Raw genomic sequence first — 69,235 nt, forward strand, 5'->3', positions numbered from 1 at the left:
TACCTTAATCTTGTTTTTTTTTCTCCTCCGTTCTCTGCCACCAAGCTCTAGTTGTTTTATTTTTTGTGTTTTACTTGTAACCTTTCAGTTGGACTCAGTCCGACCTCTTTGGCAAATGACTCGTGGCAGCTGTTTCGTCAAAAAAACATCGTACTGTATACTGCTACTGTGCATTATGAGATGAGAGGGATTTGCTTGAGAACTGACCCGATTGTTTTTGCACCTAGCCGCTTCCATGCATGTGTTCAGTATCTTCTTCGCCTACTGTCAGCCTAAATCCAATCCAATCTAATCCAGTGAATCTAAGCTACCGGTTTAATTCTTGGTGGTAACCAAGTAATCGACCTAGCTGTCTCTTGAAGTCTTGATCCGCTGATAAGCTTGTCTGTTCAACGAACGCGCTACGGCAGATTCCCTGTCTGTCACGTTGCTCTAGTGTTCTAGCCGGCGCCGGCCCATACATGCATGCATGATTGGTTGCATCAATGCAGAAGCAATTTGACTATTCCCAATCGAGATACCATATGTTCCCTGCACACAACAGGCTGCTAACTTTATATGCTTGCTGTTTAGATTCTTCTTGAGTTTGTAATAAACCATGTACTGTACGCGTGCTTCGAGAGGGTCCTTGATTGGAATATTGTTGTTCGGCGTGTTATACTGTTGATGTCGCCCACAGAGAGAGCTCGGCTCCTTGGATTCCATCAAGTTATCTGCATGCATGCATATGCGATATGATTCTGACAAGTGCAGCGATCGACTTCTGTTATACGTAAGTGTTGATTGATCGATGCTGATGCAATACGATGTGCTACCACGGATACGAGTAATACTCCCTCCTTTCACAAAAAACAAAATTTTGGTTTGATCAACAATTAGACTAATGATTTGAGACTTATGTGTTACAAAAATTATATCATTGGATTCATATTTCAAAAACCTTTCCAACGATATAAAATTTGTAACATATAATCTATATACAATTGGTCTAATCCTTAGTCAAAATTCGACCTCGAAAAATATGGGCGCCATATATATATATATATATATATATATATATATATATATATATATATATATATATATATATATATATGTGTGTGTGTGTGTGTATCTATATTTATATGTATGTATATGTATATGTATATGTATGTATGTATGTATAGCTGATCTGCCTCGCCAGGCTATGTATGATCAATGTCAATACGTAGTTGCACCATCCTTGACAGTGTGTTCCAGTAGTAACAACGTGTTGGTTACCGCATCTTGTTCTGTTTCCAGTAAACAAGATTTGCGGCAACCACGGTAATGGTAAATCTTGGGAATTAACCGGACGAGATTATTTAATCAAATTTTAAACTCAGTTTTTCTTTTCTTCAAGGTGATTATGTATTGGATATACTTCTAGTTCCAAAATGCAGAGCATACAATATTTGTTGACTGACAATTTTTACGATATCAAACCAAGATATTATATAAATATATTTCACAATGGCTCCTAATGATCCTCTGATACCGTAGATGTTGGTTTTTTTTTTGTTACAAGGTTGATCAAACTTTAGAAATTTTGACATTCAACAAAAGTTATACGCCTTACATTTGGAACAAAGGGAGTATATAATTATGCAAATACAACTATACATAGTAGTATGGTGAAAATACTTACCTCTCCTAGTTTGAGAGGGCCATGGGTTTAATTGTGGCTAAGATTCAAAATTTCAAAAATAATAGGATTTTTTGTTAGGTGATCTCATTTCTTTGGAAAAACTACATAATGCAGTTATTGGGCAGCAACCAAAAAAATCGCCAGTAACCAAAGGCAGTTAATCAACTTTGGGAGGAAGAAAAAATTATTGAGCCTTGCATGTATGTTTAGTTGGCCTCCGCAAATAAGTAATGACACTGATATAGATCTTGCTGAAGACGAGACCTTGCACCCGCACCACATCAAAGCCATATAAAAGGCGGACCATTGAATTAATTATGAAGTATTTCATTATGGACAACCCACCATTTCAATGACGTAATGAAATGGATAAAATCGAAGACCAAGAATTGTACGAGTCTTTATCTCTTTAACCTTTTTCCTGACTAGGATTGTGCCTACTTTTCTTTTCTACGAGTGGGAGGCACATAGGCGAAGCTACTTGGATGTTGGGGGGCATCGCCCCCCCCCCCCTCTCCCAGCCTAATTTGCCTTTGGATACTTTCTCCTTTTTTTTTACATCGCTTTGTACATAATATTTTATCAATATAATTTGCATTGAACATGTATCATGCGAAATTTGACAGACAAATATTTAGCTAACAATATTTTAATAGCACTTGCAAATTCAAATAAGATTTAAGACTAACAGTTCTCAATGATAGCATTTGTTAGCTTCTAAATATAACAAGATAGACATATTGTTTGTCACCAGAGCCCACAAACATAAGAAAATCAAACACAAAACTAATAATATTAAAGACAAGATAACTGCTGCTCCTTCGGCCAGTAGTGCTGCTCTGCCAATGGGTCCATGAGTCGGGATCATCCTGCTAGGAGTAGCAAATGCTGGTGGATCCGGCAACTCATGGTGGGCTAGTTAGGCGAGGTGGCACCTAGGGAGAGAAACCTAGAAATGCTGACACGCAAGTAATAGTAGTGACGTCGCTGCCGCAAGACCCATGGAGCATGTAACAAGTGAAATGAAGTTTTCCTTTAGTGCTAAATGTAATTGAAAATATCAACAATATGGGACCACTTTCATATCTTTCCACAAGGAATAATAAATGTTATTCGGAAATTTCCTTCTCGCACAAGTCAAATTCAGATTTTATTTGTTCATTAATTGTCACTATTAGTGGTATTAATTCGAATGTCAATTGTCATCAACAGTCGAGCTAGATAAAATGTCTCGGGGCGAAAGTTAATACACATGTTAATTCAAAAAATCTGCGGTCCCCAGACCTCCCAGTAGTTCTGCCTATGCCTATACGGTTATCGCGTGATAGAACATTGATATTGTTGGACATTTGGAACTGCAGAAATGATATCGTTCTTAATCGAACAAGAGTTTCCTTGCACACGGGAGTCCAACAAATCATCCTAGGTCGGTTACCTCCTTCGATCAAATTCAGAAAGTATATTAAGAAATAAGTTAAATCGTGAGCATTTTCACCAATATTCATTAATCCAATTGTTTCAAAGCGACATACTACATGTAACCTGTTTGAGAGCGCAATCAACCTGCTGGAGAAATTGGTCTTGGGCCCTAGTTTAAACACAAAGAACATGCAATTGATTTGTCCGAGACTCCGAGCCCGAAATTTCAATTGCTTCTCAAGAGAATATGATATTTGTTCTAGCAAATACAGTCACTCTGCATGTTCATGTGCCAAAATATCAACGTTGACATATGCGTTTTATTAAATGCCTAATTAGAGTTTATTCAACACCGATCCCCCTACCACTGCATCATCAAATAGTCTTACAGCAAAATACTAGACTTTATTTATTTACTGCTTTTTTTTTGCGAGCGGCCGACTGAATGGAGAGACGGAGTACAGAAGGCCGATCGATCGACGTGAAGGAATATGCATGCACGTGAAAATGCTCTCCCCGAAAACAACTTGGCGTGTGAGTAACACAAAAATGCGCAAGCAACGCACACGGGAAGCAACAACAGTATGTTCCCAGCTGGATCGTGCACGCGTGCACGGCCTCGGCCGGGGCCGTACGCAAAAGTGTCGGCCAAGCGTTTGCTTTGCCTGCTTAATTACGGCAAAAAGTGACGAGACCTCGTAGCCGATTCGTTCCGTACTGCTGCTTGTTGCCCTTGCCGAGTGTGAGCCAAAACAGCGGCACATGCGTGCAACACACGAGTAGGCGATCATATCGGGACGGAGCCGGAGGTGTACGTCCGTGTGTGTGTGTGTGTGTGTGAGGGCGCGAGACACTCCGTACAGCAGAATCACATCAGAGACCCAAGAGCAGTAGGGACCGCGTATGCATGCATCAAATGGAGTGAACCGGCGGCAGCATCATGTGCTTTTTTTTTTCTGGTGATAATCAAGTTATTCCTAAGTATCACCTTTGTTACAAATTTAACCAAATTTATAGAAAAATTAATGCATCAACATTTATAATTCTAAATTAGTTATATTAAATCTGACGTGTTATATACTCCCTCCGTTCCTTAAAGATTGACATATTAATTAGTATCAGTAGATTCGTTATCAAAAGTACTTCATGATAATTGTGGTTTCATGTCATATAAACCACACCTTGACGTAGTAATTTGTGGTCAAAGCCTTGTTTTAATGAAAAATAATATTCCAATTTTTAAGAAATGGAGGGAGTAGCTTTGTAGTATACATATTTGAAATTTACATATTAATATATATTTTTTATAATCTTTGTTGAATTGTAAAATATTTGACTTACACAGCTAAAATATCTTAAGTTTGAAACAGAGAAGTAAATTAACGTAGTGCGTCAAAGGGAACTCTTCAACCTACAGGGATGTGGCAAAAAAAAAAGATTTTGTTGTACGTAAGTTGTCTGATTTTTAGTTAAAGATAAGTTGATTTTTCAGCCGTTGGATATGAATTGTGCTTTGAGATTCGAAAAAGATGATGAAAAAAGGATAAAATGAGATCTAGATACTAATCCAACGGTTCTGATTCGTCAATTTAGATTTTAAGATTTTTCCTTAAAAATCATGCAACTTATATGTGTCCACACCGTAAAAAAAGTATCCATCATTTCCATATTAATTGTCGAAATATCAATTGGTTATAGATACATTCATATTTAGACAAATTTGAGTCATTTAATATGAGACGGACTGAGTAGCCAAATTGCGTTGTACGAGAATATCGTGGCAATATTACTCCCGGCAAGAGGGGAAACCAAACTCTAAACTCTTCATTATTGGCATTCCACCCGCCATTATCATTTCCTGTCCCCCCACCTCGACCTCCATCTATTTGTGCTCACGAGCCAAACCCAAGCCCAGCAGCAGCAGCAGGAGCACGCTCGATTACTCGAAAGCAAATCAACAAGGAGCCAAGAACTGTTCATTGGAGGCTGCTGGAGCAGGAGATCAATGGCGGAGGGCCTCGGTTTCGAGGAGACTGAGCTCCGGCTCGGCCTGCCCGGCGGCGGCAACGACGACGCCTCGGCTAGGGGCTCCGGCAAGAGGGGCTACGCTGAGACCATCGACCTCAAGCTGAAGCTGGAGCCAGCGCCGGCCGTGGGTGAAGATGAAGTGGCCAACGAAGGTATCGCCGCCGCGACCGCGGAGCAGCTTTCTTCGTCAGCTGCCGCCGATGGGAAGATGAAGAGGTCCCCGAGCCAGACCAGCGTGGTCACCTCTGACCCCGAGAAGCCGCGCGCACCCAAGTACGTTTCTCGTCCGTAAATCCTCGCTAATTTGCAGTCTGAACTCGCTTAATCTATGTACGTTATCTCCGTACTAGTACTTTTACATACGCATGTGTAAATATGATGTTCTTGTCCCCTGTTAGAACAACATTCTGAGTCTCAAGAACCATTTCGTCTTCTCAAAGACGACGAGAGAGGATAGTTTATAAGCTACTCCCTGACACAATGTTTTAACAAAGTATAGTACTCGTAGTACTATCAGCATGCATCGTTCGATCTAGTAAGAGTAAAGTTCAGCTGTGGAAATCTAGAAAATCTTTCCGTGATTCGAACACAGGCATGAGCGGGAGGCACACGGATTGAAGTGGCGTGCTTGTGCGAGCACGAAAGAAAATAAAGTACTTTTGCATCTGCGTTTTTTGGGCAAACATTTGGATCCAAACTGGATACGCTGGTGCACGGATCGATGAGTACAACAAGAACAACATGTGGGAGCAATTCACTGGGACACCGTAGCCAAGTGCCGGGCCTGCCGACAAGATAGAAAGGGAGCTCTTTTTTTTACCCTGCAAATTGTCTCTCCATGTCCACTTTTTCGCCTTCTTCGTCATCATCACCCTGCAAAAGATTACCCTGCCGTATTTCGTATCCGGGTCCATACACTGTGTAGTGGATCAAAATTCAAAATGCCCCATGAAAATGGCTAAATCCTTTCTTTTCTTTTTTCCTTTGCGATGAAAAACAGCTAGAAAAAACACTAACGAATACATTTTCATGTTCTTACTTGGTGAGCCCAGAGCGCAGGCGGTGGGCTGGCCACCCGTCCGGTCGTTCCGGAAGAACATCCTCGCGGCACAGACCGAGAAAGGCGACAGGTCGGCGGCGTTGGTAAAGGTGAGCATGGACGGCGCGCCCTACCTGCGCAAGCTCGACATCGGCGCGTGCAACAGCTACGACGAGCTCTCCATGGCGCTGGAGAAGATGTTCAGCACGATGAAAGAGAGCAGCTGCGTGCCCACGTACGAGGACAAGGACGGCGACTGGATGCTCGTCGGCGACGTCCCCTGGGAGTAAGCAAGCACACACACGTCGATCCCCACAGTCAAAACCATCCCCAGTCTGTGTTGATTATGTTTTCAGTCTTCTCCCGTAATTTTCTTACTTTTGTTGGCAGGATGTTCGTTTCGTCTTGCAAGCGGCTCCGGATAATGAAAGGATCGGAAGCCATCGGCCTTGGTGGGAAATGCAAGATCGTAAGCTGATCGAGGAAGGGTATTGGTTTGAAGATCATGGCTTTGCTTGCTCAACCCTGTACCATAATATATGTCGTTAATTACTCTACTATGATTCGGTTGAAGTTTATGTCGCCTCGTCAAGTTCAGGCGGCGGTTTGGTGTATTACTTGCGTATGTTCCATTTTATCATATATACTACGTAACGAAGATGTCATCGACGTGTCACTGTTACATACAGATTGTCTGTCTGTCTTCCTTTTCTATGCATTGCTATTTTACTTTAGTTTCCTACTTTCCTTTAGGACACACACAAAAAATGTAGCAGCTGTTCTTCCATTATTCTTATCTTGTTAAAACCCAGTTAGTGCTACCTGTTCCATTGCAGGGATCTTGCAGTTTATCTAGCAGAAATGCTCAATTATCATGGTGCGGTTGGACAAATAATCGACCAGCAGCGTTGTTTAATTATGAAGCTGTTAAGCGGTGTCCAGATTCTTTCAATGATGATATTTATTCTCCTGTGATACACAAGGAAGACGGCCAGTGTTTCATGTCTTGGTGTGATGCATACTCATCTCATAAACACACATCTCCATGTTTGTTTTATATTTCTATGCCAGCTAAAGGAGGAGACATGCCATGTGCATAGAGATAGGGGCTCATGTTTTTATACAAGTTTCGGTGGCTATGATGGTACTCTATGCCAAGGTCCATAGCTGTATTCTATGTCAACGTGCAAGTGCAACACATTTGCTGTGCAAGGGCGGCGAACAACAAAGTGTCATTATTTGCAGTAACTTTGGGTTGCTCCTTCCATGCTATAGGTGATTATTGTATCTAAAAGGTGTTTGCAAGTTAAAGCTACGTTATATTATGCCAAACTATTTCCTTCGGGGATCTCGTGTCCCCTTGTAATGATGACAGGCTTCAAGCAATTGGTGATTGTCAATGCAGCCTAAAGCAAACAAAGGAACCAAGGCTTGAAGAATCCAGCATTTAATTCTCTTCAGCTAGGCAAGTCCATCAAGTAGCATAGCAAGCAGATTTTGGATATTAAAGTGCTCTTAAGTTTCTGGGTTTTCTTGCGATTAACAAGAGAGCAGTTCAGCAATCAACACGGGAAAGCTTCATTTGTATCTCTGTACTAATCAACGCAGTTAAACATGTTGGGTACAACAGTAAAAATAAGTCAAATCTTTATTGTCCGAAAGAGAATGTAGATAATATGACTACATATTATTTTTTGGCACGATATGACTACATAATAGGCCAGGCGGAATACAATGCCCGAAACCCCAAAAGCAATTGCTACAAGTTCCACTTCCAGGTAGCAGCTTATACAACAAGCGCATTACATATATTATGAGTTTGGAGGCACAAACAAATAAATAATACACACCGTTGTATGATTTCACAAATTAGGGTGCTCAGTTCTCTAGCTCTGGTTATGTTATTATTAATCAAGAATCAAGAAGCACGGCGCACTGTGTCCCCCTAAATCCAGTACATTTTTTGTCCTCTGGTGACTGAAAGAAACAAAAGAGTTAGCAGATGCAACAATAGTTAGATATCTCAGCTCAATACTAGGTCTTTACCTGCTTTTCTGGCAACTGTGGGAGTTGAACCCGTTTTGAACCATCAGCTAGCCGCTTGCATGGAAGATGTGGTTCAGCTGCAGCGAACTCATTCAGAACCTGGCAAAATTCGTGGCAATACATTGGAAAAGGAAAGACAAGGGTAATGCTCTTCCAACTTAATTTTAAACAAGTGATTGCTCAGATGCAAATTTGTATGAACTGGTTGACCAAGTCTCTTAAATGTTATGTATATTTTGATGTGCAATAAACAAGTCACACACCCTTTATTAAGGCATGTGCTTGGGATTATTAGCAACTCAATTTTAGTTACTTTGGTTTGTCTCGGTTTTCAAATTTCCAAATTATACTCTGCTTCGTGCTTGTGTTAAGTATACAGTAACATACATCAAGCTTGAATAAACCGGTTGCCAACTGCTTTAACATTATGCTGTCTCAAAAAATATTGCTTGCTAACAGCATCATACTATAACTACAAACTTTTCAGAGTCTACCACCAAAAGTTTCTCTGCATGCTACAGTACGACTGCTCAATTCTAAATTCTCAAGAACTGACAAAAGCAACCAAATATATCACATTTAAAATTTAACAACTTCACGCCATCAAAAGTGTAGCTGGCCCTGATATGCGTCACGTCCACACAGTCCGAATGGATGCCAACTCCATAAATTAGACCACTTCCTCCTGAGACAGCTTCTAACTCACGGCTTGTCAATGGCAGCACAACACCATTGTTTACTGTGAAGGAACTAGGGACAGGAATTGTATACTCATGCCTGGGGCATGGCAGCCACCCTCACTTCCCTCCCCCATAGGCCATAAGCTCCACCCCTGCTATTAGTAACCTTCATGTATCTGTTGTTTGGGCCTGTAGACCTATGAAGTTGGAGGACCCAGGACTATGTCACTGAACTCTGCTATAGAACTTTCAAAATGGATGTGGAAAAAATCATCAAATGATCCCAGGGTCCATATGAAGCCGGACAAAAACACACACTTCTAGGATTGTGGTAAAAAGGAAAAAAAATGTGTGTTATGGTTGGAGACCCAGAAGGTAATAAGAGATAGGCATATCCGTAAAGGCATTTGATAGGTTATGTTAGAGATAGGAAGGTTAAGAAAAGGAATAAACCAAATAGTATGTATCTTTATTGAATACGGTTCAGTCCATTAAAAAGAGTCCACCTCAACTAGGAAGTAGAGTTATGGTTTGGTCTTGAGTACACATTGAGATCCAACTTGTTGATCAAGTTGGTCGACCTATAGATATGAAGGGCTAGTGTGCAACCTTTTGAATCAAGCAATCAATAAACGAATGTTCGAATAAAATGTGAACTTGCAAACTTTTGGCAGAAAATGTGATAATTTCTATGCTGAGTGAAAGAAAATTGTGTAAATTTACAACTAATGTACCTTCTGCCATGTGAATTAGTCACCCATGTCCCAGGCTCACCCAGACCTAGCAGGCTCGAATTAAGGGATATAATCCATGTTATCTTTATGTTAGGAACAGTATCATTTAAATTAGAAAGTTATCAATTAGAGATAGGATAACCCTAGCTTGGGCCTTAAGACATATAGAGACAAGATATAATGGTTTTTACCTAGTTTGGATTGTTAGGCTCTATATAGATTGTAGAAGTACTCCTCAAGATGAATTCATCAGGCAAGAACAGTTACAATTTATGTCCCGTCTACTTTGCCATCCCAGTTTCTAATTTAAACCTCTCTCCCTGATAAAGCTGTGCAACCTGGCCAGCCAGCCTCCCAGCAGTATTTACTCTCGTGTCCATGACTCTCCTACCAGTTTGGTTCTTTTTTGCACCACGTATAATGATTGCATGTTTGGCCCAAAATCTCCAAGTTCATAAGTCATCCTATAATGTATGAACAATATATTTTTCCTGTTTTTACAGAACTTTAAAATGTGGTGTCTGAATTATTTAACAACCAGGTGCAGATGCACCTGGCCTGTAGTTCCGGAAAATCCGATTTTGAAATCTGCTAGCATTATATACCTTTTTTTTAGAGAGGGCACGAGGACTGCTTCCAGTGCGTTAAAAGATATAAAGGGGTTTGTTACTAACTCTTAGGCTACAAAATCAGTTAGAAGCTACAGAAGGCATAAGCTATTATAATGTATATGCACCAATTCCAATAGTATGATTCCTAGGCTAAAGAAGCTTACAAACATATACACCTTCAGCTTCACTGCTTAGTGCTTACTCCTTGCTAGACTCCAGTTGATACACATTGCTTCATTAGATTCTTTCGGTTTATCAGTTTCTGAAGGAAAAAACCCAAAAACCAAAAGGCAAATTAAATTATTTTTTCCCATGGAACTGTAAACAGGACACTAAATTTTATTACTAAATTGCAAACCAAACATGGAACAACAACATATTTAGTTCACTTCGATTCGTTTGGTTTAGTCTAATTCTGCATAAGCCTACAATTGCTGAATCAGCCAAACACACTGGTGAGCAAAGTTTTTGGACAATGTGCAGCTAATAACTTTGCAATGACACATTTTCGACTTTCTGATTGCTTAGCAACGTTCTTGAAAGTACTTGGTTTGCTGCTTCGCACTTCAAGCATATTCATCGAATAACCTTGAAACTTCTCAGTAGTGCACACATAACGAACAAATTACTAAGGAAGCTTTAGCTGAACAAAAAATTCATTTGGGGGTGAGAAGGGCTCACAAACTAGTACCTGGTTTCTGATTGCACCAATCAACATATCTTGGCACCCAAATGCATGCACATTCTTTAAATTTGGGCACTGAAGAAGCAACCGCTCTGTGGAAAGTATTTAAAAATTGTTGATCCTAATAACATTTTACGAACTTGACAATATGACAAAAAAAGGGAAGGACATGATACCTGGATGTAGATTTGTACAAGAGTTGAGATTGAGATCATTCAACTCTGGACATTTCACATACAAAGCCTGCCATACGTGAAATAAGTAATAAGAACATATTGATTAAGGACTTGAATGATTGGCTGCAGGTAAATTTCAAAGGCTTACATCAATAGCTGAACAGCCCCATAGACTGAGCTTCTTCAAATTATCATGTTTTATAATAAGCTTTTGTCGCATTGGTTGCTTTTTCAAAGTGGGTAGTTTTGGGCACAATCTAATCCTTCCATTGATTTCCCCAAAATAAGCCCCCTGTTTTTCATTCTGTGAGTTGGAACGTAAACTCATTCCACAGTCCATGAGCTGAAGAAGAGGCAATTGTGCTGTTGCGACCTGGATTCCACCTACAAAATCACGTATATGGTTTATTAAAATTGGACCACATAAAGGTTGACTGGTGAATTCGTTTACAGTGAGCACATATAATAATCCAAGAGAAGAAATATGAGCCTTACATGTGGTAATGTTTGGGCAAAGAGCAAGGAGCAGCCTTGATAGAGTATGAGGGAACGCTTTGCAGATCATCCCAACACCACTATCACTGATGCTAGATCTGGAGTAAAATCAAAACGAGTAACAACATAAGCTAATTTGAAGTAGCTCCCCACGGTAAAAATATCATCAGTTTGTATTATAACCCTATAACTAATATTTCCAAATACATAATATAGCTTACCCGCTTAAATCAAGTAAATCCAAGCTTGCACAAGACCGAACAATAGATGCAACAGCTGCATCTGTTATTTTTGAACCAAGAATCAATGACAGCATGCACAAGCCCCTGATCAAGCAATAACAAGATTGAGATCAAAGGTTGAATTACTATGAAACTAGAAATGCAATGACAAGAGAACGGGAATGCTATAACTCAAATAACCAACAAAAGAACGTTGAAAGCATGGTGGGGTAGATGTATACCTTAGGTTGGCATTCTCTAGAGCAAACACAGCTTCATTAGATAACTGAATTGATGATATGTGCATATTTCTTAAGTTAGGGCACATACGACCCAGGCCATCCATCAAAGCAACCAGATCAGTACAATCGTTACTTTGCTGTGTGAAACACAGTGAGAGCTCGCTCATATTAGAGCAGTTTATGACCTAAAACAATTTGCAGTACAATGAATTCATGCACAAAATAAAGTTGATATGCGTGTAAATAGTTATAGAACACAATATTACCGATTTTGAAAGGGAGCAAAGGTCTGATAGCCAAAGAACCGACAGGCTTGAAGAGCTTAGATCAAGAAAACCAAGACTGGAGCAACCACCAATTTTGAGAACTGAGAGAGAACGCTTCTCCGAAACAAATCGACTTAGCTCCTCTCTATTAGAATATAACAACTTCAGTTAATATAGGAGCTGAACATAGAGCTTGTGTGCTAACCTTCTTCTAATTTGCATGGCAATGCTATATGAAAGTAAAAAAAATACTCAACAAATAAAAGAAAACTACACAGCATTGCATATGTAAAATTGTAACGAGGACAAATTCTCATGTATCAGACAAAAGTAAAATCGCTGCTTGACTATGTCTGACTATGTAGAACCTTGCTCTTACAACCTTCTTCCAATTTGATGATTTTATATGGAAGTCAAAAATACTCAACAAGACTTGCATGTGCAAAAAAGATGGAGATAGATTGGAATGATGTGAACATAGCATCACTTGGTATAACTAAACCAATCGGCAAATAAAGAAAACTACGCTGCATTGCATATGTAAAGTTGTAAAAAAGTACAAATCCTATTGTATATAAGATAAAAGTAAAATTACTTCTTGCACATATCTGATTTTGCAGAACCTTGCTCTTACAAAGCAATTATTAGGAGAGAGCACATTTAATATAAGATTTTTTTACGGATAATATGAGATAACTTAAACTAAATAACTAAATTTCAAAAGGATATTATATAAGGAACATACCCAGTCATCCTGTTGACTGCCTTGTCAGCCATGGTGATCTCCAGAGTTTCTAAACTTGAGCAAGAAAATGCAAGACATGCGAGCATAGCAGCATCAACATCACTGAACCAAACGAAGAATAAGACACCTGTTATAAGTGGAATATATTTTTCTCGGCATAGGAAACATATAGATGAGGACTAGATCTACATCAACAATCACCGCGCCAGATGCAAAACAATAGAGTATAAAATAATGTGTCTCACAAGTACACCAGTGAGAATAAGCAAACTAGCTTCAAACATAAGTTTGAACAATCAAGAAAACAGCTGGGAAATTTGTTTTGTCTTTCATTGCAAATAGATGGATGTACTTCTATGCAGACAATCCAGCAAGCACAACTAATCTGAGTAGGCACTTAAGGAAAATTTCTAGTACTATAAGATTAGTTTTCATGTATGTTCACAGGCTCGCAACAAGGGATACACAACTGTTTTTATATGTTCGAAAGTGGCACATATTATTCTCACTGTGATTGTACATTTCGTATCATCACGGATCAACAAACCCCATTAATCACATTCTTTCTACAATCATAACGGTCCAACCATGCAGATGAAAGATCTACAAATCAAGCACAGATCAAGTCTGCAACTCAACCCTCCAGCAATTCCAGCAACAACAATAAATTGTTCAATGCAACACAGATCTACAAACACATTACTTGCATAGTTTCCTGCACTACATGTGTTTCATCTAGTCACATCATATCATCTAAGTACTGCTAAATTTTTTTTAGTGAAGTACTGCTAAAATTCAATCTCCAGACAACAAGACATGTTCTCCAGAGAGAAAGACTTAGCTCTCACAACCAAATCTAACAAGTCGTAAACATGCAGTATTTTCCCTATTGTTTCATGATGCCCTAAACTTTGACTACGTTCCACACCCAAACACAAATCCTCCGTGAAACTAGGCCCTGCTACTAATACCGTTTAGTCATCTAGGCATAAATCTCCTGAATCCAGTATCAGAGGCATCCGTTCAGCTTGTAAATCATTTAGAAATCCCCGTTCTCGATAAACTAGTGAATTGTTTTTGTCCTTTTAGGAATACTGGTGAGGTGATTTGTGTTCTATCCTTTGAACGAACTGGTGCACAGCAGGCTGTCCGGAGCAGCCACCGATCAAAGATCCAGTATCGATCTCACGGCGGCGTGACCAGATCTCGCCAAAATTGCACCGTTTTGGGTTGGATTCGTTCGGATTCGTCCGGTCCCTCACCTTTCCATGCGGAGCACGAGGCGCGAGAGGGCGGTGCACCGCGGAAGCAGCGCGCCCAGGAGGCCCACACCGACCGCTCGCAGGCGGAGCTCCTCGGTGGCCCGCCAGACCCGGCCGGCGCAGTCGCGCCAGCCGCGGCTGACCGCCGCAGCGGCCATGACGCCCCTGGGCCCCAGCCGCCGGAGCACGTCCGCCACGAGCTCCCTGGGCCACGCCCTCCCGCCCAGCTCCATCCTCTCCTCGTCCTCCTCCATCTGGCCATCGGCTTCATCGGCCTCCTCCTCGTCCCCCGCCGCCCTGGGCTTCTTCTCCGGCGAGGTCGGCGTCGCCGCGTCGTCGAAGGAGAGGGCGCGGCGGAGCCTGTTCTCCCCGCTGGCTGCTCCGGAGGAGGAGGGCGACGGGGTGGGCGCCCCCCCGTCGGCGGGGGACGGGAGGTTGCAGACATGTCCCTTCTTGGGAAGGCCGCATCGGCCGCAATTGTAGCTGCCCCGCGTCTTGGGACGCGGCGGCGGGGGCGGCTTGGTGGGCAGCGAGGCCATGGGGGTTAGGGTTTGGGAGAGACCCCCGGCGCGGTTAGGGCAGCGGGTGGATGGGGAAATAGTGGGAGGGTGGGGCGGGAGATTGGGGAGGGATTGGCGCCATTTTTTGGGGACGCGAGAGGAGACCCGGCCGGACCAGATGAGATGAGATGAGGCGGAGATGAGTTTCTTTTACCCAGCGAGCAGTGGAGTGAATGCCCACGTCGACGGTATTTTTCTGGAGATACTGCGGTCCAGACGAGTGTGAAACTTCAACAACTGTTTCCCCGTGGCCTTGCCACGGTTGGCGATGGCGTTTAACCGATGCAAATCGGCACGTGCTACGTTTCCCCATGGAAATCGGTGCGGTTACGGCTGCTGCTGCTTCGTTTAACCGAGAAACATCCTGGGGTGTGTTATTGCAGTTTCAACTTTGACCAAGTAATTTGGTGGATTCTTGGTCAAAAGAAAAAGGTAATTTAGCGGGGGGTTTAACTGAATATAATTTGGTGGGTTTAGCACTGTTTCGTCCAATCGTCTGGTTGTAATTTCGGCCAAACAAAAGCTTTCTCAAAATCGAGCTCTATTTGTGGGTCGTTTGTCTTCTATCTAATCACAAGCAGGGTTTTTTTTTTCTGTAAAGTTTTAAGCTTCGTGATTGTGCAACTTATTAGTGGTCAGAGAAATAATTCGTACGATCGTGGATTAAAAAGAACTGTCACCACACTTCGTGCTAGCTTGGAGCATTTCTCTGTTACTCGGTTGTAGACATTTTTGCCACTTATACTCTATCCTTACCTGCTTGTTTTCGTGAGGATCGTGTCACCAAACAGTGATTACCAATGACCAATATGCTCGAAAGGTCAGCTTGAGCACACAAGTCTGGATTTATGTACTGTGGTCTCATTTAGGGGATACACACACACGGATGGTGATTTTTTTCCCTTACCCAATATACTAAAAATTTCAGCTTGACATTCCCAAAAAAAAAAATCCAGACGTGTGGGTTTGTGACTCTCGCCAAAAGCTTTTGTGCCATACAAATTAGCTTTCTGAAAATCGAGCTCTATTTCTAGGTCGTTTGTCTTCTATCTAATCACAAGCGATTTTTTTCTGTAAATTTTCAAGCTTGTTTTTTTTTTACATTCGTGATGTGCATTGCAACTTATCAAAGAACTAATTCAGACTTTAGGGGATTTTTGTAGAGGAAAAACAGCTAGGAACAAATGAATGTGTAGTTCTCTTGTTCTTCTTGTATATGTTATTGGTTTTCTCACTCTCGTCAAGCCATCTCACAGGTACTATAAGACTCTAGGTGAATCCTGATAGTAGATTCGTGTTGAAGTATAAATGGACTGCCCTCATTTCCTCATCAACTTGAATTTTTGGATGAACTAGTTCAGTACATGAAACTCTTCACAGTATCAAAACCAAGTTCAAGACCTGATTGACGCAATTAGCTTGCAGCCCACTTTCGATCCACGGTTAGACTCGTGTTGGTGATTACATTGATATGGAGTAGATATGGTGTTGGCGAAGCAGAACCGCAGTGCTCAAATTCAGATTTTGTTCTTCGAACAAGTCTTCAGATTTCACGGTGCTCAGATTCAAAATCTGTTTTTGAAACAAGTCATTCAGATTTGTTAGAGGGGAAAAAATTCCAGGCAAAAAGAACACTTTTCATAGACCAAAGGGATTTGAGGAACTATCTTTCTAACAATCTATAACGACCTACTAGTATAGATTAACTCGGCCGCTAGTCACATAACTAACTAGCTGTTCGTCGTCTTAAATAAGTGTTTCAGATCCATAATAATTAAGGATTTCTATTTTCATGCCCCTAGGCTCGGGCAGAAAGAGGAGGAAGACAAAAGTGAGCAGAGTTTGAAGCCTGAGATAAAAATGAGGCAAGGAGGGGCATGAAAATAGAAATCCCAATAACTAACTAGTCACGTAATTGTTGTTTTTAAAAAAGTAAAAAAATATATACTGCTCTTTCAAATTCATAATAAATGTCTCAAATCTAGTAGTACAACTTTGTACAGAGTCCTACTCGAAGGGAGTAGCTGTTTGAATCTTCCCCTGGTCGATCTCCACCATCGCTTGCATGCAAAGAGGAATCTCCTGCAACGACGTTAGTGAACAAGAATCGTCAAACAGACTGGAAACCCAAGAGAGCTCGATGCAGGGGAGAACATCTTGGGATTAATCCGATTAGGCACGAAAGCACTTACATATTTTGTTGAAGCTTGCAATGTCACAGCTCTGGACGTACTCGTTGACTGGCTCGGCGCAGAGGTGGTCCTCGACAAGGTCGTCGACGCAGACGAGGTCGTCGACAACGGTCATCATGATCTGCAGCTTATTCATGCCAAATCCAACCGGGACAAGTTTGGCTGTACGCAGAGCAGGTGTAGAGAGAGTTAAATTTCACGAACTGACAAACGCATATATATAATTCATAGGTACTAGTTTGGAATTGGAAATCGACATACAGGCACCCCAGGTCAAGCCTTCCATCTTGACGCTCCGCACGGCTTCCTCAAGCTTCACCATGTCGGTCTCATCGTCCCATGGTTTCACGTCAAGCAAAACAGACAACTTTTGGCCTGCCATCTCCTGTAATCCTCAATGATAATAATTACGAGGAAGTTAAAGAGTCAAGCAAACAATGGTAGCATCTGAAAAAGAACGGCCGGGGAGCGTTTAAACAGGGGTGGGAGAAGGAGAATTCAACTCAACGTAGACAAAGGCCAAAACTCACCGCTGAAGGCGCAGATATACGAGGAATTGAAGTCAACAGTGGCTCCGATCGACCTCGGTTCTGGCTGCGGCTAGGGCTTCAGTCCAGCGTGGGTCTGCGCTCAAGGCCTTAAATATGCAGATGCCAGATGAGAGGCCGGGCGACGGGAGTCCGTGTCAAATGCGAACCCGAGAGGCTGATTTGGAAAAGAATCTGGCCGCAGCCCATTGATGCAGAGGGAAAAGAACTAAAGAAGGGGTCGGCCCAGTTCGGCACACAATGGTTTTTGGAGTTCCTTTCTTAGTGGATCGCTGTTGCAGTTCGTTTAAGGAAATCAAGTCTTTTCATTTTGGAAATTGCGTTCTCAAGTATTACCCTTTTGTTTCTTAATATGGATACATTTATATTTAGAATTGTCGTAATTCAAACTTTCACAACTTTTACCAAGTTTGTAGAAAAATATCAACATGTGTTACACCAAACAAATGCAATATGAAAATATATTTGACAATAATCCTAATGATACTAGTTTGATGTGATATATATTATGGTGACTTTTTCACAAACTTCGTCAACGCTCACAAAATTTTAACTCATAACAAACCTGGGTACACAGACGTTTCGGAGCAAAGGGAGTAATGGGTTTAGATTTAGCAATTAATGGAAAAGCCTATTTTGTGAAGCACCGTGGCCATGCTGACAACTTCAAATCCTTGCCACTGCGTGGCTCTTCCCGCTCCACAATAGCACGGGTCATGAAAGACCCTCCAATTGATTCTCTTCCTATCAATTTTGCACCGACCATCCTCTCCCTTTTCACCCCATCGGACACGCCACTATCGCCGGGCTGTCGACGGGGTCATATGCCGCGACATTGATCAAGCAAGCCGGGTCACCCCGCTTGAAGCCTGCAAGCGTGCCCGGTCGTGCTCCGTCAATGTAGTAATCGGGTGTCAATGCATACTTGGAGCCGCGTGTCACCGCCGCTTGGAGATTACTGACACATCAGGCCACCGCCTCGAGCTCGCTGAAGCATTGGGTTGTGAGCGCCACTTGGAGGTGTGTCGGCATTGATTGGAGCTAGACAGTTTGTGGCCCGCTAGCGTTGTTACTACGCACGACTTTTTGTTATTATTTTGATGAAATCCTAAAGAAACCTTGAATGTTACAAAGTTGATTGCGTAAATCTAGAAAGGTTATGCTATTGAAAAATTATCCTAAAATTTTGAAAGCATGCTTCCTAATTTCTCAAAGGTCTTCACCCAAAATTAGAAAGTTTTTCCCCCAGTTTCTGAAAGTTCATCCCTAATTTCCAAAAGTTCTCCAAAAATTTGAAAGCTCGACCTCTAGTTTTCAAAGTTCATCTCTAATTTCTAGAAGTTCTCTCAAGATTACGAAACCTCATCCTTAATTTCTAAAAAAATTGAAAGCTCAGATATTCATAAGTTTTATGAATTCCTAAAGTTTTCAAAAGTAAGTTCTTGTGTTGCTTTTAACCTTTTCTTTTCTTTGTCTCCCTCGCCTCTGTTGCATAGGCTGGATACTCTTGGGTGCTAATGCTAAGAATAAATTTATACGCACAAGAAAGGAACGATTTAGGGTTTACGTGGGTGTGATCGCCACGTAGGTTGTCAAAAATCGATAGTACCCCATCCCCAAATTAGCTACTCCCTCCGTCCGGGTTTATAAGGCTCGTATTGAAATTCGTGTCAACCTTTGACCAACAATTATACAAATAATATTTAACATATCCATATCAAAGTTATATCATTAGAAAGATTTTCTTATATGAACCAACAATATATCTTTTGTGCCACAATAATCTCATGTTACCGATGTATTTTTTGGTCAAAATTTGACATAAAATTCCGCGTAGGCCTTATAAACCCGGACGGTGGGAGTACCAAACATAGAAGCTAGGTTCATAGATTTGTAACAACAAAATACCACTTTTGAATTTTCATGAACAAACACTACGTTAATGCATCATGCAAGTTGTACATATGGGGCGTGTGAGATGTTGTACATCAAGCTATCTCTTGGACCCTAAATTTTATACTCCTATCTAGTCCCTCCGTTCCATAATTCTTGTTGAAATATTACATGTATCCAGACGCTTTTTAGAAATAGATACATCTATTTTTGTCCAATTTGAGACAAGAATTATGCAAGGGAGGTAGTAACAATTAATACTTGAATATCTATAAACTTTATAAAGTTGAAGCATGAATCAATGCAAAGATCATAGATCTACGATCAATTCGCATATAAAAAGTCATTAGGTAATCACAAAAGCAAAAGCATATGTTCCAACCAAACACACTTCCTGCTTTTTCACAGCAGAAAAAGCAAAGCACCTTTCACACAGCAGAAAAAGCAAAGCAGCATTTTTCCAGAAGCAAAGCAGAACCAAACACACCCTAAGTGCAGTTAATTTTGCAAGCTCAACATGCAGCCTGTCCACATCACCCCTATTCTTGCGCCCCATTCCCCGTTCCCCGTTCTGTTGACTCGTCACAGCCTTAGTTCCGTTTGGTTTTCATCAATATGGGCTTGGCCTGGGCCTTTGCAGCCCACCAGAAAGGGGAAATACAGCCTCCAGGCTCCACCTATGTGGCTTATGCAGGAGGGGAAAAAATCTCGATCGATTTGCCTTCCCGTGATCCCGTTTCTCCGGCCAGCTCCCGTTTCCCCTGCGCCTGTGCCGCTGCCCTCCGTCCCCCTCCGCTTGCCCTCCCAAGCTATATGGGCGTCCCTTCCTGGCCGTTGGGAGCGCCGCTCCCCGTCCCCCTCACGCTGCATGCCCTCGCCGCGCCCGTTTCTGGCCCATTTGGTGTCCACCTCCTGTTCGTTTGTACCAGCGGCTTCGCTGCCGCGACCGATCCTCTACCGACCACCAATGCTCCAGAAACATCCCTACGTATCCAAGCATTCATCGGCCATGATTGCGCTGCAAATGCGGCACAAAAACTGCTCGGGTGAGCCGAACCGTCACCTTCTTCGTCCTTTAAATCCCTCTCCATACCACCTGTGTGATTCGTCCTCTCGCTCACCAGGCCTCGCTCTGGTAGGTGATCTAGCCTGCTCTTTGTTTGTCATTTTATCTTTCCCAATCTCTGATATTGCCTCCTGACTGCAACATGTTTAATGTTTTGCCGGCCCAGGTTTTGCGTCGGTTCTCTGTACTCCTAGCTGAAATTCGGAGGCAGCTGTCATCGGTACATAGGGCCCAAGATTCAGACCTGCTTGCATCGGTAAACAAGTCTCTCTCCTCTAATATTTTTTTGTTATTCTTGATGTTGTTCCTGTTGTACCGTCCTTGATTGCATTGGATGAGCATATATGAATTGTTTGTTGAAATTAGCTCCTCTCGATCATGTTCTGCAAACCAAAACACGTGTGCTTTCTTTCTTTGATGGCAATCTACAAACGGAAAGGAAATTGCTTGCTTTTGTGTGTGTATGATTTGCAAATATGGATAGTGCCGAGAATTGCGGGATTTTGTAGCGATGTGTAAGAAAGGAACAACCTGCTTGCATCGGTACACAAGGCTCTCACCTCTAAATTTTTTTTTGTTACTCTTGTTGTTGTTACTGATGTACCATCTTTGGTTGCATTCCTATATTTTTAGAAGACCGGTGTCTTGCTTTTCTAATTCTTTTGTTGTGTTTATCATAGAATGTTGTTTCCCAGTTGCTTTGGTGATATGAGTCCGGTAATTTTTATGTGAGTTTTTATACTGTTTAATACCACATATTCAAATCACTCAAGTAACTTACAAGATTCTGTTGCAACTAGCAGAGCAAATCAATGATCACAAATGTGCGGGTCGCAAGGAGATGGCAGTGGAATCGAGAATAGTTAGGATCCGGTGAAGTCGTGCAGCGGGAAGTAGAAAAGCACACAAAGATCAATCAGGTAAGATGAGGTCCCTCTCACTCCATCCCTGTCACCAGGTTCATCGTGTTCTGTGAATAAATTTTTAGTCTCATCAGCTGTGAATAGTAGCACTAGATGGAAAATGTTGCAATTAAATCATATGATTAGAACAACTGGGTGATTTCTTCAAGGGCAGCTGGCAGAGAGGTAGGAGGGAGGTAGGGGATCAGAGTGTTGAAGTTCTACTTTTTTACAATCTTAGTATTATCTAACGTGCGGCCTTTTTCAGCTTTACCTTTTTGATAATTAAGCAATAACCAGCAAGCCAAACTATAGGATTATAGAAGCATGTGTGGTTCCAGTTTTTAGCTGCAGACTTTTTTTACAGGTTTGCCATTCAAATACCTTTTTGTTTGTCCCAGGTAATATTAATTTCCTATCGTGCCATGTTCCCCTTATCATTATTCACATTTTTAGTTGCCTCCAATGTATTCTGCTCAGTATACTACTATGTTGTATCGCTAATTCTGACATTTCAAGAGGTAAGAGGCGTAACTATAGAGTTCTGGAGAGTAATGAGAGCTAATTGGGGTTTGCCGGATTTGGAACAGTGCACTCCGAACTCATGGGAGTGGATTTGCAAGCTTCTCTCCATGTTTTCTCAGCAACAAAATGCGGTTATAATGATGACCCTTTGGCATATTTGGCACGTTCACAATGATCTTACTCACAACAAACCTGCTCCTCCAACTAAAGCCTCGCGACCGTTCCTAATATCTGATGTTAAAAGTAAACAGGTGACTATGTCTAGGTTTCAGAAGGGAAGACACGGGAACTGGGGAAAACCTGCCACTAAAGCAACCTGGCTCTCCGTCCTGTTCGTTCTGAACTGAAATTCAATGTTGATGGCTCCTTCTTCTTCGAAGATGGTTCGGCTGGGGCTGGTGTGGTCCTTCGCGAATCGCGACCGAGATTGTAAGCCAATTTTCATGGCGTGTAGATTTCCATTGTCCGAATCCATTAAGTGCAGAGCTGGCTGCATGTGAGGAGGGCATCCATCTTACCCAGACCTGGACGAGTCAGCCTTTCCTTACGGAGAGTGACTGTGAGGCCATTTCTCTTATTGAAGCTACTGACCAGAATCTTTCAAGATACAACAATCAGGTGTCGACTATTAGCGAACTCATCTTGCTCAGACCAGGTGTTCGAGTAAGCAAGATCACACAGGATCAAAATATTGTATCTCATCTTTTGGTTAACTCTGGTAGAATTGATAATTGCACTTTTTCCTGGCTTGGGGAATCCCCCTCTTTTACCCGCAAAAGAAAAAGAGTTGTGACTATAAACTCAGTGATTTCGAGATATAATTAGCAATTATTTTTGTATTCTAATGCAACGATTTTCTCACCATTTTGCCAATTAGTACAAGGCATTCAGCTAGGTGGAATATCATGGCATTTTTTAGATTTTGCTTGCTGCTATGTTGTACCGTAGATCTATTATACACTATGTCCAGTTTATGATTTTCATGATACTTTTTAAATAATTTGCATGTGTTCTAATTTTGATCTTCAAGAATTTTTCATATATTTTCGCAGCAACGCGCGGGTATCATCTAGTTTCTAAAGTTACGAAGTATTTTTAGACAAGTTATATGCTACTGGTACATGTGTATATATAAAAAGAAGCAAGAGTACGTATATAGTACTAGTTCGTGGTAACTGGTATGCCAAAGCAGCGATCGAAACCGAGCCTTGAGGTGTACCTACCCATTACATGCATTCGTAGGCTAATGAGACGGACGGAGGAAGCCCAATGGATGAATGGAATTGGAACGACGTGGCACCGCTGTCGCGAGCTGTGACGTGAGGCTGGCCGTGCGCGCTGCACGTCCGACCCGAGACGAAGAAATCAACGACGCCGAGAGCCGCCAAGCACCACAGACCACAGTCCAATAGTATTCAATTACGCTGTTCACAGCACACTACCGCCCGATATTGTGCACCAATCAAACCGAATCAAACTGACCGAGTACGAACTACTGGATGTCTGGACCAAGACGAGGAGCAACCAACCAGAGGACCCACGGGCTACGCGGAATCAACCAGTGCTTAATTAACAGGGGAAAGGCGTGGAAGAGTGTCGCACACGAACCAAAAGACGGCATGCAGCTTACGGCGGATCGATGGAGCTCGCCGACTTCCTTGTTATGTGCCGTCCCAGAGGAGGAGGAGGACGTCTGCCTTTGTTTCCGGCAGCTTCTTCTCTACTTACTGATCAGCTTTGTTTCCCTTTGGGAGCGAGATGCTTTGTTAGTTTTGCCCGCACAACAATGCAAGGTCACATCGCCAATAAAATCGCGGCCCCATCCCATCCCATGCACGCAAGCCGCACGGGCGCAGAGCCACCTGTACTGGCGCGACCACCCAGGAAATAAACAGGCTTGTCTAGTAAATCTGCGTTTTCCTCTGCTCGTCTGCTGCTCTGCTCTGCCCGTTGTTTCTCCACTGACCACACTGCTAGTAATACACGACAGCGCGAGTGTGTGTGTGTGTGGCCGTGGCCGGCAGTGTGTGTCACGCGTGTTCCGGTTCCACCCGGGTTCATGCTTTCAGCCTTTCACGAGAAGATTGCATTTCTCTCTGGCCCTTTTCGCTGATCAGTAGGGTAGCAGAATAGCAGAGCATTATGCGCTTTGCACCACCAGATGTGATCTGCAGGAATGTGCTGCCTATATGGATGCAGCAGGCATGACCGGATAATGCAGCAGTCTTGTGAGGACGTGCTGAAGAGTCGACTTCAGGGTTCAGGGTTAAGAGGCGAGTTACGCTAGCATTGGTCAAACATGTGTGTTAAAACATGCGGAATACTAGTCAGCGTGTTGGGCATGATTGATGTTTGCCCAACCAAAACATTCTGGGTGCCCATGAGGTAAATGTCACAAATAATATGCTTTTTATGTCCTTCGTTTTTTCTTAGCGACAATAATCATTTATTTTCTATATAATCGATTGCCTTTTGCACATTTTTTTTCTCCTTCAGTTCTGTTCTGCAGAAACAGAAACAGAAAAGCGTGAAACAAAAGCGAAAAACTGACTATGAAAATTAAAACGAAACATGCATTTACGGCTGAAACACCACTAGATACGGAATTTCTTCATGAACATATTTTTTTTCCTGTTTTTATTATGTCTGTAGCCTGTCCATTTGGCCAATGCTCATTACCTACGCTAACTCTACAAGTATCTCTAAGCACTTTACTATATGTGGGCATTTATATATGGTTCAAAGAATTTTCTTGTTCTGGCTATATACTAGCATCCGTGTATTCGCTTGGTGTTTATTTCCGCACTATCCACTTTTGTATTCGTAGAACTATATATGGTTTCATTAATGAAGCTGGAGGAAACCCCTTTAATCAAAAATAATAATAATCCACTTTTGTATTCGTTTTCAAATTTTGGGTTTATTCATTGAAACGAGTACGGAACGACTTCCGATCTGATATTTCTCACCCTGATTCCAAAGTCCCAAACGGAAAAACACTGGTCACGTGGGGGAAAACATATGTTGTTTATTTATCCATATCGGAAAGGAAGACGTGTTGCCTACACGTAAAGCCATCGCATCTGCGGCAGTACAAATCAATGGCAGCAGCTAGTTAGATAGAACTAGCTAGCTAAATTTCAGCATCAAGGCAGACACGATAAAACGACGCAGCTCGATCGGAACACGTTGGCCCTGGCACGCCAACAACGAGGCAAACGAACAAACCAGACCACTTTTTTTCCCTTTTCTTTTCCTCCTCTTGGTCGCTCTCATCTCACCGCGCTGCGACGCATTTCCGTTCTCCGCCTCCTCCCCCTCGATCTCTCCTCCTCCCCCGCAACGACCAACGCGACGAGCCCCCACCCCATGCGCAGCAGCTAGCCATGCAGCCCGCACCCGCATCGCCGGAGGGCAACCCACCGCCTCCGCTGGAAGGGGCCGCGCCTGCCGAGGAACCGGCCAACGACAACGCGGATGCGGCCGCGGTGAAGGAGGCGCCCGCGGCAGTACTGGAGGATGAGGAGGCCAAGGAACAGGAGGAGGATGGGGACGGGAGGAGGGAGGAGGAGGAGCCGAGGAGGGCCGGCAGGGGCAGGAAGAGAGGGAGGAGGGGCGGCGGCGGCGGCGCGGCCAGGGGGGTGGTCATGGTGAGGCGGGAGCTGCTCGCGCGGTGCATGACGTGCCCGCTCTGCAACCGCCTCCTCCGCGACGCCACCACCATCTCCGAGTGCCTCCACACATGTGAGTTCCCTTCGCTCTCCCAACCCTCTGGTTCCGCCGTAAAAGCTCCGTCCGACGTGTTTGGTGGGTGCTTGCTATACGCGCCTACGATTCGATTCTCCAACGTCGGGTCGCGCCTGATCTGACGCGTCCCGCGAACACGTACGGCGGCTCCATGACGTGGGATTCGGCGTGCTGCTGCGGCCGGCGGGCTCCTGGACGTCGGCGGTGGCGCGTTTGAGCCCGTTGACGCTTCGCAAGCTAGGATTGACGCTTAATTTAGAGCTACCGTGCGTGGCTTCTAGCTACAGGGCTCGTCGCTTTCTCTGTTTTACGTGGGCTCTGTGTTTTTTCATTGGGTACCCGAGGTGGAAACGTCGAGTCATCGATTTGCATGGAAGTTAAGTGAATCTTAAACCTGCATCCTGGATTACTCATTGTTCTGCGGAATTGGTTTTGCTGGGCTATTTAAGCAGATGAGATTTACTACTGATCTTCCTTAAGTTCGGACGATCCCGTTTGAGTGCTTGTCAAGTTGTCGTGATGCCTCGCTCTAGATTCAAGACTTGATTAGCTATTAGTATTTGTTTTGGGGACATAGACATGTCAGGTTGGCTTAAATTTGATCTTTTTTTGCATGGACAGTAGCCTTTAATTGGGAATCAAGGCAATGCCACGTTTAACTTTTCTGTTCTCAATCTGGAAGGACGCTGCTGCTCGGGTCTCCAGTATAAACTGTTCATCATCATTGGGGTGTGAGCTCACTGTATTGGTTCTCTTCTCCCTCGGACATTGGAACTTTTGAAGCGCTTCTAAATTGTTTTTTCTTAACTTAAACGCTTCTAATACACTTTGTTGCTGAATCTCTGTATACTTTTGTCTCTGCTTATTCTGGGTCTGGGGCTAACTAGAAATAACTTATGCCTACCCAGCACGAAATCTGTTACCAACTTACCATGATACCCATACTATGTGGGTCCCCCTTGGCATCTTCGGAGTTCATTGTGAAGCATTCCTGTTGCTTGTTTTTTTCCATGGTTAACCGTGTACATATTATTTCTATTACTTATTTCATGGTATGTTCTACAAGTAGGTATCATTAACTACAGAGCTCTGAGTGCAACAGAGTAATAGAAGTAGTGAGAAGCCGTGTCTCCCGTCCTTGTCTTCATTTGCTACTAAAATATTATATTTCTGTGTTCCATGAATCATGATTTCAGAGCTCAAATATTCGCTTGCTGATGCAGTTTGCAGAAGGTGTATATATCAGAAGTTCAATGACGAGGAGGTAGAATCCTGCCCAGTATGTAAGATTGATCTTGGCTGCACTCCAGTTGAGAAGCTTAGGTATACTTGTCACTATGTACTTCATATTCTTCACTTTGTTGGTTGCTGTTGATCTTACGTTCTTCAGGTTTGACCCTGTTCTTGATCATAATTAAAATTTCCATCGATACTCGATAGGACGTGCAGAACTTAGCTGTTCTTTTTTTGACATGAAGAACTTAGCTGTTCAATACGTGTCTGAAACTTAAGTTTTCTGAAAACTTAGTTCTTGATCTTAAGTTTTCTGAATTTTCTTGATCATAATAAAAGTTCCCATCGATATTCGATAGGATATGCCGAACATAGCTGTTCTTTTTTTTGACATGAGAACTTAGCTGTTCAATAATTTCAATTTAGACTTTGGAGTACATAACAAACATTGAGATAACACAATAGGAGGTAAGGTAACACACTCATAAATCGTCGAAATGTTGCAATCTGAACTCCGAAGGACTTGGAAACCTGTTGACCAAACCCGGTGCACACACAAATTTTTAGGCCTCCTCACATTGTAGAATATTATATCCTGGCATATAAGTTTCTTGGCAATATATCAAGCATTTTATCTGAAGTAAAAATGTAATAGATAAGTGCAGCTTAACCTGTATGCTTTCTATACCGTGGATATGTAATTTGAAAACGTAAGGTCCTTTTTGGCCCTGTAGGTTGCGATGTTCTTTTTGGCTACCCCTTTAGTGTTTTATTTCAACCTAGGATGTTTGTGCTAAAACTCTTCCAAACTTAACAAAGATCATCCCATCAGCCCTTCTAGATGTAAAATTTGAAATAGAGATTCCCACTTCTCGTAATACTCTAGAAGGAAACTTGCCTCACTTTTTTTTTTCTGCAGTGTCTTTTTGAGTTGCATTGATGCCGATTTTTGCTCTCACTTATTGGTTGCCTGTGAAACATACTGTTCTATTTAACATTTTGTTGGCATCCAAAGTGCACCTAAACTAGTTTTGCGAGACCCTTCCCATTCTAATAAATATTCCGTATACTGGTTTCTCTATATTTTTCTATATCCAGAGCTGATCACAGTCTGCACGATGTAAGATCAAAAATCTTCCCATTCAAAAGAAAGAAGATCAAGGCTGAAGATGTTGCAACTCCTATTTCACTTCCCAGTAAAAGGAAAGAGAGATCTATCTCTTCATTAGTGGTCCCTACACCTAAACTTGCACCCACAGGATTGACTGGACGGCGGACAAGGGCAGTTACCAGGAAAGCTGCTGCCGCCTTGCGTGGCCTTGGTCCTAATAGTGGCAACCCTGTGAAGAAGGAAAATGACATCAGTGACAAGCATGCTCATAGCTCAAGCTTGCCTGCTAACTTGGGCAAAGCGCCAAAAACAAGAAGACAGGTAAACAAACCACAGCATAGCCATCTTCATGCTAGTTGCATTGGACTTAGCTGTGCAATTTGCATATATTAAATTGCTAAAAATACAATAGGTTAATAGCTAGAAGAATGCACACGCCAGAAGTAAATTGATCCTGTTTTCTGCAGATATCATCAAATGCGGAGGCCTCAAACCATTCCTCCAATAAAGATGCCGAAGATAGTGATATGGCAGATAATGCTGAGCTCTGGAGGCCTTTAAATTGTTTGGTAGAAGCTGCAAACAGAACAAAATCCTTTAGGTCTAGTTTACACAGTCCAGTTATTAAGAGAGAGCAGATTAATGAGTCTCCCAACAGTACATATGGCAACAAAACAAAATCGAGGGAGCATCTGCAGAAACCCAAAATTGAGGATAATAAGAAAAATGCTCCAGTGTCGCCAGTAATTGTAAAGCGAAAACCTGGAACTGGTCGGAGAAGGAGAGCACTTCGGATTCCAGCGGATGGGATGCCTGAGGGTGAAGTTACACCGAACGAAAAGAGATTCAACTCCATATGGTTTTCGTTGGTTGCCTCGTTTGAACAGTGAGCATTGTCAATTCATCATACTGTTATACTATCACTTTGTTTTAAATTCAGAATAAGCAACAGCTGACACAGAAATGTATCTTATATTTTCTTGTACGACTAATATTTTCAGGAAAGGAGACCCACCTTTACCTCAGATACCTTCACACTATTTGCGAATAAAGTAAGTACATCTTTTACTCAGTTTTTGCTTGAGCTTCCAATAGTCTAGTTAAATTTATTTTCTAGATCTGACCTTGACATAAAATGATACGGTAAAATATTTGAACTTATATGCTGGATTATAGTTAGAAATGATAAATAAGCACAAAGCTCAAGAAACAAAAACTAATAATATTCATTCTGAAGGAACAGAAAGAGTAGTAGACTTTCACTGAAACAATGTTACTCCGTACAATATTTTAAAACTGAAATACTGTATGCTTTAGTAGTCTTCTTTCTGCCATGCCTTGGCAGGCTTATTACTTCACATTGGAATCAGAGTTTAACCTTTATTTAAAAGTTAAAAGTAACACTATTGTGACTTGTTTTCGTCTATGATGACCCTGTTATAACTTGTTGGCATAATGTGGATTCAATTGCATAACCATATTGTATTTTTGTTAGTTTGCAACTTCATATCCTGTGAGAGTTCCACATGCCTAATGAACTAATTAATTGTTCTATACCAGAGATGCAAATGTGCCTGCTTCGTCTATCCAAAAGTACCTCATGCAGAAACTCAGTCTCCCAAGTGAATCCGAGGTAATTAACACCATAAGATCCACATTTATGTCATATATCATGTACACCAGTTTCTTCTGGCAACCCTGTTAGGCTATTACTGACTGGAGGTGGCAGAGTTGCCTCATTTTTTTACCTGTCTTCCTTCGAGGGTTGATGTTTCTTGCAATTTGAGCAGTAAAGTGCTCTAAAATTCCATGTTATATTGACATGGTAAGTAATTCGTAAACTTTGAGTTTGCTGTCTAGGTGCTTTAGTTTTATGTCTACCAAAATTTCCCTTTTCAACTCCGAACTGTAGAACCATTTGAATGGCAACCTCGAACTGTTGAAATAGTACACTTTTACCCTTGGGTGGTTTCACATGGTTTTGGTGACATGGATATCACATTTCCTTCATGTCACTCGCATGTTGCTACGATGAGTGCATGACAAACGAACACTACAGAAAAGTAATCTAAAACAAACTGCGCCATTAATTTGGATTAAAAATATATATAAAAAAGAATAGGAATGGAAGAAAATTTAGTGCAAATGGATTAAACAAAATGAAATTCGATGACGTGGCAATGGTGTGGCATCCATGTCAGTTGAAAGCATTGAGAGCGAAAAGGGGACTCTTTCAAGATAAGTTTGCATTTCTAAATGTTCTACAGTACAAGGGTTGAGTAAAAGCAAAACATCAATTGAGTCTAGCTCGGTAGGTTGCAGACTAGATGTACAGTCATACATCCTGATTTTGAGTCCTTGGATCGAGTTGGCGGCATCCTTTTTTATTAATAGAGCATGTAGTTCCTCCTACATGTGCTTCATACTTTTGTAAGTAAATACCTGTACTGTAACACCTGAATCCTGACCTGCCATAAACATTTTAGACAAGGAATGCCAGGCCAGTTGCTTGAACTCCGTGCAGGCCTCTCTGTAGACTGTAAGCTCAACTGAGCCGGTTCACTTGTCTGAATAGTAGTTAACCTTTGTATTTACAGGTTGAAATAAATTGCTGCGGGCAGCTGGTAAACCCTACACAACCTCTGCGCAATTTAGTGGAGTTGTGGGTGAGGGGGCGATCAACGCAGACAACACAAGCCATGATTGGCTCCTCGGCGGAAGAGTTCGTAATGGTGCTAACTTATGGACGGCCAAAGGCCATTGCACCATGATTCGACCCATTTCCTTTCGACTTAAGGTGGGGGTCTCATTTTTTATGCCATGGCCAGCCATTTGCTGAGCTGATGGAAAGAGTTCATTGAAAGATAAAGTCTCCGCTGATGCACAGCGTCGCAATGTGGCTGGCTCCGTCGGCAGCCAGCCCTTGGCGGCATATTCATGTATTCATTGATGTTGGTAGATGTGGTTGTTCGTTTCCATAATGTTTTTTTCTTCTTATTTATTATACACCAAAGATAGATGAAATGATGTTTAGATTTGGATATAAAAGAGGGAGCAGTCTTGCCCTTTGATAATTTGATTGTAACAGATGACTGAGTGGATTAAAAATTGCATTGGCTGTATCATGAGTTAATTTTTTTTTTGACGAAACGCAGCAGCGTTGCTTTCATATATTAAGAGGGGAAAAAAAGTTATTTGCAATCGGTACATGGGGAAGAAAGAACTGTTAAGTATATCAAATCTTCTCTTCCTATCAGATCGGTCTTTTATGTGAGATGGCTAGATGAGGTATCTTAACATGGTATCGGAGCCAAAGGTCTCGAGTTCGAGTCTCAATCCCCCGCATTTTCCCATCACTATCCATGCCCACGTCGGGCGTGGGGGAGCTTTTAAATTGCTTTACATCCAGTAATCTGCCAGGAGCGAAGCTCATCTAGGGACAGCTCGCACAGAGCAGCGACGGATCTCTGCTTAGAGTGAAAAACACGAAGGTTACGCTCAAGCCAAATATGCCACCATCCCAACATGATGACCGTGCCCAGGCGATCACGATTAAGCTTCCGAGAACAACAACGGTCTTCATCAGATCACCAATCGGCCAGGGAGGAGCAGTGCTAATCGGCACATTGGTTTTATGAAGAAGAGCAGACCAAAATTGGGTGGCAAAGGAGCATCTCGCGAAGATATGGATAGCAGTCTCAAGGGAGGTCCGGCAGAGCTGGCAAATGGGATTACGAGGAATTCCTTTTATTGCAAGTCTATTTGTAGTGAGGCATCGCTCCAAGGCCACAGTCCCGGCAAAGAACTTGATCTTGGCGGGAATTTGAATTTTCCAAATGAGGGAAGTTGGAAAGGAGGTGATTCTTCCATGCAACTGCAAGTGGTATGCCGAGGAGACGGAGTACTTTCCAGAAGGTTCAAGCTTCCAATAAATGAAGTCAGGAGTGGCATCAAGGGTGACATTTTGCAAAATTATCCAGAGGTTAGTGAATTGGAGGAGAACCTCATGAGATGTCTGATTTTTGATAGCTCGAATCCAATTTAAATTCTCCAGCGAGTCTTTCACAGATTTGCATCTAGCTCTGAAATGCCTGAAAAGAGCTGAGAAGCGGTCAGCTAGAGGCTGATTCTGGTACCAGGGATCATGCCAAAAAGAGCACTTAGTGCCATCACCGAGATGAAAAACAGTGGCAGCCTGGAAGAGAGCAACAGCTCCATGATCTTTGGAGAGGTGGGAATAGAGCTCCTTGTTAGTACTTCCCCAAGTCGAGAAGAGCCAGCGAGCCCTCAGGTCTCTACCATGGCGAACAAAATCAGAAATGCCAAGGCCGCCATAGGCTTTTGGAGCACAAACCTTCTGCCAGGCAACCAGACTTTTAGCTCCTGAAGGTTGATCTGAACCGGCCCAAAGGAAAGATCGGCGAAGCTTATCAATTTGTTTGACCACCCAGACCAGCTGCTTGATGGCCACCATTTGGTAGGAGGGCAAGGCAGAGATGACCGAATTAATTAGGATTAGGCCTCCAGCTTTGGAGGTGAATCTCCCTTGCCATCCAGTGAGTTTTTTGGCAATCTTATCAATGATGGGCTGAAAATCAGATCTCTTGAGCCTAGTGGGAAACAACGGCATACCAATATAAATGCAGGGGAAAGATCTTTTATCACAGCTGAGAGTGGAGATGGCTTGCTGCACGTCATCTTCAGCACATTTGATATCAAAAATTCCGCTTTTACTGAAATTAACCACAAGACCAGTCGCTTGACCAAATAATTTAATTATCTCTGCGGTGGCGAGCTGCTCTTGCAAATTGGGGTTGAGGAAAATCATGGCATCGTCAGCATAGAGAGATATCCTGTGAGTCACACGCGGACGACGCAAGATACTGCATTCTTAATGACTTCTGTAAAACCACATCGTATTTCCTTGGGTGCTCCTTGGCAGGAAAACTTGCACGGATGTTGAAGTAAAGGCTGTTATGAAGATGTATGGTAAGTCCGTACTAATTTTATACTCTTTTGATTTGTACATTTTTGGTTCCGCAGCTTTATGGTACGAGAACCGACAACAGTTTCAAAGCTAATTAGTCTGGTGAATCCTATGTTTCATTGTTTTGTTTTGTTGAGAAAGGATATTTGTTACAAAATTGCAAAACAACCACGCGGTTATTATAACTGGGAACAAGACAGTTTACCTATCTGGTTCAGTAAGATTACAGTGTGTTGATAGAGTGCAAAAATTATAAATCAACCAACTAAACATGCGGTTATAAGTGGACTTATGTATGTTTGAAGGCGATGTTTTGAATTATGTGTTCGTCACCGAACTTTGCTTATCCTTTATTTTCCATTCCAAACGAAAAATAAAATAAAAAAGATTATGCGATCGGATCAAACTTCTGCAGCTTAAATTATCAATATAATCCATTCTCCTTACGACCAGATGATGCCTTGTCGCATATGCACACAAGAATGTTGCCTGTTACTTATAATCTTATATCATACTCCGTCCTGAAATAACTGGCGTGCATTTCTATAAATTCTTATACACATCCACGTCACTTATTTCGGGACGGAGAGAGTATAATCATACAATTGGTCAGATAACGGAGATTATGAGATTAGAACACTTGAGTGAGATATTGAGGTTGGCGAGCCAACAGCCCTACAAACAAATTTGCTAGCGTTTTCATTACTAGAAAAACGCATAGACACATAGAACGCGACAGTCTCATCACATGCTCTAAAATCCTATTGAACGCACGCCCACATGGTTGTTCCTTTCAGACCTTAATTTTATTTTATCTAAGAGATGGCACGCAATCAATATATGACTCGTTTATGTAGTTGTTATGTTATATTTCACATTTAGATACCATACATAATGACAAAGAAAGGTCTATTTAAGAATTGAGATATTTGTCCTTTCTTTTTCATACAGAGAGAATTGTATTGACAAAGCCAACCATTCAATATGTCCTTCTCAGAAAGTCTAACTTGTAGTTGAATGCGCTTTGACTTCAGTGCCTTTTTACTACATAATGTTGTATACTAAATGTGTCGAAGCAATAGATCATTGTTTGGAAATGACCAACGTGATTTTCCATGTTTTTGATCCCCGTTTACTTAAACTATTCACGGCTGGCTGCCAGCCGGGTGGCCGGGTGCCCCACCCTAAGAATTTGGTCTAATGAATATTAGTATTAATAACACAGGAAAAACTGAGAAAATCCCAGAAAATAGCCCCAAAACGCCAGGTTGGCCCACCCTAAAAATCATTTCCAACTGTGCCACCGTACGGCCTGTGGTTGGCATCATCATTTTACCTGTCGGCTGTTCTGCATGTATATGAGTTTCAAACAAAAGTTTGAAATGCCCATCACACCAACCTACCGGACGAAAGAATAGAAACTAAAATTCTTCAACCCAGTTATAAAAAGTGTAAAAAGGATCCTCAAGTGATTCAGGCTACTTGGTGATCATTTAAAAAATGTAGTTAAAAAAACTCCCAAAGAAACCATAATCCCAAGTGTCATTTTTATCATAGAGCCACATGATTTTGCTCCCTCGTCCATTTTGTTGTGAATCTACAATTTTGATTTTATTTTTTATTTGTAATTCAAGATCTGATTTTTCAAATGGTTCAGTTCATAAGTTTTAATATTTTCGAAGTAAACTCACACATTTTTCTTGGGAGTTATTAACATTTGCTAAAAGGTAAGAGCATCTCCAATGAGATCCCCAAAATTTTGCCCCCAAATGTCCACTTCTTGTCTGTTTGGGGAGCAAGTGGACACATGTTCGCCCAATGTTCACCCTCATCACCCAACAGCATCGCCGTCGCAGGAGGAGTGGGTCGGCACTGCAAGAGGAGGAGACGACGGTGGTCTGCGCCTTAGAGGGAGGACGAGGAGAAGGCTGACATCGGTTGCGCCGTCGCGGGAGGGCACCAGTGAGACGGACGATGGCGGCCACCGTGGGCGGCACGAGAGAGAGCAGGGAAAGAGGATGAGAGAGAGAGACATAGCGGAAGAGAAATACCTCTGTGTCTATCTCGTGGGTCAGGACAGACACGGGCACGGACATTTGGCACCCCAAACCTTTTCTAAATTCGAGACAAGTCCGCACAAACAGGACAAGGAACGTCTTGAGGATCAAGATTTGCATATGCCCTAAAGAGCACATTTGGGTTTGGTAGCTCTGGATATGCTCTAAGGTTGGCCTAGCCACGCGTCAATGAAAAAGGTAAACCTAGCCACAGAGTCGACATACTTCCGTTCCCTCTTTGCCGTCACACACAAATCCAACGGCCAGGAATAATATCTGTTCATTTCTCTCTCCATCGCTTGCCTCTCCAAGTCTCCAATCCCTCTGCTGTCCCCAACCAAATCCAGCGGCGACTGCCGGCGCTTCTCATCTCAGGCCGACGCCGACGCAACCCGAAGTAAACCGGAGATGCAGCAGGTAGACAAGGAGTAATCCAGTCCCAACCAGATGTGCCCCATGGCCATGGGATGATGTTTGGTCGTTGTTGTATATGTTTCTTTTGTGCGCAAGTGCTTCTGATCTGATAGGGTTCTTGCGGTGTTGGGGGTTTGATCCTGCAGGGCGACGGTACGGAGGCTCAGGTGACATGGGATGACCAACAAAACATCAACCGGTTCGGCCGCCTCAACAACCGCCTCCACGAGCTCGCCGACGAGATTAGGCTCGCCAAGGTTTCTTTTTCTTTTGCGTCACCTTCTATTTCTCGGACCATGATGGTTTTGTTGTTATGCATTGCTTGATTTGTTTCCGGCGAGATAAAGAAAACGAGGCGCAGCAGATTAGGGGCCAGGGCTATGATTTTAGGGGGTTTTCTAGGTTTTGGGGTTATCTGGATCCTTGGGAGTTCGGAACATAGACATAGGATCCCATGGACCTGTGGGTCACTGGAATTTGCGAAGGTAATCTTTTGCGATTTATATCTTTTCAGGAGGCTGTTTGTAGTTGAAACTTCGGTTCCTGTTTGGTAATGCTGTCATGTGCCAAGGAACTGAACTCGTATCTGGATTTGTTTGCGTCTCTGTATCTGAATTGTTCCTCACATATATCAGTTCTAAGCATCTACGGAGTACTTCATTACAGTATGCCAATATGGGGTTGCAGTATGGCTTAGTAATTTGATAGGCTTTCATGGCAACGTTTTGTGTTCAAGTGATGGACATTGGCAAGGCTAGATGTCAGTGCATGTTTCTAGGCTGTCAGTTGTAACTCGTGAATACTAATTTTGAAAACTGAGGATGATACTGAGGTCTTGTTCGCGACTATTGTCGATTTTATGAAGTGTTTACAAGCTAAACCTTCTTAGAAAGTGGGGCGATTTTGTTGTATTATAAACAAAGTGCTACCCATATCTTGTTTTTACCTCTTAATGACCTTTTTCAATACACTTAGTTTAGCTTCCTTTTATTTGTTATAACTGCAGTCCCACTTTATTCAAACAATTAAACATTGTGGATTTAAGGCTGAACTAGATTACCTCGTGATCAATAGTTGGTGCAATAATAGAGTTTCATATTGAGGGTACAGGGTTTTTTAGCAGTTGGGATTACAGTTGTTGAAGTTTGTGGAAATATGAGATTGGAAGCCTAATTGGTATTCCACGATATTCGTTGTTGTATTGATCTGACCCTCATATGGGGTATATATAGAGGTACAAAGGGGGAGATAGACTTGGAGTACAAGACAAGTAATCTTGTTTAAACTAATTCTATCTTATCTCTAATCCCAAACATATTATATCTCTTAACATCCTCCCTCAGTCATAGCGGGAGCGAAGCGGACGATTGCGACTGGATTTTTAAGTCTTGCGCTTCCATCGTCTTCTCCGCTTCGCCATCATCAACTGCGTCTCTGATGGACCGGTCCGTCACCTAGGGCGGTGCCTGCCGTCCCCTTCTGGTGCCGTCCCTTGTCTCTCCTCTATTCCCTCCCGCAGTCATAGCGGGAGTGTCGTGGACGCTAGTGACGTCGTGGACGCTTTGATTGGAGTTGTTGCCGATGAGTCGCTGTAGACGTAGCCCTAGTAGACGATCTTGAGACAGCCTAGTTTGTTTGGAACTATTTTAGCAACAACGGGAGGGGAGGCCCCTACCTAATTTCATTAAAACAACCCCAAGGTGGGGAAACGGTCTATGGTTACAAAAGCATGCAGAAGATTACAGAGAATGCAGAGACAGGAAAAGAAAGAAAGAAAAAAGAACTAATCAGACCATGAGTCGATCCACAACCTTCCTGACTGCTTTTCTTGATTTTTGGCTCCGTTGATCCAAAGCTTCAGAGTATCAGCACATTGTTGTACCACTGTAGCAACTGGAATTAGGATATTGTCAAAAACTTCGCGTCCTGGAAAGCCATATGTTCCAATAAGCCGTGGTAATGACCAGACCCCAAAGACAATTGATTTGTTTGATCTATCCCATTCCTGCAATTAGTGAACACGTCCTTGGGGCAGCAAGCTCCTGATATGTCAATACCAAGAGCCATCATAATGTTCCGTGTGCGCGAACATTCAACGGCAAAGTGCATGACCGTCTCGCTGGCACTACATCCAAATGGACAATTGTCATTATCAACAACTTTTTGTTTCAGCAGGATGGCTCTTACCTTAATTCTTTGCTTCACCAGAAGCCTAGCAAAGATTTTTCCATTTTTAGGGGCAGAGCTAGACCAAATAGTAGTATAACCCATGTTTGGAACTTTGTTACTAGGTAGAGTCGATCAACCATGCTTCTGATGTTTGGTTGCATATTCCTTGTGTGTGTGGTTTTGGTGAGCGGTCACATGAAGTATTTTGCCTGTATAAATGAGCAATGAGACCGTGTCCTATTCGGGAAAACAGAACCATGTGACTGCAACGTTAACAGTTTAGAAAAGTTCCACTGGCTGTGAGGTGAGAATGATATGTGGGTACATATCCGTAAGTTGTTCTGACATCCTGTAGCCTTATTTTTTCTTTCTGAACTGCGAACTTTGCAGTGCCATGGTTCTAATTTTCTGATATTGTGTACAGATTTGGCTGTCGATACTTACATAGTGCAATAGGCTCCTTTCTGATAGAGGCTAAATTTGAAACTGAAACCAATACATTGCTTACAACACCACAACCATAAATATCATTTGCGTGTTTCCTCTATGTTCCAGGAAGCAAATGAAAACCTTGAAGATGCTGGGAATGAGCTCATTTTGTCTGATGAAGATGTGGTGCGTTTCCAGATTGGAGAAGTATTTGCCCACATGCCAATGGATGACGTGGAGACTAGGCTGGAGCAGATGAAAGAGGAGGCAGCTAAGAAGCTGGAGAGGCTGGAGGAAGAGAAGGAATCCATCCTTGCCCAGATGGCTGAACTGAAGAAGATACTCTACGGCAAGTTTAAGGATGCCATCAACTTGGAGGAGGATTGAAGGTAGAGTACCCGAGGGTCTGTCTTGTAGTGTTGAATCATCTGATGCCCATTCTACTTCAGGTGCTTTGATCTTCCTGCTAAGTTGTTTCTCAGGGTGCTGGCTTTTGTAACTATGAGCGTTCAAGTTCTAGAGGATCGTTCCCCAAATCCTCCATTATGCATTGGCATGGTTGATGGTTGGACCGAATTAGGTTAGCTTTGCTTGTGCAGCAGAAACCGCCAGGAATTTACACAATGGATTACTTCAGAAACCAGTGAGGACAACCTGTATTACATTTGAAGTTACTGAATGGTTCGAACCTGCTTGATTGTATGAGTTGAAGTGATTAGGCTAGACATGAATTTTCTTCCATCTGGTTTCATCATGGATTTGGTACAATAGTATTGTTGACATCATTTGCTATTCTGATGGATCAAGTTAACTTATATGTTAACTTCACTAGCTAGCTTTCGCTACTTGAGAGAAGTCGCTTCCCTCACCTGGTCCTAGATGTTGTAAAATAAATTGATCACAAAACAATCCAGTTTGCACTTGGATATGTTTTTTTAGTTTAGACCACGTATTAACTCCATCAGGTGGACATAAAAGAAGGACAAACTGTCGCACCCGGGCACCACCGTTGATTAACGCGTGGGTCGCCTCACTTGTTCCCGGCGAGGGCAGCATCGCCCGAGCTGCCCGGGAAGTCATCGGTTCGGCAGGACTAGCTGGGCTGCGGGGGTCACCCTGTAAGGCAACAAGAGAATCTCTGTCAGGGCGCCCCCGGGAAGGTCACTTGTCGGGAGAGAGCTCCCTGGCGCAGGCACTTACCATAGGGTCGAGCATTGACGCCACGTGGCCGCCCGGCAGGCTCTCCGCAAGCAGGGTTGGTCAGAGCGTGGAGTATAGCACAAGCAAGCATTAAATGCTCCGACAGAAGGATGGTTCCCTGTCAAGTCAGCCCACAGTGAGTGGCTCTCAGTGAATCCAAGGCACGTATCGCCCCAGGTACAGTGTTTTGTGCCATGCATGCACGCCAGCGCAGCGAGGGGAAGCTGCCTAGGATCTTTGCTCGACACTTGTCCCTCATGCACCGAGGCAAATGTGGTATCCGCTTGAGCATAAAAGGAGGACCAACGCCAACGGTCAAGAGGTTGGGTTCTTTCTAGTTTTAGCTCAGAAATAGCAAGTAGCCACTTAGCAGAAAAGGAGAGAGCGTCCGGGGACTCCCTCGGCAATCTGTAAAGCACTTGTTCATTGGCTAATACAAACTCAAAAGCAGGACGTAGAGTTTTACACCTCAAGGTGTCCCGAACCTGGGTAAACGGACTTGTGCCTCTTTGCGCTTGACATTGGCCTCGCAGGCGATCGCCGGAGCGATTCCCAACGCCCACTGCCGAACCTAAAAGGGGTGCCTAGCATCCCCGGTGTCTAAGCCCCGGGTTACGACATCTGGCGCGCCAGGTAGGGGGAGTGTGGAGAGCTCGCCGGAGACCGCCGGTGCCATCGTCTACAGCTACGTCAGCTTCGTCTTCTCCGACGACAGAACCCGTCGCTATGCCTCCCAAGCGGGCTGGCGACTCCCGGATCGACCCGCGTGGTGCCCCAGTGGCGCACACGCGATCACATGACGTGCAACCCACGTCGCAGGGTCAGGAGAACCCTGAGCCCTCCCGGGTGCAGCAGCAGTTGCAGCTGCCACCTCCGCCTCCTCGGCCGTAGGCAGACAACCGACTGAGGGGGCCAGCGACTCCCAGCGCCGGAGCCAGTCGCGCGAGCGGCCATGACGCCGCCCGCGCCGGCCAGCGAGTCCACCCGCGGGCCCGCTGCGCCAAGAGCACAGCGCGTCGCGTGCGACGCCGACGGAATCCCGCCCCACTTACTCGAGGGCGCCGGGGGACAGGGCGGAGGGCAGCCGGTCAGAGAATCGGCAGCCTCCCGCCCAAACCCCGGCAGAGGCCATCATAGCTGCGCGTGTCATGGTACGCTGCGAGCCACCGCAAGGCACGCCGGCGCATGAGGCATGGAGTGCGGAGCTGGACGCGCTCCTTGCGCTCACCGCCCAGCAGCCGCAAGGTGAAGGTGCCCCGGCTGGTTCAGGCCGAGGGCAGAACCCGGGAGGCAGAGACGCGCCCCGCACCTCGGGGCAGGGAGAAAACCCTCCCCCGCAGGGAGGGCAAGGAGGCGAGGATCATGAGGGGTCCTCGGATTCGTCACCGACCGTTACGCGGGGTGATGCGCGGGCCGTCCTGAACGCCCATCAGCAAGAAGACCTCCGCCAGCGCTTGGAGTGCCGGCGCCGGCGTGAGGCAGAACGCCAACGCCTAGAGGAGCAGGAGGATGCTCCCATGGGCGCCGAGGACGGCTGAACCGCGTTCACCCGCGAGCTGCGCCGGGTGACATGGCCCCGCAAGTTTCGAGCACCGGCGCTTGGCGCCCGAACTTGCAGCCAAGGCTGCCGCGAGTCCCGCTGGGGACTCGCAGAAGAAGTGCTCCCAGAAGCGCAGCGGGAAGCAAGTGCTTGCCGCGGAACCAGGGGCTGCCTCGAGGCTTGCGAAGAAGGCCTCACCCGCTGGCAGGTCTGGTGGCAAGCCGGGCAACGCGCCCCGCTGCCCCATCCATGCCAACGCCACCCATGACGCGCAGGATTGTCGCATCCTGCAGGGCAACAAGCAGATGCGCGAACAGCGCCATGAGGAGCGCCGAGCAGCCGGCGCCTGCTTCAACTGGGGGGACATTGGGCATCTCTCCCGCGACTGCCCGAATGACCCTAGAGCGGGAGCGAAGCCTGCCGGCGGGGATGCCGGCAGAGAAGAAGCCCAACGGGGTCGAGCCCAAGCCCGCGTCGGCAGGGAGCGGCCTCCCCGGGGACGAGACAAGGTGCGCGCTGAGGAGCAGCGCGGGTCCGACTACAGTGAGGGCGATGAGCCAGGCTTCCAGGAGCCCCGCAGCGTTGCCTGCATCCATGGGGGGGCTTACGCTCTCTCATCCCATAGCACGGTGAAGCGCCTCACCCGGGAGGTGCGTGCGCTGTTTCCGGACATGGAGCCGCAGCAGCCGCTGAAGTGGTCGCACGTGCCGATCACTTTCAGCCCTGATGATCACCCAGCCCGGCAGCTGGGGTCAAGGGTTTTGCCCTTCGTGGTCTCACCGATCATCAACAACATGACGGTGGCCAAGGTGCTAGTGGACAACGGAGCGGGGTTAAACCTCCTGTCCGCCAGGTTGGTGGAGAAGTTTCAACTGCCGCTGGAGCAGATAAAGCCCACTGACCCTTTTCGGGGGGTGAACCCCGGGACCGTGCGCCCCTTGGGGTGCATCACGCTGCCGGTTACCTTCGGGTCCCGGGAGGCGTTCAGAACTGAGCACATCGTGTTTGATGTGGCTCACACCCCGTTGCCGTACAACGGGATCCTTGGTCGGCCGGCGCTGATCAAGTTCATGGCGGCAACCCATTGCGCCTACGGCATGATGAAGATGCCGTCCACTTATGGAGTCCTCTCCATCAAGTGCGATTTCAAGGACACGGCTTGGTGTGTTGGCAAGGTCGTCAGGGCCGCCGCCGTAGCCGATTCCGGTGACGAAGGCGTCGCCAGAAGCGAAGGCTCGTTGCCGGGCGACCGCCCCGCAACGAAGAAGGTTCGTGTTACCCCGCAACAGCTTGCCGGGGGAAGCACAAGCTCGAGCTCGCGCCCCGGCAGGGGCCAAAAGCTCAAGGAGGAGGCCGCCAAGGTGAAGAAGGTGCCCCTCCAGGCCGGCAACAAGGAGCGCACCGTCACCATCGGTGCGAACCTCGATGCCAAATAGGAAAGCGCCCTCATCACTTTCCTTTGGAAGAACGCCGATGTGTTTGCTTGGGAACCGTCGGATCTTCCCGGAGTCCCTAGGGAGGTTATCGAGCATCGACTTGCGGTGCGTCCAGACGCCCGTCCCGTCAAGCGGAAGATCCGCCGGCAAGCACAGGAGCGCAAAGACTTCATCAAGCAAGAAGTGGAGAAGCTGAAGGCTGCGGGGGCTATCAGGGAAGTACTGTACCCCACTTGGTTAGCAAATCCAGTTGTAGTGCCCATGGGGGAGAATAAATTACGCATGTGTGTAGACTTTACCGATCTTAATTGTGCATGTCCAAAAGACCCTTTCCCCGTACCTCGCATTGATCAAATAGTAGATTCCACTGCCTGTTGCGATTTGTTGTGCTTTTTGGATGCTTTTTCCGGCTACCATCAGATCAAGATGGCAGTCGAGGACGAGAACAAAACGGCGTTCATCACTCCGGTTGGCTACTACTGCTACACGTGCATGCCTTTCGGGTTGAAGAACGCGGGCTCAACATTCCAGCGTGCATTGCGCGAGTGTTTGGGACCCCAGCTAGGTCGAAACGTCGAGGCCTACATGGATGATATCGTCATCAAGTCAAAGCGCGGGGACTCGCTTATTGATGACTTGCGGGAGACGTTTGTTAATCTCCGCAGGATTAAGCTCAAGTTGAACCCTGAGAAATGCATTTTTGGTGTAGACTCGGGGCAGCTTCTGGGCTTCTTGGTTTCACACAGGGGGATTCAGGCCAACCCAAAGAAGATAGAAGCTATCGAGAAGATGGAGGCTCCCCGCAGGGTGAAGGACATCCAGCGCCTCAACGGCTGTGTAGCCGCGCTGGGGCGTTTCATTTCAAGGCTGCGCGAATGCGCTTTGCCTTTCTTCAAGGTAATGAAGAAGAAGAGCCCAATTGATTGGACCCCCGAGGCTGAGGCGGCGTTCCAGGACCTGAAGCGGTACCTGAAGTCGCCGCCGATCCTCGTCGCCCCCAAGCCGTGCGAGCCGCTGCTGCTTTACCTTGCGGCGACTGACCAAGTGGTCAGCTCGGTGCTTGTTGCCGAGAGAGAAGAAGATCTCCCGGGGCTGAGCTTACGGGGCCGGGGGCTGAGTCATCCCCGGCAACCGCCTCGGGCCTGGGAACCGCCCTCGAGCCGGCGGCGTCGACATCACGCAAGCAGCTCGTGCAGCACCCTGTGTACTTCGTCAGCACGGTGCTGCGCGACGCCCGCGTGCGGTACCCGCAAGTACAGAAGCTCTTGCTAGGGATTCTGCTTGCATCACGCAAGCTACGCCATTACTTCCAGGCGCACCGCATCACGGTGGTGTCCGGGTTCTGCCTCGAGCGGGCCCTCACCAACCGTGAAGCCACCGGGAGGGTGGCCGAGTGGAGGATGGAGTTGTCCGAGTTTGATCTGCACTTTACGAATACCAAGATTATCAAGAGTGGTGCTCTGGCAGATTTCGTTGCAGAGTGGACCTCGACGGGCATAGAAGAAGAGGAGCCGGAGACCAGCCTACCCGACAAGCTGCTAGAAGGCCACTGGATCATGTACTTCGACGGCGCGTTCAGCCTACAGGGGGCTGGCGCCGGAGTCGTCATCGAGTCACCCACGGGCGACCAGTTGAAATTCGCCATCCAACTCGACTTCCCCAACTCCACCAACAACACGGCTGAGTACGAGGGGTTGCTCGTCGAGTTGCGGGCGGCGATCGTCCTCGAGATCAAGCGCCTGGTTGTTCGCGGGGATTCCCAACTTGTGATCAACCAGGTTAACAAGGACTATGATTGCCCGCAGATGGCAGTGTACGTGGATGAAGTCCGCAAGCTAGAACGCAAGTTCAAATGTTTGCGATTCGAGCACATCAAGCGCAAGGACAACTTCGTGGCTGATGAACTATCCAAGTGGGCAGCAGAGCGCCGGAAAGTCCCGGCAGGAGTGTTCTGGCATAGGCAGACTGCGCCTTCAGTCACTCCCAAGCCGGCTGCCGGGGAAGCCCCCTGGCAACCGAAGGAAACCCCGCAACGGCGGGGGTCCATGCCGCCGATGTGGCGGCATGCATGAGCAGGGAAACCCGTCCTTGGGCGGTGGACATCGCCTGCTACCTCAAGGGGGAGGTCCTTCCTGAAGACGACGTTGCCGCGGAGCGCGTAGCCCGGCAAGCCAAGATGTACGCTTTGGTAGACGAAGATCTCTACCGGAGGCGTGCAAATGGAGTAAAGCTCCTCTGCGTGCCCCAAGACGAAGGGCGCGCACTTCTGAAAGACATACACCGAGGCACATGCTCGCACCATGTGGCCTCCCTGGCTCTAGCCGGCAAGGCTTTTCGGTACGGCTTCTACTGGCCTACAGTGCTAGCCGATGTCAAGCAACTAGTCAAGACGTGCGAGGCGTGCCAGTTCCATGCAAAGAAGAGTAATCAGCCGACACAAGCCCTGCAAGTCATTCCATCCTCCTAGCCGTTCGCGGTCTGGGGCTGGACATCGTCGGCAAATTGTCAAGAGCGGTTGGCGGCTACGAGTATTTACTCGTGGCCATCGAGAAGTTCTCCAAGTGGGTAGAAGTGGAACCAGTGCGGAAGGTGACCGCTCAGGTGGCCATCAAATTCTTCAAGAGCATTGTGTGCCAGTTTGGTGTGCCACGTTCCAAGCCTACTGCGAGGGCATGGGCACCAAGATCCACTTCGCCTCTGTTGCTCACCCGAGGAGCAACGGACAGGCGGAGCGAGCCAACGCAGAGGTGCTGCGGGGGCTCAAGACGAGAAACTTTGACAAGCTCAAAGGCCAAGGAAAGCACTGGGTCGAAGAACTCTAGCCCGTGCTGTGGTCGATCAGGACCACACCTAGCCGGGCAACGGGTGAAACTCCTTTCGTCCTTGTCTACGGGGCAAAAGCAGTGCTTCCCCTCGAGTTCAAGCATGGATCCCCTCGAGTACGCGCGTATGGCAAGCATAGCCAACACGAGCAGAGGGTTGACGATCTTAACTTCATTGAACAACTTCGATGCCGGGCTGCTGTACGAGCTGCACACTATCAGTAGGGGCTCCGCCGTTATCATGACAGACGGGTCCGTACCCGGGAGCTCGAGGTCGGAGACCTTGTCCTGCGCCGGATACAAGGAACGAAGGCCGGGAACAAGTTGGCTCCGAAATGGGAGGGGCCCTTCCGGGTAGTGCAAGTGACCAGGCCGGGGGTTGTCCTGCTGGAAACCGAAGAATGCTTGCCGGTGCAAAACAGCTGGAATCTTGAGCACTTGCGCAAATTCTACCCGTGAAGCGGCGGAGCCTGACCCACGGGTGATGCTGCTGCAGCATGCCTCTCGAACTAGTGTAGCCGGGCAACCCCCGATTGTAATCCGCTAGTTTCTATGAATAAAGATAAGTGTTTTCCTCTGAATTTCAAGTTGATTCGTTTATTGCGTGTTTTTTCTTCTGTATCCTGCTCTAGGTGCACAGAAGTCTCTTTCCATCCTTGACTGTGAGCAGGGGGCTGCCGGAGCCTCGAAAACAAAAATCCCGTTGCCGGATCACTCCGGCACGGGGTCGTGCCGTTGCCAGTTCCCCGCAACGCGCACCACGCAGCAGCAGCGTCTTGGGAGTAGGAGAGTGCTCACACCCAAGTTCGGTATCGACCCTTCTGTGCCTGGGGGCTGGGAGGCAGGAGGGCTATCTGTGCCGTACCTTTTTTCATGCATTTCGAATTTTTTTGCAGCATCTCGGGCTTGGTAAGGATCTGATGTGCAGGATAAGGTTAGGGGTCAGACACACTGTGATACTCGTGGAGTACTCACGGGCCGTGTAGTCTAGCGGGCAGCCACTGGTGCATGGCGACCGCATCAAGGTTCTAACCGCGGTGGCAGAATTCTTCGTCGTGCCTACAAAAGGGCATGGCGGCCACGGAGCAACTCAGGGCAAAGCTAAGGAGATGGCTACAAAGGCGAGGGAGGCCACAGAGACACGGTGGTGGTGCATGTCATCCGTGCTCAGTGCCGATGGGTGCACTGCCACCGTGCCCTTGCCGCATCCCTCCAGCAGGCGGTTCCAAGGCGAGGGTTGCCGCAGAGACGCTGTGGTGGTGCATGCCATCAGTGCTCAGCGCCGATGGGTGCACTTCCACAGCGTCCTTGCCGCGCCCCTCCAGCAGGCGTTCCAAGTGCAGAACTGATACGTTCAACATGAGAACAGACAACTAAGTGCATTATCCTAGGTGCCTAGCTTTCTAATACTCAACGCTGGCTCATTGGTGTGGGTCGGGTCTGGTGTGTGGTTGGAGTGTTAAAAGGACGTTTGCGGGGGGAGTGCGTTTCTCATGTGGCTTGCGGGTCCGTCCCGTAGGCGCGTGCTTGGGAGTAGCTAACCTGCAAGCGGAGTGGCTCGCCGCTGCTACTTGGCCCCAGGTTGGCACCGCGGGTCCGTCCCAGGTCCTTGGTCTGGTTAAGTGTGTAGAGTGCGAGTCCTCGACAACACAAAGTGCGACACACGAGGGTTGGAGGATCCACCCCGCGAGTCAATTCCAGGAGCAAGTACCGAGTAGAACCAGAAAGCAAAATTTCTAGTAGTAGCAAATGATTACATGGACTAATAGAACCATAATTGTTCAACGGCGCCAAGCGTCACTTGCAGGAAGCAAAATGAAAACAAAGCTTGCAGGGGACTAAGACGGCTGGTTGCCGGGGGCTTCCGCTGGGGGCTCCAGCTCCGGCTTCCTCTGCATCCGCTCCACCACTTCTTCGACGAACCTGCTTACCGCCCTGGTGTGGGAGGGGCCGTCTTTGCTGTCCGACCACGCGTCCAGCAGCGTCTCGAAGGGGAAGTTGGGGTGGTGGTAGTGCACCTGGGGGAGGATCGTCTCGGTGATCTCCCTGGCGCACGACGCTATCTCCCCGTCGCAGAACTTGGAGATCCACACGTCTAGCGCCCCGAGCTTCCCCACCATGTCGGAGAAGAACGGAATCAGGGTGCTGACGTCCGTACCGTCCACCTTTGCGGCTTGCAGCTCGAACCTCGGCAACAGCTCGTGTACGGCCTGGGCGATCTCGTGCAGCCTCTTGGTCTCCCTCCGCCGCTGCTCCGCCAACTTGTCGTGGTTGCCGCGCGCCAACGCCATCGCATGCTTGGCCTTGCGGAGGAGATCCGTGATCCGCACGATCTCCTTGGCCTTGCCCAAGTTGTCCCCGCCCATCTTGACGAGCTCACCCCGGGCGGTGCACAATTCGGACTCGAGATGGGCGCGGCCAGCGAGTCTAGTACTTGCTGGTGCTCGGCGCGTTGGGCCTCCAGTTGCCAGTGGAGCTCTGCCTCGAGGACGACCGGCATTGCAGCCTCGTCCCTGGCCTGCTGAGCCAGGCGGGTCTCCTCCCTTAGCCGGGAGAGCTCCTGCCGCTCCCTTTCGACTTCCTGCCACACTTCGCCCAGCTGACCCTTCGCGAGCTCGTGGTGCTCCCTCACCTTGTTGAACGAGGGGACGAACGCCAATTGCTGCTCCTTGATGGCGTTGAGGAACTGGTGACCCTGATCGTAGATACTTGGATCCTAGGTGATTGGGTCCCAAGTCGCCCCGGCAAGGATGCCGAGGTCCGGGCTGGAAGTAGCGGCGGACGGGGACGAGACCCCCGCTGCCATGGTCTGGCCGGGGGGAGCATCGTCCCACGTTTTCCTCCACACCCGCGCAAGTGGGTTGCAGGTCTGGTGGGGGGGCCACGCCCTCGGCAGGAGTCGCCTCCTGCTGAGCGGCTGCGGGGTCCGCGCCTCTGGCCTGCGGAGCCGGGGATGTGCCGTCGAGCCCAACTCCAGTAGCGGCGGTGGATGCCACCACCGTCGTATCTTGGGCGGCGGGGCTTGGCGCGGGAGCCACCTACGGCTCGTCCCTCAGCTCTGCGTCCTCGACGTCAGAGGTGAGGTCGATCACGGTGTCGTCCGCCCCCGTGGTGGGCACACCGGGACCTGCGACAAGAGCAGAATGAGTATCCCAAGCTAAGATGGGGTACCCCACGATGAGCGCAAGGGAGTTCTGGGTGATTACCTTGCGGGGTCGCCGTGCTTGTGGGGGGAGGCTTGTCCCCCTCTGTCCCGGCTTCTGCTGCCGGACTGTCCCCAGCAGGCTGGGTTTCGCCTGCAAGCCAAGATAAGCACAAGGTTAAGGATCAGCGTGCAAAAGGAGCGTGTACAATGGAATCAGCAGAGGGGATCGTACCTGCTGCGGGCTGCTCCTCCCCTAGGACTGGGTCGGCGGCGGGCATAGTGGCGGCGTCGCTGACCCGCGTACTGGCACCGGCCCGGGTGCGCGGCTTCTTGCTAGGCGCGGCGGGTGCAGTGTCGGTTCTCCCCCTCTTGCCGGCTCCGGCCGGAGCGCTGTCCTTGCAAGGCGTCAACGGAGAAACAAAGGAATCAAGGCAAGCACAAACTCGTAGATAGAAGGGGGGAGGAACCATCAGCTTACCTTGGGGAGTTGAGCCTGAGCGAGTAACCCGTGAAGATCCCCGCTTTGGCGGGGCCGCGGACCCTCGTGGAGTTGCCGCAGCCCCAGTTGCCGCGCAACCGCCAGGGCGTCCGCAGCCGTTGAAGAGGAAGCTGCAGCCGCCGTCGCCCTTGGTTGCCGCACTAGCGGCATGTCGTCCTCGTCCTCCGCCTTCGCCTTGGGGAGGACTGTCCAGGCCCCGGCAACGCCGCCGGCCTCGTCGCCGGAGGACTCGCCGCCGGGCCAGCTGGAATCCGACCCCCCCTCGCTCTCCTCAGCCACTTGCTTCCCACGGGCTGCGGGTGGCGGAGGCTTCGGGGCTGGGACCAGGGGATCGGACATCAGCCCCCACTTGTTGCAGGGTGGGTAGCTGCCGATGATGTCGTGGAGGCCCACGACGCCAGCGTGAAGGGATGGAGCCCCCGGGGGCAGCTCCGCGAATGGAACGTCCTCGCCGGTGATTCCCTTCACCCACTCCTGGATCACCTCCGGTGCCACACCCACGCTATCTAGCCGCGTGGAGTCGCCGGGCCCCGTGTACATCCACGCAGGGCGGGACTGCAGCTGCAGCGGCGCGATGCGCCGGCTGGTGTAGGTGCGTGCCACATCCAGATCGGTGAGCCCCACTAGCCGCAGGGCCTTGATCTTCTTGATGATGGGAAGGAGCTCCGCGTCCTGGCTGTAGCGGTCCCGCCAGCTGCCGCTACTCACCGGCAGCTCGGTGGGCGCGTGAATGAACTCGTCAGGCTCATCCACGCGAACCCAACACCAGCTCCCGCGCCACTCCTTTTCGATTTTCTTCTCGCTCCGCACGATGAACTCCGACTTCATCTTGTCACGGGCGCGGAACGAGACCCCCGACGACATCGCTCTTGACTGCTCGACGCGCGGGTAGAAGTAATGGCGGAACAACGCCACCGATGGCATCACCCCGACAAACCCCTCACACAGAAATTGAAAGACGGCGAGAAGGAAGAGGGAAGTAGGGCGGAGCTGTGCGACTTTAAGCTGGTACGCAGTCATGAGAGCATGGATGAAGAGGGAGTACGGAGGTACGAACCCAACAAAGATGAAGCGGCCGAACACCCGGAATTTGTTGTCTTGGTGGTCGCCGCCGGCAGGGAAGATGAGCGTCTCGCCGTACTCGTTGAACAAGGTGGCGACGGCGTGCCGGAGCTTGTCGACCCCTTCGCCGTTGTAGCTGAGCTTGAAGAAGGCCCGTGTGGCCCTCATCTCCCGGTTCCTCTGGTCCTTCTCCGACAAGGGCTTCTTGGAGGGTTTCTCGCCCTTGTCGACCGCAGAGCATTTGGAACCCTTCCCTCTCTTGGGAGCCGTCGGCGCCATGAGGAATGTGAGCGGTGGTTAGCAGGATTCAGGGGTGCAAGGAGGAATGGGGGCGAAGAAGAGGGACTGGGGGGCTAAGTGTTTGCTCCTCAGCGCAGCGGTGGGGTTTTATAGCATCACAGCGCTGAGCAACGGTCGCATCCGCACCCTACGGGTGCGCTGGGGATAACTACGCTTAAAGAGGGGGAATGCGGGACGTGGCCTTAACCACTCGCGTTTAAGGGGAGGTTAGGGCGGAAATCTCGCCCCCACCACTCTGCCCGTAACGGCGGAGTCCTTGGAGTAACGCATAAACGAGAACCTGAAACGACTCGGGACCCACGCGTCGGATAAGGGCGTAACCCGGCAACCGACCAAGGGTCAGTTCGCCCAGGAGCAGGCGTTGTGGCATAACGCGTGGGTCGCCTCACTTGCCCCTGGCGAGGGCAGCACCCTGGGCAGCATCGCCCGAGCTGCCCGGGAAGTCATCGGCCCGACAGGACTAGCCGGGCTGCGGGGGTCACCCCGTAAGGCAACAAGAGAATCTCCGTCAGGGCGCCCCCCGGGAAGGTCACTTGCCGGTAGAGCGCTCCCTAGCGCAGGCACTTACCATAGGGTCGGTACCTAGCAGGCAGGGCATTGACGCCACGTGGCCGCCCGGCAGGCTCCCCGCAAGCAGGGCTGGTCAGGGCATGGAGTATGGCACAAGCAAGCATTAAATGCTCCGACAGTAGGGTGGTTCCCTGTCAAGTCAGCCCACAGTGAGTGGCTCTCAGTGAATCCAAGGCACGTACTGTCCCAGGTACAGTGTTTTGTGCCATGCATGCACGCCAGCGTAGCGAGGGGAAGCTGCCTAGGGTCTTTGCTCGACACTTGTCCCCCATGCACCGAGGCACCTGTGGTATCCCCTTGAGCATAAAAGGAGGACCAACGCCAACGGTCAAGGGGTTGGGTTCTTTCTAGTTTTAGCCCAGAAATAGTAAGTAGCCACTTAGCAGAAAAGGAGAGAGCGCCCGGGACTCTCCCGGCAATCTGTAAAACACTTGGCTAATACAAACTCAGAAGCAGGACGTAGTGTTTTACACATTAAAGTGGTCCGAATCTGGGTAAACGGACTTGTGCCTCTTTGCACTTGACATTGACCTCGCCGGCGATCGCCGAGTGATTCCCAACGCCCACTGCCGAACCTGAAAGGGGGTGCTTAGCATCCCGGTGTCTAATCCCCGGGCTACGACACAAACAAAAAATAAAATGAAAATATGAAGAAAGATAGACAATGCACTTGGATAGAATTGTCGTGCCCGACTACTGACACTACTATGACACTAGCTACCTCGTCGTCATTTCCGGCGGCGGCGGCAGCAGCACAACACATTTCTGGCCCCGCGGTGTGATCCACATATAGCATCACATACGGCCGGGGTACCAAGAGCAACATGGGTTGCATTTGCCTTGGTATCAGGTAGTACGTGCGCAAATCAAATGGATGATACACCGTCCCGTTTGGTCGCAACTCAGGTCTCTGGCGCCTTGCTCTCGAGGCAAAACCTCGCACGCACGTACACGTACTGTGCATGCATGCCCGTTGAATCTTCTCTGCCTCGTGATCTCTCCTCTCAAATATTCACATCCCGTTCGTGTACGGCTGTACGCACGTATATATGCCCGCACAGGCACAGCAGCAGGTGCAGGTTCCCTGCCCGGCCGGATCGACAGCAGCACTGCAGGGTGCGTGTCCCTGTAGTCTGCAGAGTAGCTAGCTTAATTAGCTAGTTCACCGGCAGGATTGCATGGTGCGTGTGTGTCTTGAATACTCAAAGTACGTGTCCCGTTTTGTATGTGTACGTACGTACCTACGTTGTACTCCACGTACGCAGATCTAGTATAGAGCGGAATGTAACTAGTATAAGAGACGCGCGTGGCCCGTTTGTTGTCGTGGAAAAAAAACGACTCCATGCAACGCCGGCCGATCGAAAGAATGAAATTCCGTGCACCAGCGTACTCCGACGACGACGGCAACAGCCATGGCGACGGAGAAGATCAACGCCAGAAGATGGCCGCCGCCGGCGACGACTGCCCCTCTCAGCTCAGCGACGAAAGGTAATTAATTAATTAATTAATTAATTAATCACGTATCTATACATCATCGTACGTAGATCATCATATCGATCACTACCAGTACCTGATACATATATATGTGTGCGTGCGTGCGTGCGTGCAGAACAGAACTGTTGGAGCTGCAATGGCGAGACGGTCACCCCGTGGAGCTGCAATGGCGAGACGGCCACCCCGTGGAGCAGCCCGTTCATAACCTTGATCACAGCAACGATACGGCCGGTCATGTCGACGCTTGTGCGCCGGGAGAGAAGAAGAACAAGGCGGCGGCGGCGGCCGGGGGACCAAATAAGGCAGATCGGGCGACGTTGGCAGTGGAGCCGGTGGAGGAGTGGTGGAAGCTGTGGAGGGAAGGGGAAAATTACGGTGGCTCCTCTGCAGCCGCGTACGGCTACCCGATGATGATGCAGCAGGTCGACGCTAATTCGTCCTCCGTCAACGCCGAGAAGCAGGTGCACGACGAGAGCACGGGGGACGAACTCTGGAGGCTGTGGAGGGAAGGCCACGGCAGCTCTGCTCCTCAGGTTATTCACAAATTTTTTCGCTGCTCATCACGTTGGTCAAATTTTCATGCATACCCGGCCGGACCGATAGAGAACAACACTCAAAGAATTAAACTTGTCACTGAATGATCAGGATTCCACGTGCAAGACTACCAACTCGGTGCTAAAAAGCGAGTCTTTGTTACCGAGCTCGGGGGCTTCAGGAGGCAGCGGTGCGCAAAGGCATTCGTCTGAACAGGTTTGGGCTGCACCAATTAAACAAGAGATCGCTAGCTCCTCAAGCTAGTCTTGTAAAGATTAGATAATCCAACCTAAATCTGCAGTTCGGTAATTCTAACACTGAGTCCTTCTCAGATTGAAGAGCGGTGCTCTACACTCGACCAAGCCATTGAGTACATGAAGTCACTCCAGCAACAAATCCAGGTAGCTAGCTTATCTGCTCTGCTGCATGCCCCCAATCTGCACTCACGCTACGCATCGCATCGCATGTGTAAATTAATAACTGCTCAAATTTCTCACATGATGAATTTGCTGAATGCAGGTGCTATCCAGCGGCGGGTACGCCATGCAACCGCTGCTATACCCGTGCATCTGCAGCCAGGCTCCACACCCTGCAGCTGTTCCAGCAGCAGCGCCTCTGCACCCTGTACCGTGTGCACGGCCACAGCCACCACAACCATCACTAGCAGCGCCTCTGTACCAAGCTTTGCCCCCTCCGATTCCTGCAGCTGACATGATGAACCCAGTTATGGTGCCAATCGGAGGGCAGCCGGGCGGCGCCAGCGGAATGTTCGGCATGAGCACCGGCTTAGCAGACAAGATGCCGTAGAGCACGCGTTCCGATAATATATCCGTTTGGTGCCTGAGCGCGCGGCCCCGGGGCTTTAATTCGTCGTCGTGCAGGAGAATTTTTGGTAGTCCAGTTGGGTACTTGGGACTTACCTTGTGCACTCGATCCCGATCTTCACAAGCTTTAGGCCAATTTGCAGTGGCTGTGCTGCAACGTGTGTACTCTAATTAACGAGTTAGGCAAATATCTACCTACGTTCATAAACAGGTTCTATTGAGGAACATTCTTGAGTGTTGTTGCATAAGAACAACACTACAGTAATAGGTATTGATGCTTGATCGATGATCGAGTGTGATTGAGTCACGTACGCTATCACCTAGAGAGAGTCGCCGTACATTGGACAAGTTGACACGATACGACGATGTTTTTTGAATTGGTTCTGCCTTGCTTGTTGAGCGAGCTTGGTCCATGTCAAGAGAGTCAGTAAGAGGGACTAGTAACCAAGAGTTCCCCCTCCAATATTTCTAGATCCCTCGGGCTTGACTCTGGACCAGAGATCTGGATGTCGAGGCTAGCTAGAGCTTGAAGGAGCTCTAGGCATGACCCTTGACATCGGACAAAAATGTCTTTCTCAGTGTGGATACTAGAACTAAAAAGAGTTCTAGGCTGATCTCCCATTGTGCTCTTCTTCAAAGTAAGATCAAGTGAGTTACAACCCCATGGAGGGGGTATCTACAGCCTTAGGATTCACGACAAACGATCATGGATGTCCTTTGGTGGGAGAACAAACGGGGAAGATTCCTTAATTTACTTCGAGGCCCTCCTACTTACTACTTACTCCGTTTCATAATTCTTGTCTCAAATTTGCTCCAAAATGGATGTATCTATTCCTAAGAAGCGTCTACATACATGTTATATTTTGACAATAATTATGGAACGGAGTGAATATTATACTTGGTTTTTTTTCCTTGCGCTTGAGTGATTTTCTCTTATTTAATTTCAGTCATTGTCTTGACTTGTTGAGAACTTAGGTGCCTTGACCAATCCTAGCTTGTTAGCATCATGTGCGGATGAATATTTTAGCTGACTTGGTCTTCGTTGCGTAGGATTTGTGTTCTGGCCATATAAGGATTTTATTATATCCCAACAGGATATGCTTTGAGCCGAAGTCATTGGAAATGCATTTGGGGTCAATTTTCTTGGATATCCTATCACTTGAGGAACACTTGTCCTTGCATTTGATATCATGTCGGTTTGGTTGCAGAATCTAGGTCGTGTTCTGCAAGTTTGCCTAGGGATTTCCCCCCTCTTTGGCCTATTGTCTTGGTTAAGGAAAATCTTTGCATGAAGTTGTCCATAAGTTAACCGAGAAGAGTGCCATGGCCTCCTTGACTGGGCCAATGCTTACCAGGCTTGAATGAAAGTTGCAACCTTTGGGGATGCTTTATGATTTGCTCGATGCCTTTTCACAATCCTTCACGTGGTTTTTCCGAGACTTGGAGAAATTTCACGCCTCTCAGGATTTTTCCTTGCTTTCAGGATTTTCTTTCCTAACTTCCTAGAATTTCTCAAAGCATCCATCAATTTTTGTCATTTTTTTGGAATTTTCTCGACTTTTGAGAACTTCTTGATGTTTTTCCTTGATTGTGTAGCCTTGATAATTTTTTCTCCAAATTTTTGAAAGCCCAGATTTTTTTATGAATCTTTCAGCATTGTCTGATGCCACCTCTAAATTCCCAACGAGTGTTTCAATATTTTATTATTGAAATCAATGACCTGGGTTTTTCTTATTTGCCAAACACAGCACAGAGGGGTTTTCACATTGTTTATTTTATCAAACCATGGGCCTTTCAACAACACAACATTTTTCAGAATCATGTGCTTTCCTGTAACTACAATATTTTTTTTTGGCCTTTTCATGCTTTTCTCATGAAAAAGGAAAAACAAATCCTTAGGATGAAGACACACCTTCCTGGGTCATGTTGGGTAGGCCCACTTGCGAGTTGAGTCAACCATGCATTTTCCCCTTTCTATTTTTAGTAGCGACGGCCTTCTTTAGGCCTCTAGGCTCAACCCGATACCGATTTGATTAATTAAGGCAAGTCGGGACAGCTCGGATTGCCTGGAGAGGGACGATCGGACGATGACCCTCCATCTTTATCCTCCTCGGTACGAGGCGGGAGGGGGGGGGATGATTAGGATACGTCAAATTTATTATGGTGGGGTGGTTGCTTTTGGCGCCGCGCTCATCATGGACGATGACTCCAGTTGCATGTCATTGACACAAATTTGACCTAATGCATGCCAGTCATCCCTAAACCTTGCGCGCATGCTTCGCATAGGGTAATAGAGTAGCGAGGCGGTTCGATCGCTACCAATTTGACCCAACTAGGCCACACATCACTTATGCCACGTTGAAAACGTTCCCCATGTATGCATAGCCGAGGTGGCATGCAGTAACTGGCTGCTCAGTTGTGAGAATGCTCCATCTATCATATTTGACACAAATATTGAAATTGGGTACAATGTGGAGAAAATAACACTAAATAGGATACAAAACGGTGTAAAGTTTAGACAAGGAACTTTGTGTCAATTTTGGACACTTACTGCGTTGTGAAAAAAAGGAAATCACAAGGACAATAAGAAAGTGAAGTTTCTTATTTCTAGAACTTAACAAAGTAGGCAGAAACCTAGGAAAAACATCAAAATTTTCAAAAAACTTGGAAAGCAAACATAAAATTTGTATCGAGAAAAAAATGCTCCAAAAATTTATTAAAATATAATAAAAATAAAATCCTAAAAGTAGAAAAAAGGAAACAAAATTAGGAAATTTAGAAAATCAAGGATGTTCCAAAAAAGTTACTCCCTCCGACCCATATTAGTTGTCAAAATATTACATATATTTAGACGTTTTTTAGGCATACATACATTCATATTTGGACAACTTCGAGACGATTAACATGAATCGGAGGGAGTATTAAAAAAGTAAAAAATCAAGCAAACGTAAACTGCAAGTGCGATCCCACTTAAAAAAAATCCTACTAGTCCAATTTATTTTGTTTAAATTTGACATGTGAACTTAGAGGTTGACATAGAAGTAGATATAAATGGGATCTTGCTTTTATCCCAATCACTTGTCGATATTGCAGTTGAGTGAAAGCACTATTTTAGGATAGAGCAATTTGTTTTTGTGATTACTAGTTTCCCATTTTAAAACTGGATCAAGAAATATTATGCCAATTAAACATCATAGTTGAACTGAAAATGTAAATTAAGCTTGAGTACTTCGGATGCAATTAACCGTGCAATCGCACTCAGGAGGAAATGATGAGCGCATTGCTTGATCTGAAAAAGTTGTGGTCAGTTCAAAAAAGAAGGAAAATGAAGGGAAAGTACGTGTGAGATTCCTTGCAGGTGGAGCTGTCATTTGACCTTTGAGCAAGCTGGATGCTTGTAAGCAGGAACATGTGATCCAAGGGTCCCGGCGACTCACGTGTCTCCTGCCCCTGCCCGTTTATAGATAAATCAATCATTGTCTCCTAATAATGCCCCTCCTAACTGCAGTATCATAATGCAGCACAAGGAATCAACGACGCCCCACACGTCAGGTATGTTCTCCGGACAAGCATTCCAATCTTATTACAGGAGTTGGTTGGACCCAACCGCATCTCTCAGCATTCACTTCTCATAGAATTGTGAGACAAGTATATTGCATATCTATTTATGTGATCTACAATAACAAAAAAATATGAAAGAATTTGAATATGAATTTTATGTCTGCATACCACATAGTATATTAATAGATTACTAATTGATGTATTTGGAATTTTGGATAAACAAAACATGATTATATTTTTTAACAGATGGAGTAGAGGCATCACAACAAAGATAAAAAAGCATTACTAAGAACCAGAAAGACCTTAAACGTAAACCATAATACAGTACTAAGAGTACATGAATTTACTAGCACGAAACATTATTAGATGCCTTGTCCAAAGCTGCCATAATAAAATATGGAAGCACAAATCGTACGCATGTGTATTCCCTGACCTTTTTCCATGTGAGTGTCGCAATGGTCAACAAAACCTACTCCACACTGACCTATGTCCTTGGCATTTTGACCCCGGCACAGCATCTGCTCACTAATAAACTAAAGCAAAACCCATCTCCATCCGTCCATCGCTTCCCTTCGACAGTCCCAACGGTTCAGATTCATGAAACGACATGGTTTTTTAATACAGCCCCGTAATAAACAACGCCAACTGGGGTCGCTTTTTCAAAGGTGGGAGGGGCCAGATCGCAATATTATATGAACCGCCGGCCTCGACTGCAAAAACAAGGAGAGAGAAACGGGAATTATTTCTTCTTCCCCTGCTTCCCTTCCGTCGCCTGGTCTTCGTTCCATCTTCTTCCTCTTTCACACCTTCCTTCCACTAAGTCTCCGGTGGGCGACGACCGTTGCCTCCGAGCTCGCAGTCGCAAGTCTAGATTCACAGGCCGTCATACGTGGATCCTCCCTGACGGTGAGTTTCGCTAGCTCTCTCGCGGCGTTTCTGCGTGCGGGTGTGGCACCGATTGGTGCTTGCTTCGGCGAGTTCTTGCTGGGGGGAATCTTGTGGGGTTGTTGCCCTGTTTGATGCGATTGCACGCAAGAAACTGCCCACCGTGGTCGCTTCTTGGTGCCGCGAATTCCTCCCCCGCGGTCGTCGACGTCCGGCTTGGTTCTCACTCCTGCCGCTTCTGGGAATTCTTGTGGAGAGGGCGATCTGGTCCGAGAACGATTTATTGGTTCCTGAGCCTGAGGCTGCTCTGATGTCTGCTGCGTGGCTTTGCGAGTAAATAGCTGCCGTGGTGAGCTTTTCTGAGATCTGAGTAATTTTCCCTCTCACTTTCTGATGTTCAGATCTGCTGTGGTAGCCAAGGAGGTGAGTTGCTTGTGAGGAATTCACGACAGGATCGTTTCTCTATCTGTTTCTGTTATTTTGGCCATTTGGTGTGGTGAGTAATGGAGGAAGTGGAGGAGGCGAACAGGGTAGCCGTGGAGAGCTGCCACAGAGTGCTAGCCTTGCTCTCCCAGAGCCAAGACCCGGCGCAGCTCAGGAGCATAGCTCAGGGGACGGATGAAGCCTGTGCAAGGTTTAGGAAGGTGGCTAAACTCCTCAGCAACGAAGGAGGAGGATCACCAGCTGCCGGAGGAACCCATCCTAGAGCTAAGGTTGTCAGCAGGAGACAGACTCCAGGCTTCTTGAGCCAGAAGGGCTTCTTGGATGGTAACACCCCGGTGGTGGTGCTGAATAGTGCCCATCCTTCGACTAGCTCTGCACAGGTATATCCTAGAAACAAAACTCTGGATTCACAGAGCACGCATCAAATTGGAGGACCTCCCAAGCTGGTCCAGCCATTGTCTGCACATTTCCAGTTTGGCAATGTATCACGGTATCAGTTCCAGCATCAGCACCAACAGCAGAAAATGCAGGCTGAGATGTTCAAGAGAAGCAATAGTGGGATTAACTTGAAGTTTGACAGCCCCAGTGGCACGGGGACAATGTCGTCTGCAAGATCCTTCATGTCATCTTTGAGCATGGATGGTAGTGTGGCCAGCCTGGATGCAAAGTCCTCATCATTCCATTTGATTGGTGGGCCTGCGATGAGTGACCCCGTCAATGCGCAGCAGGCACCAAGGAGGCGATGCTCAGGACGTGGGGAGGATGGGAATGGCAAGTGCACTGCAACTGGCAGATGCCACTGCTCAAAGAGGAGGTAAATCCGTTAGCTTAGTGTTTTTGAATATTGTTTTCTGTTAAAGGTAGAATACAATCAGATTTTCTGTCTCCCCTATTTTAGCAGGAAATTGCGGGTGAAGAGGACGATTAAAGTTCCCGCAATTAGTAATAAAATTGCTGATATACCTCCAGATGAATACTCATGGAGGAAGTATGGGCAGAAGCCAATCAAGGGTTCCCCGCATCCCAGGTAATGAACTGAACATTTAAGTCCTTTTTCTTTGCATGTGTATTCTTGATTTTACAGTGATGGGAATTAGTCATGATGATGCTATAATCACCATAGCACATTAACTTTATTAGTAGTAAAGGCGTGATCATTCGCCATGTTATAATAGGATGCGCAGATGCTCATCTCCCTGGGCTACTCAAGTGCTTTCTGATAAATAATGTGTCAATGATAATCAGAACACACTTTTTCCACAAGACATATTTCTTGGGTGCTGTACATGTATGTTTTCTATCCTCGAGGTGATTCGGTATCTAAGAGCTGTCGATACCTTATTGCTATGACATTAAACAATTTGTTGGATGATGTCATTCTTCGTGCACTTCTGGAAATTAGATCAATAATGAGTCTTAAAGTGGCCACTTAATGCAACTGAGTTCATGCTATGGTGATTCACTCTATAATAATCCCATCCATATCGCCTGCCCACCTTGTATCTACCTTAAATATCTTGATAATAAAATGCACAAACATAGATATACGCAGCAGTGGCAATCACATGAATATGGTTGTCTAAATTGGCACATATCTTCTCCCATTTCTAGCAAACACTGGATATAGAAACATGATTCTTTGTACTTCTATTTTTATCTCCAACCTACCAGGTTGCTATTCTTAATTTGTCTCGTGAAAACACTAACCATTAATTGCTTGAGCAACATGCAGGGGCTACTACAAATGCAGCAGTGTGAGGGGCTGCCCAGCGAGGAAGCATGTTGAGCGGTGCGTGGATGATCCGTCGATGCTCATTGTTACGTACGAGGGTGAACACAACCATACACGAATGCCAACTCAGTCTGCTCAGTCTGCGCAGGCTTAGATAGTCTTCAGGAAAGACAAGTCGCCAGCTCTTGTTGATGGAAGAGTGGGCTTTTCTCCTAAATTAGGATTGCAAAGTGACAAATATGGGATCCATTTGAGCAGTTGATGTGCTGACTTGCCTTCTGACCTGCATGTTTTGTGGTGAGTGTGTGAAGTGAGAGGATGCAAAAATGTTCTTCTCCCTTAAAGGAGGTATCAAAATGATGACAGGGTGGAACAGGATGTTAGATAGGACAGCTGAGATTTTTCGCTCAGGAGGGAGTGCGAAGAGTTTGAAGGTTAAGATAGAAATTGGGGGGGATGGCAGTTGTGTAAGATTGGAAAATGAGGAAGTTATCAGAACAAATCTTCTCGATTCACTCGGCTCTCCCTCCTTTTGTACCAAGTGCACACAAGCTAGTTTTGAATAAAAACAGGGGAAAAAAAAGAAAATCCGGTTAGGTATTCTTGTAGCGTCACAAGATCACTGTTTAGTCTCGCTTTCCTTCCGATCCTTTGGCTAAGCATGTCTTTTGCTCATTTATGTCTTGTCATATAATTGCCAATTATTTATGTGTTTTATTTTTCTTTGTTTTTAGGGATATTGAGTTGCTACGTGTGAGCATATTTGGGATGTTTTACAAAATTCCAACTTTTTTAATAAAACATGAAAATTTGTGTTCCTTGCAAAAAAAAAGTAAATTTAGCCGCTTATTCGATATTGAATACATTAATCCTTCTTTTTATACTTTCTTCTTTTTGAAAGGACACAGATAAATTATTTTTGTACGAATTAACTATCATGTCACAGCCTTTTGTCTTTCTTAAAAAAAAAGATTTGCATCAAAATTATTTTTAGTTGAACATGGCCAAAGTTCATTATCTATAGAGCTCGTTTGAAACAAAGCGGTGTGAAACATATAGCAAAAATAGTAAGAAAAACATAGGGGTAAACAAATACAAGTGTTAAACATAGACTATGTGAAGAATAAAACTATCGCAGTGTCACGTTGCACATTCAAAGGCAGTGTAAAATGTCTGAATTTTTTCTAAAGGAGTCTCAAAAGATTATGTTTTTTAGGGGTTAACTTTTATATGTTAAACATAATAATCTAAAATTGCGTTTGTGACACAGGGGTATGGATAGTATTTCTATCGAATCCTACAAAATAAATGGAAAAGCGGTACTTGTTCCTTAATATCTAACATCCTATGTTCTTGCTATGGAAAAACGAAACACCCCTGTGGATTCCACACAGAGCTAAGCCAATTATAAAAAAGGCGCACACCAGTTTGATTCTTACAGAAACGCCCTATTATAATGCTTGCCGATTCTTGCATTACACTCCAAGCATTTTGCACTGGACCGAAAATAAATGAACTATGCACTAGTCATGAAAAAGAAACAAAGATTCGATCTTTTTTTTAGTGAAGCATGAAGTACATAACCTTTAAACTTGCCGCATACCTGCTACTAGAATCGGAGGAATCGTCAAACCTGTTATGATGTACTACTGCCGTAACGGTCTGGCCGGATGCTGTGTCCCCAAGCAATAATATTGCATAATCATCACCGAATCGCTTGCGTATACATTTCCCTCTTATCTTTTGGAACAGTTTTCGAAATGATCGGGACTACTTGTGTCTGTGACTTGCTGGGACGGATTTGCTTGATACTAGCTCGTAGTAGCCAAAAAAAAAAGGGGCAGAGCTTTTATTGACAAAAGAAAAATCAAAACAAGCAGAGGGCAGAGCAGAGCATATGACATGAGCCCATGACCATGCATGATATGTTGCCGTAGGAAAAGAAACACGCAGCAATGTTGCAGCATTTCAAAGAAGCATACACAATAAATTTTGTTTGGGCAAGCGATAAGAGTGCATTTCGTTAACGGTAAGAAGAGGTAGCAGCATGCAACATGAGAAACCAATGCATAGTAACAATGCCGGCAACAACAAAGAAACACTTCTGCAACATATATTAACCACTCGCAGGAGGACACCCAGAATCATTGTAACACGTCACTTGGAAATAAAGTATGCAACTTAAAAATCCTAAATTCGCTAACCTGTGACGGTCACACGTTCGTGATGTGGCTTTGTCGATTTGGGCTCGTTAGCAACAAATTTGGCTCGTCGGACCTCTGTCGAAACTGGATTGGGCAACCTCTGACCCTTTCCCATGATCCCGACGTATTCTTAAAGCTGAGTGCTGCAAACTCGAGCTCCACTATTAAGCCATTCATACATGTTAATCAATCAACGATGATTTTGTTTAGATGATCAGGGACAACGTCCCCCGTCCCAACTTTCATTGAAACCCGGTACCATTCAAGTAGCGAGTTTCCGGCAGCAGTTTCTATAGGTAGACTAGGCTACGACAAATGGTAAAGTTCTCCTTCCAGCTGGCATGAAGGCTCAGCGAGCCACGCAGGGCAACACATGCTACATGTAGATTAGGCTAACAACATCTTGTTCTTCCTCAAGGGTGATGGCTGCGGCGATGTGCTGCCAATCTCTAGGGGGCACACCAGGCTCGGGAGCGACGGCACATGAAGCCCATCATGGAGGGGAGGGGGTGACTGATCGGAGATCTTGAGGCATGCATAGTCTACCAGGAGCGCATCTCATAACATGGCAGCAGAGGAAGATTCAAATGCCATCAGTGACAAGCCAAGCGGGGGGGTGCCTGCAACACCAAATGCAGGTGGATACAAAAACCCTCGACCAACTCCAGCATCTCCAGCTTGAAGATAGTTTCCATTTTTGTACAGAACGATGGATTAGCCACCAGATTTTCTTAGAGCTTAACCAAATTGCATTGTTAAAGATGATATTATTTCTGAATTTCCAAATGCTCCATAGGACAGCAGCACATATGGAATTTGAAGCAGCGTTTTTTTTTAATTTGAAATCCAGAGCCTAGCAACGATTCAAGATCAGTACCCAGCTGCCTATGAAAAAAGTCTGAAATAACACACCAAATGGATCTAGCAACTACACGATCAAAGAATAAATGGTGAACAAATTCTTTCTCAAGCAGAACGCACACTCTGGTTTTTTCAATTGCCTCTTTTTCAAATCGCCATCACGCAGGGCTACCACGCCATCCATATGTCGTCCTTAACCTCTTGCTTCCAGTAGGATTTCGTGTATAGGATTTTTCAACTAAACTACAGCGCCATTTTGCTAAATTAAAACAGTATACGTGACCCAGATGTATGAAAACTGTAAGCAGGAATTATTATCTGAATTATACTGTTTCATTTTCTTGTTTTGTTACCTGTCACATTGTATTCTTTAGTTTAACACCAATTGGTTTTGAGGTTGGAGTAGCAGAAAAGTGAGTGCTATCTTGAAACTTTTTGTTTGGCAGAGTGCATGTGTACAGAAGGATTGTGTTGTCCTTCTATTTTACTGCTTCAAATAATCTGATGATTTTGTTCTCTCTTTTTTTCTAGTACAAGCTGCATGTGCCAAGAACAAACATGCGCTTTCTTGGCCGGAAATAGAGAGCCACTCTCACCTCTCATATACTCTTTTAGCAGTTAAAAACTTTTTTAATTAAAAAGTTACATCTAAACATGAACAACTGACTTGAGATTTATGTTTCAGATTGAGAATTCTGGGCCTTGAACTCAATAATTCTTGACTAGCTCTAAGCATTGTTATTTGCATAGCAGTCACTTCACCCTTTTTTCGGAAAGGAGGAAAGTCTCTCGGCTTCTGTATCGATCGATGAACACGGTGACTTCACCTAATAACTTGAACATATGAGAATAGGTGAACAACTCACTTATATTTTTTTGAGGAAAACAACTCACTTATACAGTTATGCTTCAACAATTATAGTGAGTTCATCATGAACTACCCCGACATAATCTTGTTCATTCCCACCTAATAATTTCTTTTGATAGATCAAACCAGAGATGTAATTCCTTTGACGATAGACTTTATTTTCTGATTGGAATAGAGATCTGAATGCAAGTCGGTATCTGTTTTTCAGTCAACTTGGCAAATCCTCCCCTCGATGGCAATCAAGCAAGCTGGTGTTGAGAAAAGAAACCTTGGAGAAATGGATTTTTGTATCTTTCTTGTATTTCCCTTCTTTTCATTGAATTTTTTTTATATGCACAGTTTTGCTCCAAAGGATGGATGTTCTTTGAGAAAAAACAACACTACACTGTCATCTTAGGCCCCGTTCGGTTCTGCCCCTGCCCATCCCTGGGGGATTGCAGAGGATAGGCGGGGATTTGAAGTAAAATCCCAACAGTTCCTGCCAATCCCCACCAGTATTTTGCTAACCGAAATAGGCCTTAGATGGTATTGCATTGTGTAGAGGGATAACCGGATAAGATATCCGTGCCTCGCATATGGTATGCTTGCATGCGATTTATTTGGTCGCCCGACGCTTGCGACACTATGATTTTCTTTTTAGGGAATATATAGTCACATTGTTTGGCTACCCACCGTGGAGGTGGAGATACCAAGGTGGGAGGCTAGACTTTTGACTAGAATATCGAAAAAAAAGTCGCCAACTAAAATCAGTGTTGAAGTATAATTAATTGCCTTGTCACTTCCATGATTGAATCTTTTTGTTGCGTTGGCTAGCGCATGAAGCTCTTCATAGTATCAGAGGCTAGCGGATTTGACTTCGAGACCCGGTTACCACAATTATATTGTGAAATACTTTCGTTCCACGTTTAGACTTGAAAGAGTCACACGTGAGGGGGGGGGGTGTTGAAGTATAAGTGGATGGCGTCCAGGGTCACAGGCCCAGGTTTCAGCTTGTGTATTGGCAAGACGGGAGCCTTCTCAGATCTGAACGCCTGACCGAACCCAACCTAACTCGGCAAAGCCTAACTAATTGTGTAGGGATGAGCTAACTATGGTCTATGGTGGCCCAAATCAAACAAGTTTTCTTTGGTACTACAGGACTTTATCTACATTACTGACAATGATATATATGGACAAGAGATGCTAGGACCACTTATACTGTGTAAGAAAGATCGGTTAGCCCCTCTCCACAATCGGCCCTTATCTGAGCTAGTCAACTTGGCTAACCTGTCTATGCATGGGCCCTGACAAAGACCGCAACGTGCGCGTTGACGACCCCATATTCCACAGGGAAAAGGGAAATCAACAAATTAATGGATCAAGGAGATAGGATACCAGAGTACCAGGCCACCAAAGGAACCAACAACTGACTGAGTCTGATTCTCTGCTTGCAGTACAGTACATGAGAAAAACTCCAGTGCATGTCTTGTTTTCTTGTTTTGAGAAACAAGCCTGTATCAGCTCTCCTGGCGTAGGACCTGTCCATCTTCAAGCACACAAATATCTCATCTGCATTCCACCGGAACACTGAGGCGCGACATTTAACCATTTTCAGTCTGGATATTTTTCTATCACAATATAATAGTTTGTTCGCAAGAATTTAAGGTACTGAACTGGCTAGTGTTTTGCCATTACTCTCTTCATTTCAAAATAGTACTCCTCTGTTTCAGTAAATATATGTGGGGCCGTATCCTGTGAATCTGGGTGGAACCGTGCATCTGTGCATGCACGGTCTCTCGGCCGGTCGATCCACACCCAACGCCTGGATCAGTAACACCATGAAAATTTTCAAATACACGCCTGCCATCTGCCTCCGTCTTGGTTTTTTGGTCTGCAACTTTGCAATTAGCCCCTATTGCCCTACCTCAATATCCTGTCGACCGACCCTGGTTACCTCGTCCGACGCCTCGCCAACCACGCTCATGCGCCGTCAAACCTGAAAAGGCAAGCAGTGCCGGCCTCAACAGCAACCCAGGGCGTTGTGCATGGGACGGCATTACGGCAAGAAGCGATCAAGGGTAGCCATGTTGATTATTTTTCTTCGTCGGAATTCACGGTCCAGTGAGCCGGACATAAAGGGTGGAGCTTCCATGGATTGGAAAAATGGTTTCATCTTCCGGCTTCTGCAGGAAACTTGCCTCCCTTTAGATTTGAATAAACTCCTCAATTTTAAGGTACATGAGATTAGTACTCCGTAACTTTTTAGAGCAATAATGGGGTCGGCCAACAGATTGAAGAATTCAGAAAGCCCAAGTGTGCGGTTCAGAACACTAAAAAAGGTAGCAATTGTTCCTCGTTGTGTAAGTACTTTGAGCTATACTGTTCAATTAAATAACTTATGCATCATGGTGATTGCCAATCTTTTTCAGTGTTGCGCTGTTCCTCTTTCTGATTCTTTCACCAAAACCTTGCAATTTTAATTCACCGACACAAATTCACATGTTACTTTCGGGCAGACGCCTGCCAGCCTAACAGGGTGAGAAAGGTCGCCGTCCACGATGTGGTCATGGCATATGTGGGTCTTTGCGTCGTCGGCCGCCGGGTCGTCGCAGCCTCCACCTTCACTGTGCAGTTCTCCACCACAAGCCGCAGTTATCAGGATAGTCCAACACCGCCAATACACCGGATCTTTGTTGCCGTTGCTGCTCTTCGGTCTCTGCCTAGGGGCACGTCAGAGCCGCAGTGGGATTGGAGATTTGGGGAAGCAGACGAATACATAATGGAGAGTGAAATTGGATTTAGGAGACCAGCGCTTAGGTGAGGGGGTTCTTGCGAAATAATCCAGTAACATAGAAGGGCCGCGGGCGTCTATGTGAAAATTACCCAAGTTTCTGATCGGTGTCGTTGGACGTGAATCGAATGGTTGATAACGCCCCGGATGCACGGATGCACAGTGCCTTCCGGATTCACAGGATACGGTGCCATATATGTGTTCCTCTGCTCAGGGAATTACCCGAGCCATTCTCAAATCAACGTGCCAACATATTTTTCTCTTCAAGTTACTAGCCTCAACATCTTTACAGGCAGTGCCACCCTTGCCATAAATAAATTTCACAACATATGTACCCGGGGAATCTGTTTTTCCCCATTTTCTGCACCAAAAACCCATGACACGCTGCAGCACTCTCAAAGACACCCACCAACAGTACGCACGATCCGTATGTATAAACCATGGATCTCGCGGGATGCTAGGAGGCGGTTGGTGTTGTTGTGGAGCGGATGGCGTCCCGGAGCTCTCGCTGGATGGCGGCGCGGGCCGGCGGCACGATCATGTCGTCCCAGATGGAGCGTGAGCCGCAGGTGGTGGCGCCGCCCGGGTAGAGGTCGTGCAATGAGGTGGCCTTCTCGTTGAGGTTGCCCACCTTGTCCAGGCAGTCGATCTCGTTCGGCTCCACCAGCAGGCTGCCGTTGATCCCGCCCTTCCACGCGATCAGCTGCATACATGAAATCGATAGAGAATTAACAACTCTCTCTATGCCTGGTTTGATTAATCTCCGCTTATTATTTATTACCTGTGGGGAGCCCATGGAGTTGGAACTGTATAGCTTGGCCCCGTCGACGAGCTGGCAGTACTTCTGGAAATTCGCCGCGAACCTCTTGTGCGACATGAGCTGCGACTTCACTCTCACAGCTCTCCCCGTTATAATCGCTCTCCTGCAACAACAACCTCTCCTCATCAGCACATGCGCGTGCATCCAAAGTAAAGTCAAATCACAAAGAAGCTATACTCCCTCCGACCCATATTAATTGTCGCACATTTAGTACAAAAGTGCACCAAATCAACGACAAGTAATATGAGTCGGAGGGAATGCAACAACATAAATCGTAAATTAACCTGATCCCTCTTGCGACGGCAAGGTAGGCGTCGCAGACGACGCCGACGACCTCGATCCGGTACGGCTTCCTCGCCCCTTCTTCTTCCGCGCCGCCGTTCTGCTCGCCCTCGTGGCCGGGGACGGGCTCCCAGTAGTTCTCGTTGATTGTGCCGTCGTCTTGGACCTTGTAGCCGACGCCCATGCGGTAGCGCTGGCGGTGCACGGCACGGGCCATGGCGACGGTCTGCTCGACGAAGGGCTCCCAGGAGAGCGTGCCGTCCAGGATCACGTCCCGACCCTCGTTCAGCGCCGTCACCAGCAGCGACGACGCAGCGTCCGTCGACGACTGGTGCACCTGTGTTATGTTACAACGCCCCCGCGCGAAAATTAATGATCAGCCCAGCAGCAATTTTAAAACGCCCGCCAGGGCCCGGTCCAGTAGCATTGTTGCGCTAAAACTGTATGCAGGCCCAGATTACTTAAACCTGCTTATTATCCCCAGTTCCTGCCCATGGAGCATGGAAGTGATATTTTATCTAGAGTGCATATGCAGTGACAAGAAGTTTGAAAAAGATGATGGTTTCCAATCTCAAGAAGGTAATTCTAGGAACTAAACTTATTACAGTATCAGTTTTCTCTCAGAACATAGTTATCTAAAAACATACTCCCTCCGACCTATATTATCTGTCTCAAATTTGATCAAATATAAATGTATTTATGTTTAAAAAACGTCTATGTAATATTTCGACAAGTAATTCCAGTCGGAGAAAATAGTTATGCTAGTGTATACACTACTTGAGTAGTAATAACTACGGAGTATGTTGTGGAACAGACCCTCGTGGAATTGTAGTCTTGTACATGCACGAAGTTAGTGGAGTATGTACTAGCAACAGTGCAACTGCAGCCAACAACATCATCAAGTAACAATCTTTTTCTTTGAGTTTGAAAATCTGTCCACTGTACTGATCACTAATACTCGGCATGCACAGCTAACCATTATTCGCTCTGGGACAGGGAGGAGTTGTGTCGCACTAGTTGCTGTCTGAATCCCAACATGTTAGCCCCCCCAGCCCATTCCAATTAATCTCCACGATCGATCTCCACTCAATACAGCAGAATCGTCTCTCTATCAATTACGCGGACCCCGCGAAGATAGGTCCATGTAATTTAACATTCCCGGATCTCCACTTGGTAGGCCTCTGTTTCTCGTCGCCTTTGTACAAGTCAGTCTGCTCTTGATTGCAATATTACT

The 69,235-nt window shown here is 46.3% G+C and overlaps 7 protein-coding genes across 20 annotated transcripts in view; 4 read left to right on the top strand and 3 right to left on the bottom strand.

The window, feature by feature from the left end:
• Positions 1-4,902: 4,902 nt before the first annotated feature.
• On the top strand, positions 4,903-6,886 carry LOC100833149 (auxin-responsive protein IAA30). Its single transcript, XM_003562172.4, has 3 exons — positions 4,903-5,386; positions 6,166-6,438; positions 6,543-6,886. Exons 1-3 carry the CDS (start codon positions 5,091-5,093, stop codon positions 6,628-6,630), a joined length of 657 nt encoding a protein of 218 aa, XP_003562220.2. The 5' UTR covers positions 4,903-5,090; the 3' UTR covers positions 6,631-6,886.
• An 892-nt stretch (positions 6,887-7,778) lies between these two features.
• On the bottom strand, positions 7,779-14,999 carry LOC100835299 (F-box/LRR-repeat protein 17). 13 transcript variants are annotated; one of them, XR_001405382.2, is made up of 12 exons: positions 14,316-14,999; positions 13,054-13,155; positions 12,309-12,453; positions 12,043-12,227; positions 11,801-11,905; positions 11,580-11,677; positions 11,233-11,468; positions 11,085-11,151; positions 10,915-11,000; positions 9,613-9,658; positions 8,199-8,275; positions 8,118-8,129 (listed from the first exon to the last, which is right to left on the bottom strand). XR_001405382.2 is itself a non-coding variant. In XM_010234132.3 (11 exons), the coding sequence occupies exons 1-10, from the start codon at positions 14,852-14,854 to the stop codon at positions 8,246-8,248; spliced, it is 1,593 nt and encodes a 530-aa protein (XP_010232434.1). In that variant the 5' UTR covers positions 14,855-14,998; the 3' UTR covers positions 7,779-8,129; positions 8,199-8,245. The 13 variants fall into 13 exon arrangements, 7 of the variants coding, with proteins under 7 accessions (XP_010232434.1, XP_003562225.1, XP_024318950.1 ...); XR_001405381.2 differs by having other exon boundaries at positions 8,199-8,297; XR_002966205.1 differs by lacking the exon at positions 9,613-9,658 and adding an exon at positions 10,400-10,485 and having other exon boundaries at positions 14,316-14,998.
• A 2,048-nt stretch (positions 15,000-17,047) lies between these two features.
• Positions 17,048-17,449, bottom strand: LOC100832501 (elongation factor 1-beta). Its single transcript, XM_003559610.1, has 2 exons — positions 17,329-17,449; positions 17,048-17,229 (listed from the first exon to the last, which is right to left on the bottom strand). Exons 1-2 carry the CDS (start codon positions 17,447-17,449, stop codon positions 17,048-17,050), a joined length of 303 nt encoding a protein of 100 aa, XP_003559658.1.
• A 7,758-nt stretch (positions 17,450-25,207) lies between these two features.
• LOC100832813 (E3 ubiquitin protein ligase DRIP2) lies at positions 25,208-31,242 on the top strand. Its single transcript, XM_003559611.4, has 7 exons — positions 25,208-25,745; positions 26,972-27,071; positions 28,080-28,413; positions 28,560-28,978; positions 29,094-29,144; positions 29,653-29,725; positions 30,690-31,242. The coding sequence occupies exons 1-7, from the start codon at positions 25,388-25,390 to the stop codon at positions 30,861-30,863; spliced, it is 1,509 nt and encodes a 502-aa protein (XP_003559659.1). The 5' UTR covers positions 25,208-25,387; the 3' UTR covers positions 30,864-31,242.
• Positions 31,243-35,377: 4,135 nt separating this feature from the next.
• Positions 35,378-38,940, top strand: LOC100843129 (probable prefoldin subunit 4). The gene is made up of 3 exons (XM_003562201.4): positions 35,378-35,553; positions 35,697-35,807; positions 38,275-38,940. Exons 1-3 carry the CDS (start codon positions 35,545-35,547, stop codon positions 38,533-38,535), a joined length of 381 nt encoding a protein of 126 aa, XP_003562249.1. The 5' UTR covers positions 35,378-35,544; the 3' UTR covers positions 38,536-38,940.
• Positions 38,941-57,863: 18,923 nt separating this feature from the next.
• Positions 57,864-60,871, top strand: LOC100844646 (protein WRKY1). 2 transcript variants are annotated; one of them, XM_010234151.3, is made up of 4 exons: positions 57,865-58,041; positions 58,422-59,278; positions 59,363-59,491; positions 60,197-60,871. In XM_010234151.3, exons 2-4 carry the CDS (start codon positions 58,524-58,526, stop codon positions 60,348-60,350), a joined length of 1,038 nt encoding a protein of 345 aa, XP_010232453.1. In that variant the 5' UTR covers positions 57,865-58,041; positions 58,422-58,523; the 3' UTR covers positions 60,351-60,871. The 2 variants fall into 2 exon arrangements, with proteins under 2 accessions (XP_003562250.1, XP_010232453.1); XM_003562202.4 differs by having other exon boundaries at positions 57,864-59,278; positions 59,366-59,491.
• Positions 60,872-67,082: 6,211 nt separating this feature from the next.
• LOC100833124 overlaps positions 67,083-69,235 on the bottom strand; it is a 7,309-nt gene continuing 5,156 nt past the window's right edge. Inside the window, exons 7-9 of the mRNA XM_014899524.2 lie at positions 68,004-68,338; positions 67,681-67,822; positions 67,083-67,602 (exon numbers count right to left, since the gene is read on the bottom strand). Of these exons, the coding sequence (XP_014755010.1) occupies positions 67,357-67,602; positions 67,681-67,822; positions 68,004-68,338 (723 nt within the window). The 3' untranslated portion in view covers positions 67,083-67,356. The remainder of the gene's footprint in view (positions 67,603-67,680; positions 67,823-68,003; positions 68,339-69,235) is intronic.

This window comes from Brachypodium distachyon, chromosome 1 (genome assembly GCF_000005505.3).
Source record: "Brachypodium distachyon strain Bd21 chromosome 1, Brachypodium_distachyon_v3.0, whole genome shotgun sequence".
Lineage (NCBI taxonomy): Eukaryota > Viridiplantae > Streptophyta > Magnoliopsida > Poales > Poaceae > Brachypodium > Brachypodium distachyon.

Bases quoted from the DNA above. Each gene is read 5' to 3' on its own strand.
- LOC100833149 (XM_003562172.4), top strand. From the start codon at position 5,091: ATGGCGGAGGGCCTCGGTTTCGAGGAGACTGAGCTCCGGCTCGGCCTG. The intron at 5,387-6,165 runs GTACGTTTCTCG...TGGTGAGCCCAG, and splicing joins GAGAAGCCGCGCGCACCCAA to AGCGCAGGCGGTGGGCTGGC. The intron at 6,439-6,542 runs GTAAGCAAGCAC...TTTTGTTGGCAG, and splicing joins GTCGGCGACGTCCCCTGGGA to GATGTTCGTTTCGTCTTGCA.
- LOC100835299 (XM_003562177.4), bottom strand. From the start codon at position 14,854: ATGGCCTCGCTGCCCACCAAGCCGCCCCCGCCGCCGCGTCCCAAGACG. The intron at 11,678-11,800 runs GTAAGCTATATT...ATTTTACTCCAG, and splicing joins GATTTACTTGATTTAAGCGG to ATCTAGCATCAGTGATAGTG. The intron at 11,469-11,579 runs GTAAGGCTCATA...GTGATTTTGTAG, and splicing joins TTGCCCAAACATTACCACAT to GTGGAATCCAGGTCGCAACA.
- LOC100832501 (XM_003559610.1), bottom strand. From the start codon at position 17,449: ATGGCAGGCCAAAAGTTGTCTGTTTTGCTTGACGTGAAACCATGGGAC. The intron at 17,230-17,328 runs GTATGTCGATTT...CTCTGCGTACAG, and splicing joins AGGCTTGACCTGGGGTGCCT to CCAAACTTGTCCCGGTTGGA.
- LOC100832813 (XM_003559611.4), top strand. From the start codon at position 25,388: ATGCAGCCCGCACCCGCATCGCCGGAGGGCAACCCACCGCCTCCGCTG. The intron at 27,072-28,079 runs GTATACTTGTCA...TTCTATATCCAG, and splicing joins ACTCCAGTTGAGAAGCTTAG to AGCTGATCACAGTCTGCACG. The intron at 29,145-29,652 runs GTAAGTACATCT...GTTCTATACCAG, and splicing joins TCACACTATTTGCGAATAAA to AGATGCAAATGTGCCTGCTT.
- LOC100843129 (XM_003562201.4), top strand. The intron at 35,808-38,274 runs GTTTCTTTTTCT...TCTATGTTCCAG, and splicing joins ACGAGATTAGGCTCGCCAAG to GAAGCAAATGAAAACCTTGA.
- LOC100844646 (XM_010234151.3), top strand. From the start codon at position 58,524: ATGGAGGAAGTGGAGGAGGCGAACAGGGTAGCCGTGGAGAGCTGCCAC. The intron at 59,279-59,362 runs GTAAATCCGTTA...CCCCTATTTTAG, and splicing joins TGCCACTGCTCAAAGAGGAG to CAGGAAATTGCGGGTGAAGA. The intron at 59,492-60,196 runs GTAATGAACTGA...AGCAACATGCAG, and splicing joins AAGGGTTCCCCGCATCCCAG to GGGCTACTACAAATGCAGCA.